This window comes from Polypterus senegalus, chromosome 6 (assembly GCF_016835505.1).
Source record: "Polypterus senegalus isolate Bchr_013 chromosome 6, ASM1683550v1, whole genome shotgun sequence".
NCBI classification, from domain to species: domain Eukaryota; kingdom Metazoa; phylum Chordata; class Cladistia; order Polypteriformes; family Polypteridae; genus Polypterus; species Polypterus senegalus.
Genome location: NC_053159.1, coordinates 25,314,341 through 25,386,429, shown reverse-complemented (window position 1 = coordinate 25,386,429; position 72,089 = coordinate 25,314,341).

Here is a 72,089-nt window from a genome sequence, read left to right as displayed (position 1 = left end):
CCTGCTGCATTTATGTGGAGCCTACAGAGAACTTGGACCACCCAATTACGCAGCTGCACTACTGACCCCAGGAGTATTTAATCCAAACCTATTCTGTATTGTCATTATGATTTTGATTCCTGGTTTTGGATTTTTGTGCTTATATTTATGGATCCTCTGGCTTTTGATACTTCCATTCATTTTTTGTTACTGCCTTGCTTTTTCTTGTAATATTTTTGCATTCTTTTGCATAAATCTTTAGAGATAAGGAACATTTTCAGTTTCCCTATTCTCTACTTTTATATGGACATTGTTGCTGAATATTAAGTTCCTAGGATGTGACTGACCAGCAGAGCAGGCCACCCCTTTGCACAAGTAACACTGCTGAGACTTTTTCTGTGTTACCACTACTGAATATTCAAGACACTAGGCACCAAAGCCAAAGCCCCATTTTTGTGCTTCTGCAGGCCAAAATGCTTGTCGGTTAAGTTGGGGTTAGGATGTCTGGGGTGAGGCCTATTCCTGGGGCTCAAAACTGAATCGGGTGGTCTGTTTTTCTGTTGATTTTTGGATGCCTGCTCCCTTTTTGTGATTCTTAGTAGTGGATATCATTACACCTAACAATGGCTGAAGGTAATGTCACAGCATTAACCCTGTAGCTTTTGCAGGCCTAAATGGCCTGGGTTTGGACCCATTGATGCAGCGTTAAGAGGCCTCATCCCAGTAGGTTAAAAAAAGACGAGAAGGCACAAAAATGTGAATAGGAACAATACAGCAAAATATAAAATGAATAAATGAAGCAGTATAACCCACACACCATACACACAAACTGGCACATAGACTGACATACACACATATTCATTTATATGCAGGTGCTCACATACACACAGATGTTGCCAGGATGGTACCTAAATTCAGAAGAAAACAAATTCACATGCACTCAGACCCATTCTCATACATACATATGCTCACTTGCACACATATAGTATGTGCAACATACACACATACTCTCACACACTGACAAGATAAATGTATTTCACAAATAGGAAACTCCACTATCCAGAGTGGGTGGGGTGGTGTTTTGACCTTGGACCTTGTGCCATGAGTGACAGAGGCAGAATGAGTCCAAAATAAGTTGGAGTGCCAAGTGGGCTAACCCAGTTTAATATATTCAGAAAAATAAAATAAATTAACAGTGGCGCTCAAACACAAACAATCACAGGCAATCACCTCAAGTGTTGCCCTGTAGTGGTGTTACAATACAAAGAAGGGTGAGGTTTTGGACGAGCTCCAGTCTCACAGGCACTTAGTTCTTACTCTAATGTTGTCTGGACCAGAAGACGTAGGGCTTCCCTGGCTCAGTTACCCACATTTTTGGCCCTGTGAGAGAAAATGTTAATAAGACTGTTATAAACAGTGCCCTCTCTCGTCCTGGAGTGGCACTGCATACCTCAGGTGAGCTCACAAAGCAATCCGCTTGCTGCACATTTTGTTTTTTCTTTTGCATTTTAAATTTTTTTCTCTTCTTCCTAGATGCCTGACAATGACATCTGACTTATGTTTAGAGACTTAAAGATGATTTATGAATAAGACTTCTACTTTTTCTATTTGTATATCTGTGTTATACAAGTGTGCATTGATTTGTTTTTATCTACTACTTTAAGTATGTTGTTTATTTATTCATTCTTATTCTTATCTATTTTATTTGTTTTTGTTTTCTTGCAACTTTTTCTTTGCCATCTTGTAAAACACTTTGAACTACATCCTTTGTGTAAGGATATCCTATAGAAATAATGATGCTGTTCTCCTTCACATGGGGTGTTGCTGTGGAATTGAAGACACGCCTCTCTCCTTCCGTAATTGGTCAAGAGTTGTGTCTTCAATTCAAAAGCTTGCCTCCCACCTCTCCATATGAAAGTGCATTCTGTTTGAGGATTATTTTCATTTTCAGAGGTGTTTATTTCAATAATACTTCATTAAGCATTTGTGTGTTTTGGAATGTTGTGAACATATAACTGGATGACTTGAAATGTGGATTATGAGACACATGCAATGTGAGACTATTACTTTTTTTAATATTGTTTACTGCTGGCCAGTGTTGGTCACCACTGGCTACTATTATATCAAAAACTTTGTTGTGTTCATTCCTCATGAAAATATTAAATTTAATTTTTTTCTTGGTCATCACTGCAAACTATGTGTGGTAAGTAACATAAAAAGTATCATTTTGGGCTTAATATTCCTTTAAAGTGTAAAAGGGCAAAGTAGAAGAATAGTCAAAAAGCAGGTGAGGGTTAGGAAATCAGAGAATCAAACATCAAAGTCAATACATAAACCAAGAGCAATGTCAAAAAGTTTCCAAAAGTTCTATTTCCAACTTGAAATTTGCTTTGAAAATTTTTTGGCTTTTATTGTTTTGATTGGTAATTAGAAGCAGCACCTAGTGTTGCAAGGGCAACTCATTTTAAGGTCTGGTCTGTTTGTCTTCCCCTGGAGTCACCTAATGTCAGTTTTGGTAAGTTCAAGTCCTTTGAGTATCTCGCCGTTGTTATCCATGGAGATTCTCAAGTTCTAGTACTATCCGTGTATAGACCTCCTAAATATAACGCGTCATTTTTTGAGGAATTCTCTGACTTAATGTCAATTTTAATTACTAACTATGACACACTCCTAATAGTTGGCGACTTTAATTTTCATATAGATAATCAGTGTGATCTAAAAGTAAAAGAATTTATGAACCTCCTGGATTCTTTTGATTTGAGACAACTCATAAATCAGCCTACACATAAAGCAGGTCATACGTTAGACTTAGTGATTACTAAAGGACTGAAAGTTGATATAAAACAGATCATTGATATTGGTCTATCAGACCATTTTCTTCTACTTTTTAATATAGAAATAATGATAAAAACACTCATGAGAAGCATATTGTTAAAAAACGCTTCTTTGATTCGGCAGCAGCTTTAAAACTTACAAACATTTTAAGCAATCAGTCCGTTTATAGTGCCAGCTATAATAGCGAGGACAATGTAAATAGTAAGGTGGAAAGATTTAATTCTAAAGTGAGAGCTGCTGTTGACATAGTTGCACCTGAAAAGACAGTGAAAAAATCTTCTAGCATTGTTATACCATGGAAGACCCAAAGAGTGTCTGATTTAAAGAGAACATGCCGTAGAACTGAGCGTAAATGGAGGAAGACTAAACTTACTATCCACCACGAAATATTAAAAGTCAAAATAACAGAATACAATAACACTGTCCGTCTTGAGAGACGCTGCTATTTCTCTAAGATTATAAATAACAATGCTAGTAATCCCAGAGTCTTATTTTCTACAATTGATCGCCTACTAAACCCAGGTAGCTCAAAGGAATGCCTCCTAAGTGCTTCCAGTGAAACCTGTGAGGCTGTCGCTGTATTTTCAATCAAAAATTAATGATATTAGAAATAACATAGTATATCTCCCCAACACTAAGGATCCTCCTAAACCCCAGCATCCTGTTATAAACAAATTAAACTCTTTCACTAGGATAGATTTACCTGATTTAAAAAAATAATCTCTCAATTAAAACCCTCCACCTCGTCCTTGACCCGATACCAACAAGGTTTTTCAAAGAAGTATCAGGCGTGCTAATTGATAATGTTCTTGACATAGTAAATTCGTCACTAGATACTGGGGTCTTCCCAGACTGTCTTAAGACTGCTGTAGTTAAACCCCTACTTAAGAAACATAATCTTGACCCTCAGCTCTTGAAAATTTTAGACCCATCTCTAACCTGCCTTCTTAAGTAAAGTTCTGGAGAAGGCAGTCATTATGCAGTTAAATGACCACCTAAATAAACATGCTATTCTTGATAAATTTCAGTCGGTTTTAGAACAAATCACAGCACAGAAACTGCACTCGTTAAAGTAGTAAATGACTTGCGGGTAAATGCAGACAGAGGCCATTTATCTGTTCTCATCCTCTTAGATCTGAGTGCTGCATTTGACACCATTGATCACAACATTCTTAGAAATCGCCTTAGTCAATGGGTGGGCCTCTCTGGCAGTGTCTTAAATTGGTTTGAATCCTACCTGACAGGGAGAAAATATTTTGTTAGTTGTGGGAATTACAACTCAAGACACATGATATCCAATATGGTGTTCCACAAGGCTCTATCCTGGGTCGCTGTTATTCTCAATCTACATGCTTCCGTTAGGTCAGATTATCTCAGGGCACAACGTGAGCTACCACAGCTATGCTGATGACACACAGCTGTACTTATCAATAGCACCTGATGACCCTGATTCTATTGATTCACTAACACAATGTCTGACTAGTATCTCAGAATGGATGAATAGTAATTTTCTCAAGTTAAATAAAGAGAAAACTGAAATTTTAGTGATCAGCAATAATGGATACAATGAGGCTATTAGAAATAAACTGGATACATTAGGATTAAAAGTCAAGACGGAGGTAAAAAGCTTAGGGGTGATTGTTGACTGTAATCTGAATTTTAAATCACATATTAATCAGATCATTAGGACAGCATTTTTTCACTTAAGAAACATAAGTAAAGTTAGACCTCTTATATCACTGAAAGATGCTGAGAAATTAGTTCACGCGTTTGTTTTCAGTCGACTAGATTACTGTAATGCACTCCTCTCAGGACTACCCAAAAGAGATAAATCGTTTGCAACTAGTGCAGAATGCAGCTGCTAGAATCCTAACTAGGAAAAGAAAATCGAACACATTTCTCCAGTTTTAATGTCACTACACTGGTTACCTGTGTCATTCAGAATTGACTTTAAAATTCTGCTTATGGTTTATAAAGCCTTAAATAATCTAGCCCCATCTTATATATCGGAATGTCTGACACCTTATATTCCAAATCGTAACCTCAGATCCTCAAATGAGTGTCTCCTTAGAATTCCAAGAACAAAACTTAAAAGAAGTGGTGAGGCGGCCTTCTGCTGTTATGCACCTAAAATCTGGAATAGCCTGCCAATAGGAATTGCCAGGCTGATACAGTAGAGCACTTTAAAACACTGCTGAAAACACATTACTTTAACATGGCCTTTTTATAACTTCAATTTAACTTAATCCTGATACTCTATATGTTCAATTCATCATAATAACTATTCATGGTGGCTCTAAAATACGTACTGACCCCTACTCTCTTTTCTGTTTCTTTTCCGGTTTCTTTGTGGTGGTGGCCTGCGCCACCTCCACCTACTCAAAGCTTCATGATGCTCCAACAATGATGGACGGATTAAAAGGCAGAAGTCTACGTGACCATCATCATCATCAAGCCCTTCCGTGAGAATCCTAAATCCAAAGAGGACTGTTTCATTTATGTTAGGTAGAATGCCCAGAGGGACTGGGCGGTCTCATGGTCTGGAATCCCTACAGATTTTATTTTTTCTCCAGCCGTCTGGAGTTTTTTGTTTTTTCTGTCCCCCCTGGCCATTGAACCTTACTCTTATTCGATGTTAAATGTTGATTTATTTTGTTTTATAATTGTGTCTTTCATTTTTCTATTCTTTAATATGTAAAGCACTTTGAGCTACTGTTTGTATGAAAATGTGCTATATAAATAAATGTTGTTGTTGTTGTTGTAAAGGGCAGAGACCCTACAGACCCAACATACGGTAGAGGGATTATATGTCTTGGCTGGTTTGAGAACACCTGGAAAAACCTCAGGAAGAGCTAAGGACAGGGAAGTGTGGGCTGACCAGCTTGGCTGGCTGCTGCTGCAAAACTCAACAGAGTTGAGCAACCTGACAGAGTTGAAAGAGTTTTATGAAGAGGAAGAAGAATCAAAAATGGCAATGTGGAGACATTTTAAAGCTGGTAGAGCACTCTAATACAAGACTGTCATGACTGACAAAAGTGCATTGATTAAATACTGGCTCGAGAGAGGTGAATATTTATGAGATCGGGTAGTTTACTTTTCAGATTTGTAATTAATTTAGATCACTTTGTAGAGATCTGTTTTCACTTTGACATTAGAGAGTCTTTATCTGTTGATCAGTGTTAAAAAGCCAAATTAAATCCACAAATTCAATGTTGTATAATAAGAGAATGTGAAAACTAATGTAGCATGGCCACATAGGGGGTTTTATTTTTGTGTATGTATGTCCTGTTGAGTGACTGTTAAACGTGAATAACAGCAATGGTCGCTCAGACTCCTATTTGTAAATTGAGGTCTGTGTCTTTAAACAGGTTTGCACGGATGCGGAGGGGCTTGTGGGATTTGTAGTTTGTGGTTTGCAGGCACTGTTTGATTGTACATTTTCTGATAGACTCCATCATCGGCAGCAGCTAAACCTTTTATTAATTGGGTGTTCATATTGGAGAGGGATGGTGCATGGCCACTGGATTTAAGGACGGCAGTGGGTTCTCTTTCCTCCAAATCCAGTCCATCGATGCTCTTTTATAAGAGGCGCACCTCCAAAGACTATTACTCTTCTGGACTCTGGTGGTAGGACTGTGTTCATTATCCAAGTTCCGGGAATCAGTTTATACCCGGCTGGGACGACCCTGCTGCGTATGTTCTGGGGGGAGCAGCCATGGGCTCCTCAGTACCTCCCCCGGGACACCAGGTGGCAGCCTCCCTGGGTGACGTTGGTGCATCAGTTTCCCATAGGGATCCATGGGAGATGGAGTTCTCCACAACGCAGTGGGGATCTGGGGTGGCCACCAGGTGCTGCTGCATGGATCCCGGAGCCTTTATGGACACCTCTACAGCCCCGCCCAGAAGTGCAATTAGCCACAGGTGATCAAGCACCTGGAACACTTCTGGGTGGGCTATAAAAAGGGCCAGCACCCACCACTCAGGGGCCAGAATCAGGAGGAAGAGGATGAGGTTGCCTGGGAGGAGTGGTGGTGCCAGTGGAAGGATTGATTTGGTTTTGTTGAAGTGCTTTGGGACTGTGGAACACAGGGAAGGCATGCCCCATGGCTGAAGAGAAAAATAAAAAGTCTTGTTGATTTTACACGTGCCTCTGAGTCAGTCTGTGCCGGGTCTGGCGCGTATATAGTGCCTTTATTACAACTGTTAATATCATTGAATGGGGTTTGTTCTGTACTTTTGTCATTATTTTTCTTTACTGTGTTTGTAAGTAGTCATTATAATAAATAAGGGATATTTATATATTTGTTTGTAGGATGTGTTTAATCCATGTAGGCATTTTCCTGGGGTATTGTTAATATACGGGTGACAGGGTGGAAATACTGTAGGGCTTAGGTTTTGGCCTGATTCTATCTGTCCCTCATTTTAATTTTTTTAAAAAATTTTATTGATTTTATTAAAATCACACATCATTCCATACAAATAGATCAATTTTACAAAAGTAGGATTCAAAACAAATCAACCCCCACCACTAAGAAAGAGAGCATGGACAGCAGAATAAAATTTAAAGCTAGTAAAAATAAGTAAATAGATTAATTAATACGTGAATAAAGATAAATGGAGAGTGTTGTGTTGTAATATTTTGCATATAACTTGATAAATGTTTTGTATGTCTTTATTTAGAATTTAGGCAAAGCAATGTAATTTAGTGTTACTTTAGTGAGAGGCATTAGTGTTTGCCCCCCCCTTTACGACTTTGTAATTTTACGACAGGATTTGGGAGATGTGTCTTTAACCAGTTTGGCGAGTGTTTCTTTGCTAAAGTCTTTCTCTCATCCCCCACACAAAGCCAGGTTAGCTTAACCTATGGTCTTGGGGGGTTGCAGGTATTAAGATGTACTATTTCCCCCATTGGTCTGAGATATGGCTGTTTGGAATTGGCTTGTCTCAGAGGCCTTTAAGTACCATGATGTCCTATTGGCTGTAGGGGTTGGACAGAAAAACCCATAAATTTGCTTGCTCAACCACATTCTCTCTTGCTAACCTGTGATGATGTAGAAGTATCTTTCTCTTGCCAACAACTGAAGACAACACAATGAAGAGCACAGCTTTAGCCATTTTGAACAGACATGTGGCTAAAAGCTGAGCACCAATGATGCCTTAACTAGAGACATTTTAAGTAACTACAAGTCTGTGTGCCACCTGAATTACACATCACCATTTTAATCAGGTTGTATGGTTGCCCATATTCAAATGTACTTTGCATTTTGTTATTATTTATGAATATTATCAGTAATACATTATTTTATGTGTAACTTAACTCCTGCTTGTCTTTTTACTACATCTAATTGCCTGAGGTTATAGGTATAGAAGGGAAGGTGGGGTTAAGTTATATACAATAATACCTTATAAACAGTGGTAAGTCTGTGAGATTAGGCATTCAAAGGCTACATATTAATAATACAACAGATATATATATTACTCTATCAAGATAAAACAGAGAGGAAAAAGAAATGGGGAGAGAATCTGCTTTCTCAGTGCTTTAAATGCTTATTTTAAAATGTTATTTATCAGATCCTGCCAGGTTTTGAAAAATTTCTGCACAGATCCTCTAAGTGTGAATTAGATTTTTTCCAATTTCAAATAATATATAACATCAGTTACCCACTGACTTAAAAGAGGAGAGTTAGGATTCTTCCAGTTTAGCACGGTAAGTCTGCGTGCCAAAAGTGTAGTAAAGGCAATCACAGTTTGTTTGTCCTTCTCCACTCCATCTGGGAGTCCACCAAACATGCGGTTAATGGGTTAGGAGGGATTGTGACCCCAAGGCTGAATGAAAGGCACTTAAAGAGTTTGGTCCAAAATAATGTTAATTTGGTGCAGGCCCAAAACATGTGACCCAGAGAGGCTGGAGCTTGATTGCAGCGTTCACAGATTGGATCCTGCCCTGGAAACATTTTGGACAATTTTAAATGAGACAGATGTGCTCGATATATAATCTTGAGTTGAATAATTGTATACTTTGCGCATATTGAGCTCGAGTGAATTCTCTGCATTGCTACCTTCCACTCCTTTTCTGAGAAGTTGAGTGAGAGATTCTTTTCCCACTGTCCTCTTGGATCTTTGAAAGGGAGGGACTGTAAAATGGTTTTATATATTGCAGAAATGCTGTCTAAGTCCTCGAAACTGAGCAATATTTTTTCCAGCATAGAGGGGGGGTGGGTTTTGAAGAAAATTGGGCAGGTTCTGTTTAACAAAGCTTCTAATTTGAAGGTAGTGACAGAAATGTGTTGCTGGAAAGTTAAATTTGGAGTGTGATTGTTCGTATGATGCAAAGACATTGTCTATGTACAGATCTCTAAGTGATTTCATCCCAAATTTTAAAAGCATTGTGGTTTCTTTGCTATGTAAATCTGGTGGCAACCTCTGTGCTTTCTAGAATTCAGGGGTTCACTACAATGTTAACAGCTGAATACTTTTTATAGATGTTGTATACTGTTAGATGCCTTTTCTATTAATCAACTTTGAATTTGCTCTGTTTTGCTGTAAGTTTATCCTAATCTGCTTTTTCTATATATCCATTATCTATCCATCTATCAATCCGTTTTCTAACCTGCCTGTCCAGAGCAGGGTCCTGGGACAGCTGGAGCTATCCCAGCAATCATTGGGAACAACCTGTGAACAAGGCGCCAGTACTGCATCTGCTTTATGTCATTTATACTTTTTATTGTACCTGTAAACTTGTTAAAGTTCTCTGAAACTACATTCAGTTAAGAGCGCTATATAAAAACAAGAATCGAACTAATGACAGGCTGCTGCTTAGTGAATGACTTGGGCTAAAGATGTGGAGACTTTCAGGGATAACCAAGAACGTTTAGATTCTTCCAGTACCAACCACAGATGTGCTCAAACTTTCTGAGGGTATACTGGCCTAAATGCCCCTTAACTGTGGCACAGTGGATGATCTCTGCTGTATGTGTGTGTGTGTTAATGGAGCACAAGACACCTTTGAGTCACACCCTAACATGTCTTCTTTCCCTCACACCCCTGTGTGATTGCCATTCCAAACCCCAGGTCTTCTCTGCAAACCCTCCAACAGAAATGCGAATAATGGCAAATTTTAAGACAGTGACACGTAGAGGGCCTGTGAAAACATCCATTATTAATTAACAATGATAAATGCAGTTTTCTCTTCTCCTTGTTCCAGCGTGCGTTTTCTCCATTTGTCTGCTTCTCGCTAAATTTTTCAGTGTTTTTCACATCAGACTGATGTTACTTATAATTACTAACTTTGCACCAAAATTATATTTGACATGGCTTGTGTGGGTAATTAGAGCATTTCGGAGAGCAGGAAGTCACCTGGGAAGGACAGCGAGGCTAAAAAGGCACCCAAAGAGTGGAAGTAATTTAAATATTACATGCACCTCCTTGAAAAATGCCAAAAATCATTTGAATTAGCAGAAAAGATGCTTGACTAATTCAGAAGTGGAGACAAAGCCAGACATGTTGGGGCCCGCTGTCCTGGTGTCAAGAAAGCCTCCTGGAGAGCTGAAGAAGGAGCCAGCTGTAGCAGGGAGGGCGCCGTGGGCATCGGCCGTGTGTGTGCGTGTGTGCTTGTGTGTGTGTGAACTGAACAAGCCACAGGCTCCATCTCACCAGAGCTCTAAACCAACGACAGTCACCCCAGAACTGCAGAGACCCCTACTTTACACCTCAATGGAGGCAGTGCTATGGAGCGAGCTGTTCAGGTAAGCTGCCATCTGGTGCTCTCTGATTCACTTTCTAAGCAGCACCTGGTGCTTCCTGATCAAACTTAAATCTATATAGTGCCACTCTGTAGTGGGCGTCACATTAAAAGCAATTCTGTTTGTGCACAGATGTGTTAAGTGACAAGCACAAGGTCACACAGGCAATTGAACAGGCATCTTTCAGGTTTACAGTCCAATCCCCCGTCACCGTCAGCCCCCGTTTCTTGTTTCATTACGCTGTAGATAATCAGCACATGCAATCTGAAAAGGGCACCTAAAGGACAAAGCAGCATTTAAAGTTTGCTTTCCTCTACGATGCTTGCTGGCCTTGCAATTTGATGGTTTAGCAAAGGGCAATGCAGCCTGATGGCTGAGCCTTGGGGTCTTTAAACCAGGAAGCTGTGTGTTCAATCCCTGCCTATCCTGAGTAAGTTACTTAAGCTGCCTGTGCACCAAATCTAAAATGTAATGCCAGTGGCACCTACGCTTCAGAACAGGTAATCCACCTGAAGCTAAACATGCTTGGGCTCGGATGGGAGATCATCTAGGAAAAGGTTGGGTCGCTGCTGGAAGAGGTGTTGGTGAGGCCATCAGACATGTGTCCTGTGTGTGGATCTCAATGTCCCAGTGCAGTGATGGGGACACTGTGTTGTAAGTATGGTGATATTCTTTGGATGAGATGTAAAACCAAGGTCATGACTCCCAGTGGTCATTAAACAATGCTGGGCATTCTTTCAAAAGAGTAGGGTGCACTCTGACGTCCAGGTGAAACTGGCCAGCACAGCCTGGCCCCTAATCATTCCATGTCTCCGATTGGCTAACTTTTTCCCTCATCTTTTTACCATCTCATACCTAATGTGTGGTGAGTGCACAGTTGCAAGAATGGTTGATGTCGCATCATCCAGATGGTCACATTAAAAAAAAGAATGTCCAAGTGTATTTGGGTAAATTGCCCTCAAGGTGTATCACCTTTGTAAACTGTAATTTATAGTTCACTTCAATTTGATTGAGCAAAATTAAAAACTTAGAAAAATGACAATTTTTATCCTCCAGGATAGGGTCATTATTAAGGTCTGTGCTGACCAACTTTGTGGTGTCCTTTGTCACCTGCTCAGTCTGTTCCTAGGGCTCCAGAAAATGCAGCTGCTGTGGAAAACCTCCTGCATTGTTCCTGCTCCAAAGAAGGCAGGCGCCTCTTCACCTCATGACTAGAGACCAGTGGCACTTACATCTCACATCGTAAAGACCTTTGAGTCCACAAATCCTTTTGTGGTAGACCACCTGGAACCACTGCTATCGAACAAAGATTGGAGGGGAGGATGCAATTATCTATCTGTGCCACAAAGCTTATACTCAACTGGACAAAGCTGGCAGCACTGTGAGGATTATGCATCTTGATTTCTCCAGTGCCTTTAATGCCATTCAGTCATTACTGCTAAGGGATAAACTCAGAGATATACAGGTGGATAAGCCTATGGTGTCCTGGGTAATGGACTATCTGTCAGGCAGACTGCAGCTTTTGAGGTTCAAGGACTGTATCTCTGACGTGAATGTCAGCAGCACTGGAGCACCACAAGGAACAGTCTTATCTCTTTTTCTCACAACTGTGTACACCTCTCACTACAAATATAACCCCAGGTCATGTTCTAGGATGAATCTCCACTTATGGGGTATATTAATAAAGGAGATGAGACAGAGGTGAGGAGTCAGGTGGAGAAGTTTGTTTCTGGGTGCAAAGAGAATTGTCTGCATCTTAAAATCAGCAAATAAAGACACTGATTACTGCACCAAACAGCCTCTATGTAGAGGTGATCTGCACCTACAAGTATTTGGGGGTCCACATTAATGACAGGTTGAACTGGTCTTGGAACACAAAGGAACTATAGAAGAAAGGGCAGAGCAGGCTCTTCTTCATTAGGAGACTGCGTTCCTTTAATGTGGGAAGTGCCATCCTTCACATCTTCTATTACTCTGTAATGGCCGGTGTGACCTTCTACACTGTGGTGTGCTGGGCCAGTAACATCACTTCAAGAGAAGCCCACAGAATGTACAAACTGATTAAAAGGCCAAGAACAACTATGAGATGCCTCCTGGAATTCCTAGTGAGTTAAAGAATTAAAACACAACTGAGTTCCATTATGAACTTGATCCAACTGGTCTACAACTCGCCACCAGAAAATCAAAAGGGTCAGAAACAGAATTTAGTGCTGATGGGCACACCTTAGTCTTGCCCTAATGTTCTTTCTGTTTCCTCTTGGAACACCTCCCATGTAAATCTAATTTACAGAGCATCTTTTTAATAGTAGACGCATACACTTGGAAATCAAAAGTGGCAAGAACTACCTGTTCTGAGTTTTTTAGAGGCTTCTTTCAGCATCTCATGTTCTGCTCTTGGGTTGAACTAGCCTGGTCTGAACAAGCTGACAGTTCTTTGAAATCTCTTCCACTTGTAGATGATCTTCGAGACAGTGGAATAGTTGACTTCCAGATGTTTGGAGATCTTTTGAAATGGCTTCCCACATTCTCAGGTATCTAGAACCTTCATTTTGGAGGCTTCCAAGAGACATTTTCATCTTGGCATGGTGATAACACCCACTTCAGCAGCTTAAGAGAAAATCAAAGTAAATGTCATGTTCAGACCAGTTCTTCTCTAATGATGTTTTAATCATTTGCCCCTGATTTTAATTTGAGGTATTTGAGGTAGTGGTAAATGTTTGGGTGCACTTCTTTTTCACATGCAAAATTTGCATTTATGTTTATTTAAATTGTACTAGGGCATCATGGTGGTGCAGTGGTAGCGCTGCTGCCTTGCAGTTAGGAGACTCGGGTTCGCTGCCTGGGTCCTCCCTGCGTGGAGTTTGCATGTTCTCCCTGCGTCTGCATGGATTTCCTCCGGGTGCTCCGGTTTCCTCCCACAGTCCAAAGACATGCAGGTCAGGTGCAATGGCGATTTTAAATTGTCCCTAGTATGTACTTGGTGGGTGTGTGGGCTGGCTCCCTGCCCAGGGTTTGTTCCTGCCTTGTGCCCTGTATTGGCTGGGATTGGCTCCAGCAGACCCCCATGACCCTGTAGTTAGGATATAGCAGGTTGGATAATGGATGGATGAATGGATAAATTATACAATGGACTACAAATGGTAAACGCGGCCTGACGTTTGCAACACGATAGCTCCTTTGTCTAAAGATCGTTATCAAATTTTGATAAAACAGAAAAAACATTTCATGGGGTGTACTTATTTTTACACATGACTGTAGATAGCTGCTTTTGAGGCTGGTAAAAGTTTCTGGGAGACTGCTATTATAATTTACATTACATTTACTTAGTTTGATGACTCCTTTATCCAAGGCAACTTACAACATTTAAGATTGGTTGCACTTCTTTTTGTTTTTTCCAGTTAAAGCACAGGCAGGTGAAGTTACTTGCTCAGGTCACACAACCTTCATCAGTAGCAGGATCTGAACCCAGAACTAGGCCAGAGGGAAATTTGTCAATGCATTAGTAACATTATATAGCGCTTTTCAGAGCCAGCACAATTAGACGACCTCGTCCAACAGAGAGGGGTAAGCTCATTTAATCAGTCAAGCGGATTATTCATTTTGTATACAGCACAATGCCAAGGTGGATGTGTAATACAACAATAGCGTGAGGTGAATGATCTGAAACTCAGTAAATCAGTCAAAGGATGATTAATGTCGTATGGCGCCCAACACAGTCAGGATGTGCTCTTCATATTCAATTCAAAATGCACTTTCTCAGATACTGCGAGTCGGCCTTCCTGCACATCAGTTAATCAGAAGACCACCTGGTGAAGCTGGTTAAGCACCACTAAATAAAACTTTGATGACTGTACGGTCAAATGACGGCTCGGCCCCTTCCATTCACACACCACAGGCCGTCTTCCTCCCACTGCGTTGTGTCGTCTATTGCTTTACATAAACTTACCACGGCTAGCCGTGCCCCCCGTCTCTCCTCCTCCTCCTTTCCTCCCTGCTTAAGAAAGTAATAATGAAAAGAAATATGATTATACATCTGCTGCAAATAAAATTAAGTATAGTGTGTTGGGGCTTATAGTAGAAAATATTGCTCAGTGTTCATTCATAATTAAAAGATCTGAAGGTCACAACTGCGGGACGGGAGGTTGGAGAGCGGCAGCCACTTTCACCTTAAGGCAGGCTGGCAGCGTGATTCATTCGTGCTCAGCTTCACGTGCGCCTCAATTTATGACTCAGAATTTCGGCAAGCCGGCCTAATAGATTCTATAAAATTTTATGTTGAACATTTGAATGCCATTTCTCGCTGGCAACTCCACTCCTCTCATTTGCATGGCAGACAAGCCAAGCTCAATTCCGGTGGAGACACTGTATGCCTCGGCTCTCCGGTCACATGTACCTGCCTTGCTTTACCTTTTTCCTTCTTTTTTTATCAAGAAGTCAGGTGTTGACAGTCTTTTCCAGAACTGCTGGGTCTCCCTTCTCCTACTGTTTTACCTCTTAGGGATTCCTTTATTCCATCACCATTTTCAGATTTAAAGAAAATCACTCTATACTCCAGAATAACAAAGAAAACACAGGGTTTTAGAAATGTTTGTAAATTTATTAAAAATTAAAAACTGAACTATCACATTGAAGTATTCAGACCCTTTACTCAGTATTTTGTACTTAGTTGAAGCCCCTTCAGCAACCAGCCTTGAGTCTTCTTGTGCGTAACACAATAGGCGTCACAGACCTGAATTTAGGGATTTTCAGCCATTCTTCCCTGCAGATCCTCTTAATCTCTGTCAGGTTGAATGGGGACCACCAGTGGACAGCTGTTTTCAGGTCTCTCCAGAGATGATCGATTGGGTTCAATTCTGGGCTCTGGCTGGGCCACTCAGGATCAGTCACAGAGCTGTCCCTAAGCCTCTCTTGTGTTGTGTTTGCTTTGTGATAAGGGACATTGTCCTCTTGGAAGTCTGAGGGTTTTCTTTAAGGTGTTTTTCTGTACTTTGCTCCATTGCTTTCCCTCAACCCTGTCTAGACTGTCCCTGCCACTGAAAGACAACTCCATATTATGATGCTGCACAGTATGAAGCACCATTGCGCAGATTATGTGTGGTTGCAGGTTTCCTCCAGACATGACACTAATGTTGGTTTCATCAGACCAGATAATCTTGTTTCTTGCAGTCTGAGAGCACTTTAGGTGCAGGTTCCCAACTTTGCTGAGGAGTGGCTTCTGTCTCGCCACTCTGTCATAAAGTTTAGGCCAATGCAGTGTTGCAGAGATGGTTGTCCTTCTGGTAGTTTCTCCCATCTCCACACAGTTTCCCTGGAGCTCCACCAGAGTGACCATCGAGTTCTTGGTCACCTTTCTTATCTAGAAAGAGTTGTAGTTGTTCCAAATTTCTTCCATTTAAGAACTATGGAGGCCAATGTGCTCTTGGGAACCTCCACTGATGCAAAACCTTTTTTGGTATCCTTCCCCAAATGTGTGCTTTGACACAATCCAGTCGCTAAGCTCTTCAGGCTCAGTTTTTGCTCTGATACTCTTTGTCATCTGTGGACACTCTGCAGAAAGTCCTGTGCCTTTCCTAGTCATGTCTAATGCATTGAATTGACTACAGGCAGACACTAAACAAGCTGTAGGAACATCTCAATGATGATCAATAGAATGGGATGTACCTGAGCCAAAATAATGAGTCTGAATACTTTGTGAAGGTGATATTTCAACTTAAAAGAAAAAAACTAAACTAAAATCATGTTTTCTCTTTGTTATTTATGGGGTACTGAGTGAAAAGAGAAAAAACGGTTTTAAATTATTTTAGTAGAAGGCTGCAACAAAGCAAAGTGCCAAGAAAGTGAAGTGATTTTTAATGGAGTGGACAGAAAATGAGGAGAAAGCCAATATGTACAGGGAGTGGGCAAGTGACCAGAAACATCAAAAACAGCCAATCATGTCCTGCCTGACAGAGCTGATGCTTCTTGAAGGGGTTCAGCCACAATTTCTGCCACTTTATTTCATTTTTCTATTCTGTCATAATATGTAAAACATGACACATCAGCTTCTGTTCTGTTTGCAGTGTCCTTATTCCTCATCTCTACAATTTTTGTATTGGATTTCAGGCTGAATGCTCAATCAATCAATCAATCAACATTTATTTATATAGCACATATTCATACAAAAAAATGTAGCTCAAAGTGCTTTACAAAATGAAGAATAGAAAAATAGAAGACACAATAAAAAATAAACATAGGTCAACATTAAGTAACATAGAATAAGTAAGGTCCGATGGCCATCAATGGTTGACAGCTCTCGCACAAACAGAGCCCACCCTCACGACAAAAGACAAAATCAGGGCAAGATGTAGTCTGGTTGGAGTGAGTAGCTTTGTATGTCAAACTACATGACGGTTGCACAACTACCTGAGATTATGTAAGTGAAGTTTGCCACTAGTCATGAAATGTGACATGGCCTTAAGGTGGGTTCCACCAGTCAGGTTGCTTTGGCAATTCAGGTAGGAACAAAAATTGGAAGTCCAACCAGTTCTGCCATGCATGGAACATCTTGTGTTTTATTGCTCATAGTCATTTCCAAACATGCATGGATGAAACTGTGGTGTGACTAGTGTGATGGGTTGCCAACAGAATGGAAGGATCAGGGGAGAGGGCATTGGTGAGGCAATACCTCCCCAGGGAAACTAGAGGGCAGCCCTCCTAGGCAGCAGTGGTACCACGGATTCCAGCAGGGCATGCTGGGAGCTGGAGTTTAGTGTAACCCTGTTGGGTTCCATGGGGGCCACCAGGGGGAGCTACAGAGCCCTATAAAGGACCTCCAGCACACCTGGGAATGATTCCAGGTAATTCTGATGAGCCACCTGGAACACTACTGGGACCTGAATAAGAGGAGCCACCTCACTCCATTTAATGGCCAGATTTGGGAGGAAGAAGACAAAGCCTGAGGAGGAAGTGGAGGCGGATGGACTGGTGGCAGTGAAAGGAGTGTGTTGTGTTGGTGTACTGTGCACAAGTCTGTAAATAAACTGGGTGTTGTGTGTTGAACCTGTGTTCTGTCTGCTGTCTGTGTCAGGGGTTAGGGTGGCTGTATGCGCATAGGCTTCACAGTAGCTAAAGCATACAAATAAATTCATATCAAATTTCACATACAGTTAAAGAAGAACACAAAATCGAAAGAACCCTTTTTTCAAAACTCTAGCCTTAAATACTCTGCATAGTTCCATCTCATTTAACAGAATATGAACTAACATCTCTCTATTTTAAAAGGAAATCCTAAGATGAGACTTTTTCAAAGAGATAACTTCAAGTCCCTTGAGACGAGACTTTGGCTGTGAGATTTTTTCAACTCACGCCCTCCTCTCAACCATATTCAACCATGCACACAGCCCTCTCACCTCTCAATCATGTGAATACTTTTGGTAGACACAGTTCTTGCTCTCATAGCTCTTATAAATTTTTATGTTTCCTCACTTTAAGTTCCTAATTAAAGATGACTTATTATGTCCAAATCTTATTGAAAAATTTCATCCTGAAGAGATATCAACAGAAGAAATGAGTACACGGGCAATCCTAGCACAGTGAAACGATGAAGTTAAAAAAATTAACACGAAAATTGTCAATCGGTTACAGTGCAAATTGGTTAAATGTGTATCAATAGACTATGCTGAAACAGTTGGTGGTGATCGTGCAGAAGATAAAAACATCAGCTTACAATATCCTGTAGATTATCTACAACCTTAACATCATCTGGTCTTCCACCGCCTGAAATGCTGTTGAAAGAACAACAACAACAACATTTATTTATATAGCACATTTTCATACAAACAGTAGCTCAAAGTGCTTTACATATTAAAGAATAGAAAAATGAAAGACATAATTATAAAAAATAAATCAACATTAACATCGAATAAGAGTAAGGTTCAATGGCCAGGGGGGACAGAAAAACAAAAACTCCAGACGGCTGGAGAAAAAATAAAATCTGTAGGGATTCCAGACCATGATACCGCCCAGTCCCCTCTGGGCATTCTACCTAACATAAATGAAACAGTCCTCTTTGGATTTAGGGTTCTCACGGAAGGGCTTGATGATGATGATGGTCACGTAGACTTCTTCCTTTTAATCCGTCCATCATTGTTGGAGCATCATGAAGCTTTGAGTAGGTGGAGGTGGCGCAGGCCACCACCACAAAGAAACCGGAAAAAGAAACAGAAAAGAGAGTAGGGGTCAGTACCGATTTTAGAGCCACCATGAATAGTTGTTATGATGAATTGAACATACAGAGTATCAGGATTAAGTTAAATTACGATTAAAATGAAGTTATAAAAAGGCCATGTTAAAGTAATGTGTTTTCAGCAGTGTTTTAAAGTGCTCTACTGTATCAGCCTGGCGAATTCCTATTGGCAGGCTATTCCAGATTTTAGGTGCATAACAGCAGAAGGCCGCCTCACCACTTCTTTTAAGTTTTGTTCTTGGAAGAAGGATGTATCCAAGAAAGGTAATGTAGTACATCTTCCCTGGATAACATTAGACAACAAAGGTGATCTTGATATGCCATTCATATTAAAACGTTTACAGTCTCCCATTAGAATAGCATTTGCAAAGACAATTAACAAATCACAGAGACAAACATTTGAAAAAGTCGGTTTATTTATTAGAGAGAAAGAAATTAAATTCACTCACGGGCAGTTATACGTTGTGTTGACACGATGTAACTCCAAACACAGAATCAAAAATCAATGCAATATTGCTGAAACTTAATGAAAAAAAATATTTTTAATAAAGTTTTACAGTAAAAGTGTAAGTTTAAAAAGTATTTGCGTGTTAATTTCAAATCCAAACAGAACAAAATCATATAATGCAATGAATAACTCTAATTCAACATGAAACATAATTTATTTTCAAATTATTACGTTTTACTATTTTTAATATTGTTAATTGTCCACTGTATTGTAAAACAGTTCTATTATGCATATGTAACAACTCCCATGAAAATAGCAATCTGTTTAAATTGTACATCTGATTCCCCATACGAAGTGGCTGAACCACAAAGTGGCTAGCGTGTAGCACCAACCCGGGGGTGGGCAGGTGAAGTAAGCAGATTTCATAAAATCAGAAAAACAAACTAAAAGTGAAAAGCAAAAATTCAAACAAAACTCCACACGGTGATTAATGCAAAAGATAAAATAAATAATAATTACCTCTGATGTAACTTAAGTTTAACATATTCAGATTATATAAAGGAATAAAAATGTATCATCAATGTTTCCCTTTTAAAGGTGACAATTGGTGGGATGCCAGCCAGAACTCCCCCAGTCCATTAGCTGGCAGCCTGGTGTTCCTGATGGAATAACTGGCCTGAGCTGCCCTTTCAAACCCGAATGTCCAGTAGCTTCCTAAGTGATCCGGCCCTTTAAGATCTGCTGTGAGCAAAGGGTGGGCTACTTCTGACTGATTTGCCCTTGAAAGAAAGAAGATGATATGCTCTAAAAAATGAAAGAAATAAGAGGCCAGCGCTAGAATGCTTCTCTGACCTAATTATAAATTGCCAGTTGGCTTAACATGCTTGCCTTTGGAATGTTGGAGGAAAAAAAAGAGTATGTGTAGAAAAGCCCATGTGGACATAGGGAGAGCAAGCAAGATTCACTCTGACTATGATCAGGGTGGGATTTGAACCCAATGGCACTAAACACTGTGCCATCATCTAGGGGGCCATACTGAGGAGTATTTAGTGTATCTCTCTATGACATTTCTACAGTATGTCATATTATCTGAAGTACCTTTTTTAAGTTTTAGTGTTCACTATCATAGGAGATTAAAAAATAAAGATTAACTGAGCGAAGAATTGAATGGAAAGTGTGTGTTATATTTCAAGAATAGTTTTTATTCTAGATGGATAGGCAGAATAGAGTACTTTTCTTCAACAATACAGACAACTGCTGTGATAACAAATAAAATCCATCCATCCATCCATCTTCTTTTTGAATCTGATCATTCCCAGTCTATCCTAACAAGTCACACTGATGTACACATGCACATGTACTTGTATCAGGTCACATCTGAGGGATTTGGGAGGGGGCCTGAATCCCTAGAGAATGAAAAATGAATAGCGTTAAAGGTTGTAATGGTAAGGCTAAATTGCTATATCTATTCCTTCTATTTCTGTTCTGCCCACTCCATTGAATTTGCACGTATGGGTTAAATCAAGGTCTCTAGTCTGTCCACTGTGGTCCAAGTGAGGCATGTAGTGAAGTGACTTTGGGGTCTGTGGTGGTGCAGAGTTTTCAAGTAAAAAACAGTGTAGCTCAGGCTTGAGGGTCTGGGTGTGTGTTGTTGCAATGCTATGTAGCCCCGGAACATTTAATAGGGAAACTGACTGATTGCATATTCACGTGAAAACAAGATCAGTTTAGCTGGTTTTGTCATTGGCTGAGGCCAGATCATTAGGCAAAGCACCTGCTTCCACAAGGGTATAAATGGGCCTGAGCAGAAAATATAAAGGATGGGAAAATAAGGGAGTGATATCAAGGAAGAGACAGGTTCGAGAACAGAAGAGGAACTTGAACAGGAGCAGCAGAAAGGTGGTCAGAAGTTGGCTTCACAAGAACTGAATGGAATGATGCTTCATGGGCAGGTTGCTCCTGCTGAATGTTTCCACAGCAGGGGTGGCTGAAAGGGCTTTGAGGGTTGTCCTAAGGGTGGTGGTGGGATGATGGGGCCGGGCTTGGGTGTCCCAGCAGGTGGCCAAAGGAGGTGGCTGGGACACAAGGTATCTTAATGGATGACTGTTCACACCTCACTGAGGAGACCCGATGGGTGAGTGAGGGCGAGATGGAATAGAGAGGCACTGAGGATATCTCAAAAGTTTTATACTTGATTTTAACCCTGGTTTGGACTAATTGTTTATTGACTGATTTTAACTCCCATTGAAGAGCACTAGTTTATATGAATAACTTATTTATTGACTTGCATTGCACATTATTCATTAATAGACTGTACTAAGTACTTTTGAAGCACCAACCTTGCTTATTTGTGTGCCTCATTGCACTAGTCCAGTCTCAGTGTCATGACTGTTGATGTCCAGGTTAAAGAAGGTGACAAGGCTGCGGGCAACCCAGGCATTAAAAGGCACCGTAGAACACATCCTGAGCAGCTGCTCCAAAGTAGTTGGTGAGAGACGTTACAGATAGCGGCATGGCCGAGTCTTGAAGGCTGTCACCAAAACGGAAGCCATGTATTCCTGCCCCTCTAAACAGGTGATCACTTTTTTTACAACAGGTGAGCAGCAACAAAACAAAGGGGGCACCTTTACCTCAGCAAGGGACTGGCAATTGTGCATGGGCCTTGAAGGACAGCTGAAATTCCCCAGTCAAATTTCCGGCACTACCTTGTGACCAGACATTGTTATCTTGGCCGATGTTGGAGCTAACAGTCCTGAAGGAAGAAGATGTGGAAGAAGCCTCTAATAAGAAACTAAACTGGATGAATAAATGTACCCCCAGCACATGCAGGATTAAATGTATAAGAATATACAGTGTGTTTGTTTCTTTTCACTTGATTACACACTATGCACATGCTTAACTCGTAATTCACTAGTTACCAGATGACTGATTCACACTCTTACACAGCAGCAATTTTTTTTTTTTTGTGAAATAACGCAATGATTTGTGTGTGTGTGTGGTGTGGGAACACTCTCCTATCAATATCATAAAGACATATTACGTATCATTGTACTTATGTGTTTATCGACATCAACAACAACATTTATTTATGTAGCACGTTTTCATACAAATTTAGCTCAAGCTTTACAAGATGAAGAAAGAAAAAGAAAAAATATAAAAACTAGGCAATAATAATTAACAAAGAATAAAGTAAGGTCTGTTGGCCAGGGAGGACAGAAAGGGCTGTAGAAAAAAACAAAATCTGCAGGGGTTCTGAGGCCACGAGACCACCCAGACCCCATTAGTCATTCTACCTAACAAATGATCTGAATCAGTACTCATGGTTTTCACATGGAAAAATTAGATGACGATGGTCATGTGGACCTCTGGCCTTCTATCCATCAATGTAGAGACTGCACGGTGCTTTGATCAGGTGGTGGTGGCACAGATCGCCACCACAGAAAATCGGAAAAAGAACAGCAGAGAAAGTAGGGGTTAGTACGGATTGTGGAGCCATGAAAAAAAAGAAAATTAAATGCATATGCAGAATGCCAGGGTTACACTAAAATGAAACTATGAGAAAGTCATGTTGGCAGTTTTTTTTAAAGTGCTCCACCGTATTAGCCTGGCGAATTTCTATCGGTAAACTATTCCATAACAGCAGAAGGCTGCCTCACCACTTCTTTTGTGTGTATTCCTGGAATTTTTCATGATGCTGCATGAGTTCACCACAAAGACTTTTCATCTCGACTCCCGTTCCTGCAGAACAGGGTGATCCCAATATCTGCTCTCACAACGCTGATGACACCTTCTATTCAGTACTGTGACCGGCAGGATTAAAAGCATTAAAGTCATAGAGAACATTTTGGAGACTCAGCAGTCATGTCACAACACTAGAACATCTTATAACTAACAAAATGTTAAAAAGCAAATTTTGTCAGCCATGTTTTCTCTGAAAAATGTTTCTTTGAAAAAGCTTGAAAAATGATGGAAACCGTTTCAAAACACCTTAAACCCACATGAAAAAGAATGAAAAAATCTTGCAAAATGCTTGCAAGATGCCTTTGAAAATCCTGAAAAATGCCAGTGTGAATGGGCCCTATAGGGAAAGGGTGAGAGTGGAGATGCAGCAGTAGTGAAAAGTGGCTGCCCTGCACAATGCTGCTCAGAAGTTCAAGGTGCTAAGGTGTTTTTGTGCAAATGTATATATGATTCATTTCATCTACTTAAGACATGAATTTTCTGAGTGAGATATAAATTCCCTAAGTGATATCATTCTCCATACGTAATTTATTGAATACATTCCATACTACCAGACCTAGATTTAAGTGCTCAGCTAACAGTGGAGCACTAACGTGACCACCAATTACCATGGAGTGTTTTGCAAAGTGATGGAATGCCCTAAGATCTGAAAGCCTATGACTCTTTACGGTGAGCCCATTAATGTCAAAAGGTCTGTGAGCCTCTCCGAGTCTCCTGAAGTCCACAATAACTGCTTTGTTTTGGGTGCACCGTGAAACAGATTGCTGTTACTGTGCTTTTCAGTGAAATGTTTAGTCTCCTTCCAGCAGGCTGTCTTGTCATTGTTAGTAATCAGAACCTACTGCCATTATGTGGGAAATCTGATGACTTTGTGTCATACTTGGCAAAACAATCGTGAGTAAACAGAAAAAAAAAAACACTGGAGGGGAGAGCCTCGTAGTATATAATGAGACATGAAATTAGAAATTGTCCATTTAGCAGCTCAGAGGCTTCTCAAGGTAAAATCATAAATGTGATAATTTGCGTCGCTCACATGGCACACACTGATCTGAAAAAATATGAAATTGCAAAGCAAAACTTGGACTCTCCTAAACTGCATAACATCCATTACAGTTTAATTATCATTTAAATAAGGAGCTGATGGCACTTGATTAACGTGCATATTTTAATTTATCATCACAAAGTCATGTAGCCCTGAGAGTGACTATTTCTTGTAAATGGTAGAAGGACATCAAAGGTGACATCTTCTCCCCTTTTAGGCATCTGATCGCTCAGTATTTCACTGTTGAGCCGTCAGAGTACTACACTGTTAGCCTGGTAGGTTTGCTAACTAAACACAACTAAGCCAAAGCAGCTACAATGACTTCCATATTTATTTCATTCCAGACCTTTTCACTAAGAAGACTCTTTCCCTGTGTCCACACTCCAAATGCAGAACTGGTCAATCCATTAGGTGACATAACCACCTGCCTAGCGCGCAGTCATCAGAAGGGTGGCATTAAGTTGTGTTCCAGACATTGAGGAGGTCCCTGTCTCAAAGGTCATTGAAATCTAATACTACTGACTACCCGCACTCGACAACTGGCTTTTCTATAACTTCAATTTAATCTTAATTTAACTTAATCCTGATACTCTATATGTTCAATTTCCTCATAATAACTACTCATGGTGGCTCTAAAATCGGTACTGACCCCTACTCTCTTTCTGTTTCTTTTCCGGTTTCTTTGTGGTGGTGGCCTGCACCACCACCACCTACTCAAAGCTTCATGATGCTCCAACAATGATGGACGGATTAAAAGGCAGAAGTTTACGTGACCATCATCATCATCAAGCCCTTCCGTGATAACCCTAAATCCAAAGAGGACTGTTTCATGTATGTTAGGTAGAATGACCAGAGGGGACTGGGCGGTCTCATGGTCTGGAATCCCTACAGATTTTATTTTTTTCTCCAGCCGTCTGGAGTTTTTTGTTTTTTCTGTCCCCCCGGCCATTGAACCTTACTCTTATTCTATGTTAATTAATGTTGATTTATTTTGTTTTATAATTGTGTCTTTCATTTTTCTATTCTTTAATATGTAAAGCACTTTGAGCTACTGTTTGTATGAAAATGTGCTATATAAATAAATGTTGTTGTTGAAGGCATAATATAAGTCCACCCTGCTTAGAGCTCCAAATCCACCAGCACTGCCTAAATCTCTTTGATTAAATAAATAGATGACTATAAATTTACGTGGTGTTTGTGCCTAGTGATGAAAAGACACTTAACTGGCTCAATCCTGCATTGGACTTGATGCTACTGAGACTCTGAGCCAGAATGAATTGGCTCCAAAATGGCTGGACAGAGCGATGAACACCATCCTAAACTGCTTTGCATGCACAGTCATCATCTTCTTTTATTTTCTACGCAGTCCTAAGAGGAGTGAGATACTATGCAGCAGGTATGCAGATGGATTTCTGGGCAATGCAAACCCTTGCAGGTTCCACAACAGGCTCACCATTTATGGTGGCACAATACATGACTTCAAATCGGAGAGGATGTTATCATGAGGATGTTAGTCCACATGACTAGATATTTGTAGGGAATAACAGATTAATTGACTTCTTCATGTAACCACACTTTCAAATTCTCAGAGTATCACAAGCCTGCTGAATTTTGACAGCAAGTCAACATATTGCCTGAAAGTGCTATCATCTCTACGAATGTTTTGAAGGTATGGTGAGCTCAACTGCAATCTCTGTTGTAAAAGGAATAGACTCGACACACTTAAAAAGGTTTGGGGCAGCCACTCCTATATTATTCCTGGCTGCAAAACATTCTTGTTGTATACAGAGATGTTCTCTATACCGAGTCCAAAACAGAACTGACAAGGGTTTGTCAAGATGGTGGTTTTAAGGGATAGGACAGGAAGTGATGTAAGGGATCTGGAAGTGATGTTCTTCATTAGTCAGAGTAAGTGCCGGAAGTGATAATCTTCTAGGCACCGGAACTTGAAGTTACGTCATCTGTTTTAAATTAGACAGGTTTTTCTGCGGCTGGTCTGTTAAGATAACAGGAGAAGGTGGCCTGCCGTGGAATTACCTTTGCTTGGTCCATACAACGTCTTCCTAATTGCATGTGTGTGGCACTGTCTACTTTTTTCTTTTTCTATTCTGTTGTGGTACAATAAACACATGATATCAAGAAGACAAGCCTTACTTTGAATTACAAAGCAAAAAAAACACCAATTTTTATTTTTTCTTTCTAACCACTTTGTATGTATTATACTTCCAGCTGAGGGTTCACCCCTAGACTTAAGACAAAATAAAACTTACTTGATTTTGTGAAGGAAAGTCACAGAATGCTGTGAATGAGTGACTGAGGATGTCACACTACATGGCTGGTGGTCACAAATGTGTGCTGTGACTTGTCACAACTCACTCAGATTAAGTAAATAAAAGCTAAAACTGAACATCTCTAGAAAAGTGGTGTAGTATGATGGAAGTTTAAAGGATCCAGTGCTTCTCTTAATTTTTATGGTCAGTAGTCAATGTCACTGGCTAAAGTTTTCAAATACTGTATACCATATGTTAATTTCTCTTTCTGACCTCAATTGCAGTTTTGCTATAGAGAAATGGCTGTTCTGCTAATGGAAGCTTGCCTCTTTCACTAAACTCTAGCTTCATTAAGCAGAGTTTCCACAAGACCCAATTGTGTTCTAGATGTTCCTGGGTTTCTTAACCAAGTGTTGTTCACACAGGTAGTTCAAAACTTACTGATATACAGTGGGATGCAAAAGTTTGGGCAACCTTGTTAATAGTCATTATTTTCCTGTATAAATCGTTGGTTGTTACGATAAAAAATGTCAGTTAAATATATCATATAGGAGACACACACAGTGATATTTGAGAAGTGAAATGAAGTTTATTGGATTTACAGAAAGTGTGCAATAATTGTTCAAACAAAATCAGGCAGGTGCATAAATTTGGGCACCGTTGTCATTTTATTGATTCCAAAACTTTTAGAACTAATTATTGGAACTCAAATTGGCTTGGTAAGCTCAGTGACCCCTGACCTACATACACAGGTGAATCCTATAATGAGAAAGAGTATTTAAGGGGGTCAATTGTAAGTTTCCCTCCTCCTTTAATTTTCTCTGAAGAGTAGCAACATGGGGGTCACAAAACAACTCTTAAATGACCTGAAGACAAAGATTGTTCACCATCATGGTTTAGGGGAAGGATACAGAAAGCTGTCCCAGAGATTTAAGCTGTCTGTTTCCACAGTTAGGAACATATTGAGGAAATGGAAGACCACAGGCTCAGTTCAAGTTAAGGCTCGAAGTGGCAGACCAAGAAAGATTTCGGATAGACAGAAGGGACGAATGGTGAGAACAGTCAGAGTCAACCCACAGACCAGCACCAAAGACCTACAACATCATCTTGCAGCAGATGGAGTCACTGTGCATCGCTCAACCATTCGCGACTTTACACAAGGAGATGCTGTATGCGAGAGTGATGCAGAGGAAGCCTTTTCTCTGCCCACAGCACAAACAGAGCCGCTTGAGGTATGCTCAAGCACATTTGGACAAGCCAGCTTCATTTTGGAATAAGGTGCTGTGGACTGATGAAACTAAAATGGAGTTATTTGGGCATAACAAGGGGCATTATGCATGGAGGAAAAAGACATTCCAAGAAAAACACCTGCTACCTACAGTAAATATGGTGGTGGTTCCATCATGATGTGGGGCTGCGTGGCCAGTGCAGGGACTGGGAATCTTGTCAAAGCTGAGGGACGCATGGATTCCACTCAGTATCAGCAGATTCTGGAGACCAATGTCCAGGAATGAGTGACAAAGCTGAAGCTGTGCCGGGGCTGGATCTTTCAACAAGACAACGACCCGAAACACTGCTCAAAATCCACTAAGGCATTCATGCAGAGGAACAAGTACAACGTTCTGGAATGGCCATCTCAGTCCCCAGACCTGAATATAATTGAAAATCTGTGGTGTGAGTTAAAGAGAGCTGTCCATGCTCGGAAGCCATCAAACCTGAATGAACTAGAGATGTTTTGTAAAGAGGAATGGTCCAAAATACCTTCAACCACAATCCAGACTCTCATTGGAACCTACAGGAAGCGTTTAGAGGCTGTAATTTCTGCAAAAGGTGGATCTACTAAATATTGATTTCATTTCTTTTTTGTGGTGCCCAAATTTATTCACCTGCCTGATTTTGTTTGAACAATTATTGCACACTTTCTGTAAATCCAATAAACTTCATTTCACTTCTCAAATATCACTGTGTGTGTCTCCTATATGATATATTTAACTGACATTTTTTATCGTAACAACCAACGACTTATACAGGAAAATAATGACTATTAACAAGGTTGCCCAAACTTTTGCATCCCACTGTATTTCTGGTATCACCTACATTTGTGAAAGTGTTTAAAAACATGCCTGATTTATGTTGTTATTGGTCAAGATCCGTGTTTTCTAAACAATGGGATAGGATGGATTGGGTAGTGTTTGAATTTGTGTCGCTCTGAGTTGTGAATTTCAATAAAACTGAATGGGAAAGGGTTGCAAATGGTTTGCAGAAAGCAAAGGGATACACAAACCCCTCAGACAACTACTGATGGCGATTCTCCAAGGGGAAGAGAGAACAACGGTTAGTGGCGATTCTGAAAGGGAGATCACCCCCTTAGACGACGATGTTTGGTTTGTAAAGACATTTCTCATAGGCCTGAATAACAGAGAGACATGGACGCCAGTTTTCAAAACCCTCCGCAACCCCACCAGCATCACCCTAAAGTGCATATAACATATTGTATATATCCATAAAGCCTGAAATCTGAGCTTTTGTAAAACATTCATGCATTATCTTTTATAGATTTTTTAATTTAAAAGTCCATTTCTGGAATTTGTTCAGAGATGATATGGAAATTTGCCATATGTTTATATTTCAAGCACAAAAAGAAATGCAACCATATTGTACATCTTTGAAACCTAGGAGTCTTTACTTTGACAGACAGCTGGAATTAAAGCATAATCTTCTGTAGTGTTTTAGAGGTGAATGTTGATATGTTGGCCAATTTGTAAGATAATAACCTTGTCGACAGTGACAGATGAATCACTTTTTGATGTAGGAAAATGGAGTCTAATTTAAAAACTTAGTTGTAATAAAAACCTGGATATGCAGTGTCACTCCAGGATTAGGGATACATACTCATAACACAATGTAACATTCGTAAATCCTCTTAATCCAAAGTAGCAGCACCAAGTACAAAACAGGAACTCGGCCTAGATGGGGCACCAGTTCACTGCGTTGCACACTCACACACACACACCCTCAGCCATTAACCTAACAAGCACAATCTGAGAGTTCAGAGGAACAAACTCTATGCGAAAAGGGAAACGGTGCAACCTCCACACTAACAGTGACCAGGACGTTGGATCTGTGAGGCAAACATACAAAGTGAAAATTATAAGAAATGAGCGCAGTGCAACAGGCCAGTGGCACAGTTAGTTGGATTGCAGCACGTGCCCCTGGTTTGAGCTTTGGCTGAGGTGCCACCTGTGTAGAGTATTTATGTTCTCCCTGTGGCAAGGAGGGTTTTCTGGGGACTCAGATCTTAGCCTCCACAAGTATGTTTTGAGGATTGGTGGTGCTTACCATATATACTCGAGTATAAGCCAACCCGAATATAAGCCGAGGTACCTAATTTTACCTGGAAAAACTTATTGACTCAAGTATAAGTGTAGTGTGGGAAATGTAGCAGCTGGTGGTAAGTTTCAATAATCAAAATAAATACCAATAAAATTACCGTACATTAATTGAGGCATCAGCTCATTAATTGAGCACACAGCCCAGAATGAGTCTCACAGAGGCTGCACAGCACCACACAGAGCCCGCAGCAGTTCTTCTACCAAACCAGGTGCAGCTGAACCTCAGGTCAGGACCGTAATTCGTTCCAAAACGTTGGTCGTAACCCGATTTGGTTGTGACCTGAAGTAATTTCCCCTATAGGACTGTATGTAAATACAATTAATCTGTTCCAGACCATACGAACTGTATGTAAATATATATTTTTTAAAGATTTTTAAGCACAAATATAGTTAATTACACCATAGAATGCACAGCGTAATAGTAAACTAAATGTAAAAACATAAATAACACTGAGAACACCTGAACAACACAGAAAACTAACACTGTAAGAGTTTGCGCTATAGCGCTACGAACTACTCGCTAAAATACTTTTTTTAATGAGTTTTAAGCACAGGGAAAAAAATGAACATTTGAAAAATCTCTAATTTAATAAACCACCAAGAAAACTAACATTGCAACAATGCACGCTACGAACCGATCGCTGTAAACAGAAGTGAAGTGGAGGTTAAAATCCAATAGAAAAAAGTCTTCATTAAATACAACAAAGTTAAAACAATGCTCGGATCTGTCTCTTTAAAAACAAGCCTGGTGGATTCTTTAACTGCCTCCTCAGCCTTATGTGGCCAGCCCTCTCTCTCGCTCCTTTCTTTCTCGTTTGTGTGTGTGTGTCGCTCGCTTGCTCGATCTCTCTCTCCCTCTCACTGCACAGGGAATGCACAAGGAGAGACTGAACATGTGCGGAAATACAAACCGAAAGGGAAAATTCGTATACCGAGTGTGTGGTCATGAAGAGATGCAAAAGTTTGCCAAACTTTTTGCTCATAACCCGATTTATACGTGTTCAGAGACGTTTGTGAATCGAGGTCCCACTGTACTGTACACTCCAGCTTTCTGTTGGGTTGGCGGGGGCCTGACTCAAATATAAGCCGAGGGTGAAGTTTTTCAACACATTTTGGGTGCTGAAAAACTCGGCTTATATTTGAGTATATATGATAATTCTTCTCGGTGGTAGGTGAATGTAGCCTGTTGTGGACTGACATCCCATGCAGGGCTTGTTCATTCTTTGTGCTTGCTGTAACAACATTCAACTATATGTAGGAAAAGCAGGGCTGGTTCCACCATCTAGGTGAACTAGATAGTTGCTTAGGGTGGAAGAATTTGAGGTGGGCAGTATTTTTTTTAAACAACAGAGACCTTGATTTATGAACACTTGGATTCAATGCAATACATATTTGAGATGTCTTTGGTTTTACAGCAAGTGCCCAGCCTATGGAAACAGGCAAATGTTATTCCATGAGTAAAAAGTACACACCCCAAAGCAATAAATGACTTCAGATTGGTGGCCTTAACTTCTCTTATCATGAAATTCTTTGAGAAGTTAATGAAGAGACCACATGGGCCTATCTGGACCCTTAACCAGTTTGCATACAGGACAAAGGGGTGCACAATGCACCAGCAACACTTCTGTATTTACTGTATGAGCACTTAGGAGGACCAAAAGACATGCAAAATTGTTCCTTATACTGTAGATTTCTTGTCAGCTTTTAATACAATCCAGCCACATATTTTACATGGTGAATTGATTGATAAATTCTGTTTGGACCGTAACATAGTGGAGTGCAAAGTGTTAATAGCCGATTTCCTGATAGCTTAAATCTTTCTATTGTTATTGGACTATCACTTCTCTTGTTTGTCTTATATAAAAATGATGGCAGAGTTCACACAAGGATGGACATTTCCTGAAATTTGCAGGTGACTCTGTCATTGTGAGTCCTCTAAAAGATAAAGAGAACAGTCATGGACCTGTAGTTGATTAGTTTGTACATTGGTGTGATTGTTCCTTTTTACAGCTAAACACTATTCAGACAAAGGATATGGCCGTAAATCTCGGGTGCTCTCCTCTTTCCACTGTCTCAACTTTAATTAAAGGGGATACAGTGGAGATTGTAGAGCACTACAAATGCCTAGGGACAATCATTGATGGCGGGCTAAACATTAATTTTATCACAGAGAAGATTTGTAAGAAGTGGCCGACATGTCTTTTTTTTGTTTAAACTCAATAGACTCAAAATGAACTTGGAATTTTAAAAGTCCTTTATTGAATCTTGAATGTGAGTACAGGCAGAGAACTCTGTGAGCTAATTCTTGTTTAAAATACAAGTATGAAATACTATTTATTATTACACATAAAAATGCAGATTTGTTAAAACATGCAGAAACTGATTAACATAAAAGGAAACCATCGTTATCTGTCCACTGAAGCAATGGCCAGGTCAGAACGGAGGAGATGAAAATTGTGAAAGAGAAAGTCAAAGACAAATAATCTTTTATCATATTTGCTTACCATTAACATTACAATCATCTTGATAACATCATAAAAATTATTAGTAAAATGATTGGTTTGCAGCAGCCCTCAGTCACCAAGCTGTGTCACAAACAGGTTAGCCAGTAGCCATTCTCTTTTCTCTAAACATCTCTTGTTACCATCAAGCTGCAGATTTAGGCTTCTGAGGGTAAAGAGCAACAGATTTGCAAGCATATATTATTGCCAGAGCTACTGTATAAGCATTCTGAATTGTTACTTGTACGGGTACTGCTAACATGTTAAATTCTGAATTATTAATTTGTGTACTGTTAATGGTACTTATTAATGATTGTATTAATCGTGAGTGTGTACTCATGGCAGCACTAGTCCACAGGTTATGTCTTCGATTATTTCCTTGTATCTCTGTTACAACATCTTATATTTTGTACCCTCCTGCTGCTAAAAATTTCCTTCTGGGATAATAAAAGCTTACCTAAACCTAACAAAAATATTAACTGCCAAACTTCCATTAACCCTATATTATCTATACTAATAAAAGGCAAAGCCCTCACTGACTCACTCACTCACTCACTCACTCACTGACTCACTCACTCACTCATCACTAATTCTCCAACTTCCCGTGTAGGTAGAAGGCTGACCCCATCTTCACGAAATTTGGTAGGTGGCTTCCCTGCGCTAACCAAAACCGATGTACATACTTATTTCGGTGGTATGACGCCACTATAGGCCGCCATATTGAACTTTCCAATGTCACTAATTTTCCAACTTCCAATGTTGGTAGAAGGCTGTAATTTGGCAGGCTCATTCCTTACAGCTTACTTACAAAAGTTAAGCAGGTTTCATTTCGAAATTCTACACGTAACGGTCATAACCATCGATAACGGTCGACAACGTCCGCCATGTTGAACTTTCTTATTTATGGCCCCATCTTCACGAAATTTGGTAGGCGGCTTCCTGCGCTAACGAAACCGATGTGCATACTTACTTCGATGGTATGATGCCACTGTCGGCCGCCATATTGAACTTTCCAACGTCACTAATTTTCCAACTTCCCGTGTAGGTAGAAGGCTGACCCCATCTTCACGAAATTTGGTAGGTGGCTTCCCTGCGCTAACCAAAACCGATGTACATACTTATTTCGGTGGTATGACGCCACTATAGGCCGCCATATTGAACTTTCCAATGTCACTAATTTTCCAACTTCCAATGTTGGTAGAAGGCTGTAATTTGGCAGGCTCATTCCTTACAGCTTACTTACAAAAGTTAAGCAGGTTTCATTTCGAAATTCTAAACGTAACGGTCATAACGGTCGATAATGGTCGACAACGTCCACCATGTTGAACTTTCTTATTTATGGCCCCATCTTCACGAAATTTGGTAGGTGGCTTCCCTGCGATAACCAAAACCGATGTACGTACTTATTTCGGTGATATGATGCCACTATCGGCCGCCATATTGAATTTTCCAAACGTCACTAATTCTCCAACTTCCCGTGTAGGTAGAAGGCTGAAATTTGGAAGGCTCATTCCTTACAACTTACTTACAAAAGTTAAGCAGGTTTCATTTCGAAATTCTATGTGTAACAGTCATAACGGTCAACAACGTCCGCCATGTTGAACTTTCTTATTTATGGCCCCATCTTCATGAAATTTGGTAGGCGACTTCCCTGCGCTAACCAAAACTGATGTACGTACTTATTTCGGTGGTATGACGGCACTGTCATATTGAACTTTCCAACGTCACTAATTCTCCAAATTCACAAAGAGATACAAAGAGATCCTTAACAAATAATTATTGGTATATTTTCCCTTAGTTTAAAAAGGTTTCATTTTCTTCTTAATAAAAATTTTAAGGCAGTACTTCGCCGCTGCGAAGCACGGGTATTTTGCTAGTTTTATATAAAGTGATGCTTGGTCTTAATATTTGATGACCTACAAGGGCCCAAGATGCACCACACTTGGTTTCACAGAGGTTCCCTTCAAAAATTAAATCTAAGGGAAAAGTACTTATATCATGACATTAAATCTTGTTTTCCTTAGGGTAAGAATTATTGAGTTATCAAAAATATTATAAAAAATATTTGTGATTATTTAGCTTACTTTAAGAAATCTTGTCAAGTAAATTTTGCTTACCCCATTGCCAGTATTTTTTGGTAAATAAAAGCAAAACAAATCCCGTTAAAAGTTTTTTTTTGTCTGGTTTTTCCATTTGCATATTTTGCAGTGCTCCCTTTATGGTGAATTCCTTGTTTCTTTACTTTCTTCAGGTACAAATTCCTAGTTTTACTTTTGTTTTAGCACTTTCAACCAGTTTGCTCTTTATGTTATTTTCCATCCTTATTTTGACATACAGATGCATACTGATATTTTCCTTTCAGTTTTTCTTTTATTTTTCAAACACAGTGCACTGCCAAGGACTGTTTATGTGTCTGTTATGAATCTGACAATATGAAGAACACAAACACTGCAAAGCTGGAAGTCTGCCGAATCGTTGAGCTGGCCAGCATACACTTTATAGCCTTGGCATTTCTTGACTTGCATGTTTAATACTGTCTACACTATGCCTGTTTTAAATCTCTCTATTATAATAAAAAAATCCAAGGACGAGACTTGACTTTTTCTGACAGATACTTTCACGTCCCGCGAGACTTTGTGCCAAGAGATTTTACCACACCAGGGACATGAAATAAAAGACAAAGAGTAGATGACAAAGTAGAACATTGTAAAGAATTCAAAAACGTTGGTGCGATACACATGCAAAGCAGGTTAGAGATAATCCATCCATCCATCCATTAACCAACCCGCTATATCCCAACCACAGGGTCACAGGGGTCTGCTGGTGCCAACCCCAGCCAACACAGGGGGCAAGGCAGGAAACAAACCCCAGGGAGGGTGCCAACCCACCGCAGGGCACCACACACACACACACACACACACACCAAGCACACACTGGGGACAATTTAGAATAGCCAATGCACCTAACCTGCATGTCTTTGGACTGTGGGAGGAGACCCACGCAGCCACGGAGAGAACATGCAAACTCCACACAGGGAAAACCTGGAAAGCGAACCCGGGTCTCCTAACTGCAAGGCAGCAGTGCTACCCACTGTGCCACAATGCCACCTGTTAGAAATAATAAAAGTACTAAAATTCGAAAGTCTCAAAAAAATGATAGTAAATATCCCATTAGTGCAAACAAACAGAAATTACAGCGAAAAGAGATTGAATATATTGTTCGGATTTAAACTTTAAGTCGGTGAATTCTAGATCGTCTAATTTATGTTGCAATAAAGGAAAAGTAGTGTTTCTTCCCAATGGAGAGCCGTATCCACGAGAATTAAAAGATTTGTTGTTTGGTGAAAGTGAAATCCACATATGCGAGCAGCAGAGACGTGAAGTGGCTGGCGTGTAGCGCAGGCCAGGAGGTGGGCAGGGCAGGGGATTGGCGAGCGAAGCAAGTAGGGGACGTTACTGTAATATTGTTATTCTGCATTAGCATTGATGTGAATAATGTGTGAAATTAGTGAAAATTGCATATTTACTCTATGATATAACTTAGCAATTATTTGTGTGTTCTATCTATCTATCTATCTATCTATCTATCTATCTATCTATCTATCTATCTATCTATCTATCTATCTATCTATTATATAGTGTCTTTCCTTGCTATCTATCTATCTATCTATCTATCTATCTATCTATCTATCTATCTATCTATCTATCTATCTAAGAAAGGCACTATATCATAGATAGATAGAAAGATACTGTAAATAGATAGACAGAAAATCATCATCAGTGTGGAGGGGTTGTCACGTTTGTAAAGAGGGACAAAATGCTTAAGTATTAATCATTTCAATTTTTTGTAAACTGTTGTTATGTTCAGATATGCTTACTTTGTGACATTTTTTCTTTAAGAGCCGCCTTACAGTGAGGTGTTCCCAATGAAAGTAATGTATCTGCCACAAATACATGCAGCGAAGTTCATACTGCCTGTTTAAGCATAGCTGGTAAGTTTATATATGTACAATGTTACCGTTCTGTCCTGCTACTTATACTACAGTATTTTGTTATTTGTGTGCTGAATATTATGTTTCTTTATGTTTCACACCTACTCTTTGTTAATAAACGAGAGATTTGTACACGTCATGTCAAGCCAGTCTCCAAGTCATTATATTGATAAAAGGAGGAGTTTAGCTGCCTGAATATCTATGACATTGTAATAATGAGATCAGAACAACCTGGGACGGACCCATCTGTCACTCCTGTTGGAGGGCAACGAGAACTCGGTTATGTACCTCTGATTCAGCGAGCCGAGTTCATTATTCTCCCACCTGGACTTTGAGTGTCTGTATTTCTGTAGCCATGGTCTGGATGATCGCTGCCATCTCCTGCTGTTCCTTTATTTTCCACAGAAAATCCTGCAATTGTAAAGTACTTTAATTGCACATTCTACAGTATTATGATGATGATGATGATGTGCTTTTCAAAGTTGATATTCTGTTTTGAAAAATTAAACTACCATCAAGAAATTACCTTATTTATTATTTATTGTATTATATTGTTACTGTATATGTACATATTTATGATTTCACTCTTTATACGTAATACTCAATTTTTTTAAATAATAAGTCAAATTTACTTTCATTTTTCAAATATCCATGGAAAACTGAACATTTTCTTAACAAAAATTGTGAAATTCATGAAAGCAAATATAGACTTATAGTCCACATTAAATGTATTTAGTGCATGACTGTGAATATATAAATGAGTTCATAACTAACCAGTGTAATGGACGGCTGGCAGCTCATCCCGGCCGACACATCCAAGATGCTAGATGGTGTCTTCCCTACAGCATGGAGGTGCCCCGGATCCCCACAGGGCACCATGGGAGATGAAGTTTGGCTTAACAGCCCTGCTAGGTGCTGTGGGTGACATCGTGGGGCGCTGCAGGGAGATGTGGGGATTTTTATTTTCCCGGTAGTCCGGAAGTACTCCCAAGTCACGAGGCTGGAGAAACAGAAGTACTTCCGGGCTGAAGAAAAATATGTCTTTATCTGACCCGGAAGTGCTATGGAATCACATGGACAGAAGGACAGGGGCGCTTCCGGGTCAGGGACTATTTAAAGGACCGGTTGAAACCCAGCAGGCTGAGCCGGAGTTTGGAGGGAGTGTGACAAAGCTGCTGGGAGTGGAGGATTGGTTATTTGTGATTTATTAATGACTAGCAAAATACCCGCGCTTTGCAGCGGAGAAATAGTGTGTTAAAGAAGTAATGAAAAAGAAAAGGAAACATTTTGAAAATAACGTAACATGATTGTCAATGTAATCAATGTAATTGTTTTGTCACTGTTATGAGTGTTGCTGTCATATATATATATATATATATATATATATATATATATATATATATATATATAGTGGCATCCGGCCGGGACGCCCAGGAGGACCGGAGGAGGGCTTGTACCTCCTCCAGACCACGAGGGCGCCCGCCCTGGTTATGTTGGGGCCTCGGGTAAAGGGCTTGGAAGCCCAGCCCTGTAGGGACCCGTGGCCACCGCCAGGTGGCGCCCCGGTGCCTGGATATCCCTGGAGCCCAGCAGTTCCGCCACACCAGGAAGTGCTGGGGGGAAGACGACTGGGGACACCCAGACGGCTTCCGGGTGCGCAGCCGGCACTTCCGCCACACTGGAGCGTGGCTACGGAGGAATGCCGGGAAGCAGCTGGAGCCCATCCGGGTTCCTATTTAAGGGGCCACCTCTCTCCAGTCATTGGTGGAAGTCGGGTGGAAGAGAGACGGAGCTGGAGAGAGGATTGGAGGCGGCCAGAGAAGCAATTTGACTGTGTGCCCTGGACATTGGGGGAACGGTGCTGGAGGCACTGGGAAGTGCACTAATTGTAAATATATTGTTAATAAACGTGTGTTGGGTGAACTTACGATGTCCGCCTGTGTGTGTCCGGGCCAGCGTTCACAATATATATATATATATATATATATATATACACACACATATATATATACATACACACACATATATATGTATATACATACATATATATATATATATATACATACATATATATATATATATATACTAGCAAAATACCCGCGCTTCGCAGCAGAGAAGTAGTGTGTTAAAGAAGTTATGAAAAAGAAAAGGGAACATTTTAAAAATAACGTAACATGACTGTCAATATACAGTATTTGTTTTGTGAGTGTTACTGAGTGTTGCTGTCATCAAGGATTTGATTATCATTATTTCTTTCAATCAGGTTCATATTTGTAGGATGTGTTGTGTTCAAGTTACATTCCGTGTTTGTCAATCGTTGTAAAGATAACAGGTTTCATTCATCGATTCGTTTCTTACTGCATCAATAAACAGCTCGTCTTCCTCTTTATCTGAGACGTGACACACTGCATGCACGGGTTTTTTACACTGTTTCCGCAGTAGCTGCACTTATGAATATGCTTGTATGTGTCAGACGCTTCATATTTTCAATTGTGTAATTCGGTTTTTGTTCAGCACTCTTTGATACTTTAGCTTTTTGTCTGTGCACTGCGTCAGTTCACGTGAGCCGCTCGGTGTACATGCATCGAAACTTCCCAGCTGTGCTTGTGCCATCTCGTGCGATGTCCACGGCTGTATTTAATGTTAGCTAAGACCCGGCACTTAAAAGTTTCTCTCGCAGTTTCGCTGAGTTTGTGCCAAACACCACCCTGACCATCTCAACTTCGTCTGCATAAGCACAGTCCTTCACTCGTGAATATTTAGCGGCAGTGTTTCTATTGGATTGCCGCTGACGGATGGCCTTATATGGGAGGCACTAAATTATGTGGGAGGCGTAACTCCGCCTCCCACGGCCATTGAGAAGAAGTCTATTATAGGATATGGACGAAAAAATAGGTTCCAGTTATGACCATCACGCGTAGAATTTCGAAATGAAACCTGACCAACTTTTGTAAGTAAGCTGTAAGGAATGAACCTGCCAAATTTCAGCCTTCTACCTACACGGGAAGTTGGAGAATTAGTGATGAGTCAGTGAGTGAGTGAGTGAGTGAGTGAGTGAGTGAGTGAGTGAGTGAGGGCTTTGCCTTTTATTAGTATAGATTGATTTATTGTTTATGGTAGTGGAGGTGCTTTTGGACACTTTATTGAAGAATATTAAAATACTTCTGGGTGCTTTTAAACCAGTTTCTGCATCTGTCTGTTGGGTTTCATGGGGCAATAGTGCCTCTAACGTCCATTAACTTACACCAGCTTGAAAATAAAATGTTATATAAGTAATAGTATATCAAAGTGTAAAATAACAAGTATTCTTAAATCATGGAAAAGGTCCTATGAATTTAGTGCTACTAACAACTTCTTCTAGGTCAGGAAAAATGCTACAGCCAACCTTGTGGAAGAGCATGTTTGTGATGAATATAATAACAGTATGATGGCATGGAGCAGTGCTTAGCTCTTCTGCTGTGCAGCTTTGAGTTCTTGGATTCTGATCCATCCGCTCATTGTTTGTGTAAAGTTTGCACCTTCTCCCCATAACTTTTCCCAAGCATCTAATTGGAAACTAATTAAGGAAAGACGCAAACAATAAACCTTTGTGAGAAGGAAGACTGTCTTCAGCAATTCCTTAACGTGGACTGAAGGCGCCTGCCCACCTAAATGAATAACAAGTGTTCCTCTGTGGGTTACCACTTTAGGGACCTTTAAAACTCAATGTTATGTTATTTGGGAGAAATGAGATGAGCAGGATTGGCAAGCCTGTTAGGCCCAATGGCCAGTTCTCATCAAACTGATTGTAATGTTGTAACACCACAACCATCTATAAAGCACTCGATCACATTATAATTTATGCAGTGCCTTTCATATCAATGACTTATTTACACAAAAGAAATGAAATGCAAACTGGACACTAGGGTGACCCCCCACACTTTGCTCTCTCTCATTCAGAACGATGGGAGCCATCAAAATGACGCCTGTTATTTATTTGCAGGCCGCTTGTCTGCGGCGGAGATGGATGTGCCGGTGCCTCAGGAGTGCACAGCCAGCTTTATATTTTTGACATTTTCTTGTTTAATGCCTTGTATATTTTATACCGCGCCTCTTTACAATCGCTTTTTGCATTTTCTTTTAGAGCTTAAATGTGGTTATTGATGCCCTTGCTGCAGTGCATTATGCATTATTTGTTAGTAACAGTGTTTTTGCATACTGACAGTAACAAGAAAACGCATGTATGGAAATCCTAATATAAATTGACTTATGTGTAGAGGAGCAGGTTTTGCTCACTAAGCTATTCCTGGAATAATTTATAGTTGTTTTTATTTTTTATTGCTAATACAGGGAAACCATCCCTTAGAGTCCAAGTCACAATAAAGACTTGTGAATTTGAGGCCAATGAGCCCTTAAACCGTGAATGATTAGTTTTGGCCTTGTTTATAGTTCATATTTTTTTAACCCAAAACCGGGCTCACTATAATAGGAGAAATTTCAGTATTTGATGTTAGTAACGTCATAGTTGGAGCTGATGCATTACATTTACCCAGTCCTATTCCTTTTGAGCATTATTCGTTTAGTTTTTGGGACAGGCTATGACCCCAGTGGCCCTCAACTGGATTAGGTGGGAAGGAAAATGGATGATTTAATCCAACATTACTTAGAAATTAAAATAGTATAATAAAGTTATTACGATTGGTGGTTTGCTGAGTATTGTACAGGAAATCAGTAGTGCATCTTAAACTGCCAAGTTTCTGATTTACAGTTCAAGGCATAAGCCGCTAGGCCAGTGGAGAGCACAATAGACAACCATGTTACGGTTAAGCAGCTAGTTGATCTAAGTGTGCAAAAAATGTGGCTTATCTGAGGGGCCATGAGCATTATCTTCAATTAACATCAATAAAAGCTACTTCCTGCATTCAGGCCTATGACGATTGAAATTTGACTCAAGTGCATCCCCTGCTATTGGTCATCATTGAGATGTCCAGTTGTGGTCAATTCAATTGATTCGACATGATTATGAAAGGCACACACTCATCCATAGAAGGTCCCACAGTTGATAATGTGCATCAGAGCAAAAAAACAAGCAATGAGGATGAAAGAACTGCCTGCTTAGGAATAGGACTGTGCCAAGAAAATTCATTGCAGCTTTGAAGGATCCCAAAAGCACAATGGCCTCCATCATTCTTAAGTGGAAGAAGTCCAGAACAGACTCTTACTAGAGTTGGTTGCCCAGCCAAACTCAGCAAATGGGGAAGAAAAGCCTCAGGAAGAGAGGTGCCCATGAAACCGATGGTCACTCTGATGGAGTGCCAGAGAACCAGTGTGTAGATGGGAGAACCTTCCAGAAAGACAACTACTGCTACAACACTGCATTAACAGGGGCTTTATGGCACAGTGGCCAGAAGGCACATGAAAGCCTTTTTGGACTGCAAAGGCACCTAAATGACTTTCAGACTATGAGAAAAAGGTTCTCTGGTCTAATGAAACCAAGATTGAACGTTTGGCTTCAGTTCTAAGGGTCACGTTTGGAGGAAACCATACACTGCTCATCACTTGGTCAGCACCATTCCAACACTGAGGCATGCTGGTGATGGCATCATGCTGTGGAAACTGGGATACTACTTAGGATTTGGGGAAAGCTGAATGGAGCAAAGTACAGAGATACCTTCAATGAAAGTGAGTGTTCTGGACCTAAAACTGAGATGATGTTTGTCCTTACAACAGGACAGTGACCTAAGGCACAAAGCAAAGACATCACAGGAGTGGCTTAAGGACAACTCTGGGAAAGTCCTTGAGCAGCCCATCCAAAGCCTAGACTTCAACACAATTGACCTGAACCTGAAAATAGTTGTCCACTGATGGTCTCCATCCAATTTGACAGAGCTTGAAAGCATCCGCAGAGCAGAATTTCAGAAAATCCTTAAAAGCAGGTGTGCGAAGTTTGTTCTATCATACCTAGGAGGACTCTAAAGAGGCTTCAAGTAAGCATTGAGTAAAGGGTCTGAATACTTGTGTCAATGTGATATTTCTGTTTTTTTTAACAAATTCACAATTTCTAAAGTTTCTAAAGTCATTCTGGGGCATTGAGAGTTGCTTGATGAGGGAAAAAATGAATTTAAAACAAGCTGAGAAGCATTCTATACTACATAAATGATGGGTTACTGTATGGTTTCAAATTCAGCTTCTGAGAGGTCGCTTCAGCCTGTACATTTTGTTTGTAGTTCTTTCCTCTTTTACATGTCACACAGCCGCTCCTCAAGGAGGTATTTAAATGACTGCAAAGTCGTGCGTATGTCTGTATGTTGACGTCTTATGTTTGAAGGTGCTGTCTGTACAATCAGCGGTGTGGTGGTCTGTGCTTAATCTTATTAAACATAAATGTCTCTTTGATGAACTAAATAAAAATTCAAAGAGCTTCAACTTTCCATCAATCCATCTATTTTCTAAACCCACTTACCCAAAGTAGGGACACAGGGACGCTCATTGGGTGCAAGGCAGGAACAGAAAATGGTCATGACACCAGCTGATTGCAGGATATATACACTGCCACACACGTGTGCTTAGGGGGCAGCCAAAGGGCTCAAATGAAAGAACGAAAGATAGAGGATTGGAACAGAGTACTAACACCTTTTCTGTTTTGTCACCAGAAAAACAGAGGATCAATAGTGAAGAAATACCTCAATTCCACGACAACACGCCACTTCCAGCTCGCCATAACAACTCCACTTCCGAGTCCCTCTGCCGAAGATGTGGCTCACTGTCCTGTGTTAATAACTTCACTTCTGGCTCCCAATGATGATGTCACCTACGCTATCCAATGAAGATGTCATCTCCGTCCTTACTGGTCCACATCACTTCCTGCCAACTCATTTCTGTTTATTCTATTTCCTGTTAATTATACATAAAAGAACCCAAAGAACTACAGCTGTGGTAAAATGTTATTTTATTGCATACTCACTGACCAAGTATCAGTCGTTTACGATTACGCAATGGCTCGAGCATTATACGGGGAATAACCCCAACTCTTAATCTTTGTTTCTGTGTTTTGATTTTTTCACAACACACACACACACACACACACACATCAGGGACCAATTTAGCATCACCAATCCACCTAAACTGCGTGTCTTTCAAAACACTTAACTCAATCCCAGAACACCTCAGAACATGCAGACATTTTCTAGCTTGTTTAAAAAATAAGAATCTGCTCATTTTGCCACAAGCACAATAAGCAGACAAAATAAAAAAAAAACATCAAAAGAACAATTTCAGTCGTTTCAATATCATTAATGAAACCTGTGTGTGCTTTTTCATAATTTCAAAGTTTTAAACATGTTATTTGAAGTGAGACTGGGGTTATATTGAAATTTTATATTATAAACAATTCTGGTTATGAGACTTGGTGATGTAAATATGTAGAAGTACGCTTGTGACTCTAAACAAATTTATTTTTTTTTATGATTTGTCTGCTCCCCCCATCCTGACCCATGGTTTTGGTTATATTTACAGAACCCTCCATAATGTTTGTGACAAAGATATATTTTTCCTTGATTTACACTCCTACTCATGGTTTAAAATTACAAATCAAACTATTCAGACCTTCATTAAAGACCTTCATTTAAGGGGATTTACACATATTTCAAATTTCACATTTCAGTCATGCCATGTAAAAATGACAACATTTTTTCTACATGGTCCTCCCTTTTCAGGGCACCATAATGTTTGTTACAATTGGCATCACAAGTGTTTGAAATTCCTCAGGTGGGTTTCATTGTTTCATCATAAGGTACTTCAGTGTAATTCTGCTCTTTGGGGTCTGTAGTTGCCATTGTTCAACATGAGGATAATATCTGTGCCAATGACAGTCAAATAAGCCATTATGAAGCTGAGAAACAAGAATAAAACCATTGTAGACATCGATAAAACCTTAAGATGACTTGTCTGGAATATCATCAAGAAGAATGAACACACTGGTGAGTTCAGTAATCACAAAGGAACTGGTATGCCAAGGAAGACCCCCACTGCTGACAACAGAAAAATCCTCACAATCTTGAAGAAAAAGCCCCAAAATGCCTGTCTGACAGATCATACACAGTCTTCAGGGGGGCAATGCATGTGTGTCAGAGATGACTATCAGCAGAAGACTTCATGAGCAGAAATACAGAGGCCACTCTGCAAGATGGAGACCACTAGTTAGCCACAAAAACAGGAAGGTCAGATTACAGTTTGTGAAAAAGGTTCTACAAGAGTCTGCAGAATTCTTGGAAAAGATTAGATGAGACAAAGATGAACCTGATCAGAGTGATGGCAAGAGCAAAGAGTGGAGATGAAAAGGAATTACCCAAGAGCCAAAGCAGACCACATCACCTGTTAAACATGGTGCTGGGGGTGTTAGGATTAGAGTTAGAGTTAGGGTTAGGCTTGTGCATGTATGGCTGCCACAGGTCTTGCCACACTTCTCTTCATTGATGGTGTAACTTCTGATGGCAGTGGCACAATTAATTCTGAGGTGCATAGAAACATCTCTTCAAGTTCCAGTCTATGCCTACAACAAGATGGTGACCCAAACATGCTACTGAGACAACACAGGAATTTTACAAAGCTAAAAAATTGAACATTCTTGAATGGCCAAGCCAGTCATCCGATTTAAATCCAATTGAGCAGGCCTTTCATGTGCTGAGGACAAAACTTAAGGGGAGAAGCTCCCGAAACAAGCAGGAGCTGAAGATGGCTGCATTAGAGGCTTGGCAGAGCACCAGCAGAGAGGATCCTCAGTATCTGGTTATGTCTGTGAATCACAGACTTCAAGCAGTTGTTGCATGCAAGGGATATGTGACAAAGTCCTAAATATGACAGCTTTAATAGATGTGCCATTGCTGTGTGTCAAACATTATGGTGGCCTGAAATGGGGGGACCATGTAGAAAAAGTGTTGTCATTTCTACTTGTTGTTACTGAAATGTATGCTAAAGCCCTTAAATGAAAGTCTGATATGTGCACTTTAATCATGTTGGAATTGTTTGATTTGTACTTTTAAACTGTGGAGCAGAAGGGTCAATCAGGGAAAAATGTGTCTTTTGGCCCAAATATTATGGAACATTGATTGAGGAGGCAGAAGAAGTAAATTGACTGCCATTCAGATAGACTCACTGAATTCTTCGCCTTCGTCTAATTCGTCTAGCGAGTGACTGTGAGAGCAAAGTCACAGGCAGGGCAGACAGACGACATGTCACTCTGAGGTGACAGACGTGCAGTACCCCACTTCCACCCGCTCGGCTCATAACTCAGAATCATAAAGAGCCTAATGCTGGAAAGAAGAGAAGCCTTCTGCACACAAAGCACTTTCTCTGGACACTCTTTTATGAGGAGGTTCATAAGCTTCCCAGCTAATGCACTCTGACACTTTGTTTTGATATCATTACTACATTATACTCACAATTTTTGAGTGAAAAAATACAGTACTTAGAAAGTCGAAATTCATAAATAAATTTATGTCAAACTGCACTTAATATTGATTTTGTTAGTGTTCAGATTCAATAATAAGGTACTGGATACATGAATATTTAAATATAATCTTCATTTCTGCATCTCCTAATGGCCTCTGCTCCTCTACACTCAATTTAAACACAATTTAAAAACTATAATGTATTGAAAAATACTGGGTTTTAGCAATAAATCATCAGCGGAATACTTGGGGCCTTTTATAAGATAGTTCAATATCAGATCCTGAGGGACCGACACAATTAGATTCATGTTTTTAAACTTCGCAATTATCCACATACTATAATTTTACGTGAAAGTTTTTTTTTTCCTGCTGTTATTTTCCCAGTAGAAATAAAGAAATCACTAAACGCTGCCTTCAGTAGCTTGGCAGAACAGAAAAGGGTCAGGGTTCACGTGCCTGGAAGTAAATTTAACCCACCGCTGCCACATGCGTGAACGTGCGGCACGTTAACTAAATGCTGCTTGCCAAAAAAAAAAGGAATACAGTGTGAGAAAATAAGAAAAAAAAAATCCATTTTCTCATCCATTTTTTTTAACAAAATGATTTAGAGGTCCTTTCATTTAGGGGTTAAAGCGCAGGTGCAGGCGGGCCTGGCCCGTGATCTAAATCTAATTGATTTTGCTGCTAATTGTCTCAGTCAGTTACAGATATTGACATTGGCACAGATACAAGCTCAGCTCGTTGCCAATATATTACTCACGCCTTGACCCGCTCAGAGTCTGAGGTAAGACCGAACCCTATGGAATGCCAATAGTGCCAACTCTTAACAGAAGCCTGGGATATTCCTACAAATCTTCACAAGGCGGCTGCTTCATGGGTTTAGTTAAAGGAAATCCCCCACACCACTCCCCCCTCACCACACCAAAGCTTATCTTTTGGAAGTCATTGCCAAAAATGCTATCCCACAGCTGCTCGTCTTTGGAGTACAATTGTCAGAGCCAAGAAAGCAGCCCCTGGCATCTAGGTGAGTGGATATAGGAAAATGAAGTCAAAGCATGTGCTAAAATCTCAATTCTCTTTATATGAAGCTGGGTGAAGTGGGCGCACAGGTTCAAAAGTGGGTATGTCCAAGTCTACCGTCCCATGGTGAGTATGGAAATAAATCCAAACAAAACAATTCTGGGGATCACTTCGCATGAGTAACAGGAGAATTGTACTGCAAAAGGTGCAAACTATGTAAGCAGGAAGAATTCTGGTCCAGCATGGGTTATATATACTACTATGTACCTGAATTTGACAATACCAAGCAAAATGGGGAAAACAGGGCATTCAACTATAAATGGGGGCAGTAAAGAGAAGATTGAGGTCTGAAAGGGCAAGCAACATGGAGTTCAAGAAGTGCTTGAACTTAAGAAACATAAGAAATTTGACAAAAGAGAAGAGGCCTCAGTCATTGTTTAGCTAAGCTGAACTGTTCCAATATCCCTTCCAGATTCTTCTTAAGGATTGTCAACAATTCAGACACGCTCCATGTCTCGGTAGTTTGTTCCAGAGTCCCACGATGCTTGGCATAAAGAAGTCCTTCCTACCTTCAGTCTCAAATGCACTTCTCCTTCTTTTGCACTGATGTCCTCAGGTACGGGATTCACCCTTAAGCTGAAAGAATGTTGCTGAATCTACTTTATCAAAGTCTTTGAGGATTTTGAAGACTTGGATAAGCTCCCCATGCAGTCCCATCTGCTTGAGACTAAATAGCTTTAATTCTCTGAGCCTGTCACAGTAGGCCATGTCCGTAAGTCCTGGGATACACTTGGTTGATCTCCTCTGCACAACTTCAAGTGCTGCTATGTCGTGACTTGAACAAAAGAGAGTCCTTTGAGCATCCAGTGCAAAAGGGTATATAAAATGACTGTGCAATGGTGGTATACAGAGCATTCACATCCAAAAGAGGGGCAGTATGCCCCAACTCAATCCAAAATGGAATGTGTATAAAATAAAATATGAACTTGGACTTCAACAAAACAAGTTATACGGAGTCCTCTAATACAAATTAAGATATATGGAGCACTTAAGTCCAAATGGGTTGCAGCATTGAGCATTCCAGATCTAAATGAGGTTTCACAGCACAACTGTGAGCTTGAAATTGGTATATGGAACTTGCTCATATAACAGGGAACTATGATCATTCTACCAAAAAAAGGGTCAACAGGGAGGGTATCACAATAAAAAGGGGAGGAAAAGTATTTTAAAACAAGACTTTTGGAGTTGGCACTTGGACTTAAGGACACCTGATGTATGTGCATAAACTTTGTATAAGGTATTTAAAAAGTATTTACTCCTTGGAAGTTTTCACATTTTATTGTTATACAACATTGAATCAGAGAGGATTTAATTTGTTTTTTGTTTTAGTCTGATCAATAGAGAAAGACTCTTTTGAAAACAGATCTCTGCAAAGTTGTCTAAATAAGCTACAAGTATAAAGCAGAAAACAACTGAATAAAAATTACCCTAGTGAAGTTATGGGAGGAATTTACTGCAGGTGAGAGCAGTGTCAGAAAATACGTGCAATGAACTGAATCAAAGTAAAAGTTAGGGTCGGTGTGTTTAACGCTGGCGGTATGTGTTGCTGTTTACAGAACTACATGGCATTAATAGATATTTGTGTATATTCAAGGGATACATAGTCAAGCTTCATGTACTAGTTTAACCTTTTGAAACAGAAAATGATTTAAACAATAGATGTAGCTGCGTTTTTTCCATGTTCCCAAAATCAAGCAGCTACTGAGATGGCAAAGTAGGATCCTGCACAAGTCAGATGCATAACAAAAGAAATTTCTCAGTCCAATGAAGTTCATTTTAAAAGTTGAGGGAAAATTTAAAAATGAACAAATCACAAAAATTCAGAAAAATTCCACTTACAGAATAAAAGGCAAAAAAGTAAAAAAAGGTTTATTCTGCAGTCTTAGCTTTCTCATGTTAAACTTCAGTTGCTTCCTTTTTTGTATCAGTATACTGCTGCTGGATTATGTGAATTTCCCCTTGGGATTAATAAAGTATCTATCTATCTATCTATCTATCTATCTATCTATCTATCTATCTATCTATCTATCTATCTATCTATCTATCTATCTATACTTAAAGGTTGTAATATTTCTCAATGGCAAACTTACAGAATTTTCACTTAGGACATTCAGTACATTCTGTACGTACAGTTTGAAACTGTTTGCCCTCCATGCCTTAACAATGGCAAGGCAGATCATTAACTAGAACTACTCTGTAGTCAGAGGAACTATAATTTTATAATTTAGCTTGTGTGGTTCCAATAATCTGGTTGAAACTTTGCCTAAGGGATAGTTAACTAGTTTTATTCCATCTCTGTTATTAGTTTAAAAATACTAAGGTGTAAGGATAATATGGAGTGATGTTCTTTGATATTAGTTTTGCAGAAAATTTTTTTTAAACTGTGAAATAGGTGGATAGGTGGCACGGTGGTGCAGTGGGTAGCACTGCCGCCTTGGAGTTATGAGACCCAAGTTCACTTCCCGGGTCCTCCCTGCGTGGAGATTGCATGTTCTCCCCGTGTCTGCGTGGGTTTCCTGTTTCCTCCCACCGTCCAAAGACATGCAGGTTAGGTGTATTGGTGATCCTAAATTGTCCCCCGTGTGTGCTGCGGTGGACTGGCACCCTGCCTGGGGTTTGTTTCCTGCCTTGCGCCCTGTGTTGGCTGGGATTGGCTCCAGCAGACCCCTGTGACCCTGTACTTAGGATATAGCGGGCTGGAAAATGGATGGATGGATAATTGTTACAAATGGATGGAGTTGAGACTTAGGGGAATTTTACTTGACAAATATTACATAGTATGTCAGGATTATGTAATTTTTCATCTGTTTATTTACAATAGCATTCATAACCTGGATGACGAGCTTTCTTATTCTTTTTAATACTTTAAGTCTATACTTTTTGGCTCCCACTAGTCTATTATTCTCTATCCAGGCTGTAGTTTCTGACATTTTAATATAAGCTTGGGCCGTTTCATCAAATCATTGCTTTTTGGTTTCAGTTTTTTAAGAGCCACTACAATATCTGTATTTTGAGCTGATCTGTATTGGTCTTGATAATATTTGAGTTCAACACTTATCAATAAAATGTAATGTAATGTTGTAATCAAGAGCTCACTCCGTTCTGGGTTAACGTGCACATCCATCGACAAGGGCAGGAGTAGGTCAAATGGAATTAAGTGGTGATCTAAAATCTTTTTCATTTAGAGGAATGATAATTAAGTTTTGAATATCAACACCATGAGTAATAATTTGTTTTAATGTATGATGATTACAGTGTCTTAGGGATTCACAATTTGAAGTAAGAAAGTAGTAAAAACTTTCCCATATCTTTGTACATATCATATTTATCCAGCAGGATTATGTTATCATGCTTTATAGATAGATTAGATAAAAAGGCAACTAAATTTAGTCATGAATATATGTTATGTTCCAGGGCTCTGTAAGTTCCTAATACTTTCCCAACAATTCATTAGCTGAAACTGATTAACTCAAATGGAGGGTCATAGAGAACTTGAGCTTCTCATAGCAACTTTGTACAATGTGCTTGTTGGCACCAAACCTCAAACAGGTGTCAGTCCATCACAGGGCACTCTCAGAATCATTAACACCATTAACTCTTTCAGGGCTGATGTCGACTTTTGTCAAAATACAGGGGTAAACTGTGACAAAACTCGTCCTTATGGTTTAGTTCAGCTCTCTTTGCTAGAAGGAAAGTTACATAGCTTTGTTGATCTTACTTCACGTGTGTGAGTAGCGAAGAGCAAACAGCTTCTAAAATAGCATTGACATCTGGCGTGAGACCAAAGCGAATGTGCAAAGCAAAATATTCCATGGATGTTTTATGTAATTCCGTTGAATCGGACTCTGACTTGTTGGACTCTGAGTTGATGCAAGTGATCTGGAAATGGATATCGAAAGTGAAAGTGAGGTACCAGCATCATCTGATCAGTCCCCAGCTGATCGTGGCACTGAACACTTTCGTGTAACTGATGCGCCTACAGCGCGTTCGCCTGGGAGGACCACCACTTATGATGACAAGAGGTACAAACCATATTGCGTCACACTGCGACCGCCCCCACCTGCTGTGTGGAGACAGCCAGGCTGCCGGCCCACCGTGCATTCCTGCTGACCATCGAGGTGCCCCTGCACAGCCACTGCTGCCAGAGATGCCGAACAGGTGCCAACAGGATATAGCAACAGATGTTTTATGTTGACTTATGTGTGAAACCTTTGCTTTGCGTGCTTTTCAGAATAAAATGAATATTTTGGAAAACATATTCAGCCCTCAGAGTTAATATTTAGTGCCGCTTACCACTGTAACCTGCATGTCTTTGTTGGCTACAAGAACAATGAAGAATCTAGAGAGACAAGGACAGAATGGAAACTCCACACAGTCAGAGACTTGAACCCTACCACCAGGATGCTGTAAAGTAAGGCCCACTATCCAACACAAGTGCATCTGATTCAGTTTTAAGGGTGTAACATCATCCACATTTTCTAATGTGGCCTTTTGAACAATTACAGCAGGTTCACTACAAATATTTCCTGAAATATGGAAGATGATAAAACCATTTGGCACAGCCTCAGCTAAAGGACTGGTGTCCATATTTCTTTCAGCACTGTAATACAATCAACTAAAATATCTTTATTACCTAATAAGTGATAGTTTAACCCATGTAAAAATGCATGATGTACAAGAGCAGGTATTATGTTTATAGCTTGTACATGTAAAACATAGGCATTACTATGTTACAGCTGTTTAACCTGTAAGATGGATACTTTGGATAGAAAGCCCCCACTCCCAGACCAAAAATGAGAAAATATGGTTTCAGAAAATGAATGGATGGCTGTAATCCAAAATGGGGTACATGGATTTTAAGGGATTTATGGAGTGATCCAGTGCAAAAGAGATAAATAAGGGGTTTTAATAGCATGACTAATTTGAATATATCATTACTAGTGAAGAATGCAGACCTGTGGTCCTAAAATAAAATTTCTGGCGGCTCATTTTATTTGTTTAATGGTTAGCAGATATTGCTCCTCCTCTTTTTTCTTATTATTATGGTGTTCTTCATCATATCAATAGCCTCTGCGATTTGCTTCACTAGAAAACCACATAAAAATAGTATAATACTTGCCCAAGAGGCATCTTACATCTGATTTGGTATTTTTTTGGATTTGAAATCCAGAACAGGCCCATGTCACAATGTGCTTCGATAGCCACATCTATCTGTCCGTCTGTCTGCATGAAACAACTCAGCTCCCAATGGACTGATTTTTTTAAACCTGGCACACTTGTTCTTCAAGAAAATCTGTCAAGGCAATTCAATTTTTGCTGAGATATCTTGAATACAGCATACTATACACATTTTTGGAATATGTAAATCTCCCATTGCAAAGCATTAGTGGATTTGCAAACTCATTTAACTTAAAACAAGGCCACATTCTTCACAATTTTGACTGCAAATTTGTTTACTGTTTCAATTTTATCTTGAGAGCGGTTACTTCTTTTACTTTTTACTTATTTTACTCTGCACATCACTGCAAAACAGTGACACGTCTGCAGTTGTGCATCCTGAAGTAGATACACCAGGAGAACATGTGACAGGGCGGGGTCAGAGGCGGGCAGGGTGGGATAACCAACTATTACCATATAAGGAAGGTATGACAGAAGCAAAATGCAATTATATGGTCAATTCTGTAATAACAATTCTTTATTTATTCAATTTTCTAGTAATGATGTTGTTTGTATTCTTCATTGTATAAGCTTATCACCGTCCCTTACTGTACTACTGCAGTGGTAGGTCTTGCTATATGTTAACAGGTTGTTTCTCCCTCTGCCCCATCCCATGCTCCTATCTGTAGTCATGCAGTGTCAGCCACAGCAGCTCACTTCTCCTGCTCCTTAAAATCAAAGCGGGTAAGTGACGTGATGCTCATATCTGTAAAAGCCTAAAATAAAGCAACTCAGTATTCTCATTACACTAAAAACCTCATGGCTCAATTATCTAAAGATTTTAATGATTTAATATTTCTCTGATACTGTAATTAATTGGTGAAGGGCCACAATGATCCACTATCCATCATATTCGGATTCAGCCAACAGATGTAGCTTCAAATTTCAGCCCAAATATCTACATTGGGTAATTTGAAAAACTTTATTATTAAGAAATCTGAACAGCAATTAGCTACTGTCACGCAAGTACACCTGGAGGGCCACCTTCTGGCTCTGTCGAAGTAAACAGTATCACTCCAGGATGAGCAGGGGCACTGTCATTGTCACTGTCACTAGCATTGTCTTCCTTTTCACCCACTGTTCCTAGAGGCAGACCAAACAAAGACGCCTAGAGCCCGCCTTCATCCCCAAGTTGGCCCCGCCCCTTCTGGCCAGGACACAATAAAAACAAGTTCATTTTGGAACTGTTGTGTTTCAGCCAAGGGTCCCAAAGGCTGGGGTTCAAATTCATGGTTTAAGTCCGGTTTATTAATTTTTCATTCTTTTATTTATGTTAGTGTTACTTTTGTTGATTATTTCCATTATTCTTTGCTTTTTAACTGTGTTTAAGTATGTAAGCTGTCTGGGTTGTATTCCATTGGTTTTGTGGGTGGTTCTCCTAGAAGTGGGTCCACCTGCCAGTCACTGCCAAGTACTACCCTCCACCCCTGATAAATCTAGAGGATCTCCCATAATTCATATTCTGCCCAGACGGCAAGATAAAATGTGAATGATTGGAAGACAATACATAAAGAAAAACAAACATAAACCCATCAATTACAAAAACCAAGAACTACAAGAGAAAAACAAGATCAAAAAAGATTGCAAAGTTCAAATTGATAACATTAAAGTACAAGAAGGGTCTTGGAATCTGAGAAGTCAGATAAGGAAGTGAACCATTAATGACCCTTTTATACTGTTGAGTGATGACTGACAGGCTCACGGCCTCTGAAGCCACACCCCTCATTGGGCAAAGCCTGGAAATTTAGCAGAGCTGAATGGAAAACAAAATGGCTGTGAAAAACAAACGGCCCAATTTGAAAATGAACTTTACAATGAAGAGTTGAATCGAACAACTTTTGAAAACTATTAAATTAGATTGCTTGAAGTCAACATTCCCAATACTGATATGTAGCTGAATACTAGAGCTAGAAAATAACCTGTAAATAATTTACAAAAAGTCCTAGGATGGCGATACTTTCTGGCGGCTCATTGTAAATGCGCTCTGGGAGTTTGATGAATGCTTGTGCCTTTCCTGTACTCTGTAAGTTTTGAGATCTTTGACCTTCATGCTCTGTTTTTGAGTACAGTCCTGGATTTCTGTATTAGGACTATGTTTGCATTGGATTGCCTTGCGTTTCTAGGCAACTCCATTTTGTCATTGTACTGTATGGAGCTTCTCTGTGTGACAGAACATTTTTGTGAAGAATGAAACCCTTTTAGTTTTATGAAGTTTGTGTGTTTGCCTGTTTATCTAACTGGGGTTTGGCGGTATATCACCCTCTAATGGGCAGTATTAGAAGTGTTTTTGCAACTTTTTGGGACTTAGGGTAAGTTCACATTACAAGCGTTATTGCTCAATTCCAATTTTTTTGTTCAGATCGGATTTGCATTTCTTAATGGTTCACATTCGTAAGTACAAGTGACGTGTATATCTAACTACAATGTGAACACATCTGTCCTCCGAAATGGGCACATTGGTATGTTTGTGCATTCATCACATTCTGCTCTGGAGGACAGCAAACAGTTCATCAACAATACATAATTAGGTCAAGAAGGTAAAAAAGGCCAGATGGCTAGCTTTTGCTGTTTTTGTGGCTATTGCTGGCACTTCTGCAACAAGAGATTAGTGGGTACGAGAAAGGAGCCAGCAATGGGGAGACCGTGACTGTTATCACAACCTTAGCCCTCCTCCATTGTTGTTTTGCTGCACTGCTGGTGCTGGCTGATGACGGCAGTGCTCAACCCATATGTATACGCATAAAAACACAGGAATTCCTACCTGACCATTCTCAATCATTTCGCATGGCCACAGATCAGATACGTCAGATATGTATCCAATCTAGAACTACATATGAAAGTGACTCAAATCTGTTTTGAAAAGATAAGATTTCTGTGTCCACACAGCCCTGAAAAACATCAGATTTGTGTCACATTAAGGTAAAAAATAATCAGATTTGAGTCACTTCAGCCCAGCAATTTGAACGTAGCCTTATATGTCCTGAGACTCCTAGTTCATGAAAGAAAACCAACTGGACCAACGGCGATGGAGCCCCTGCTGAGGAAACCTTTTTGGTTTTGCTTTCGTTAAATGCCTTACTTTATGCCTGATTTGTACTCAAAGATGGAGCAGCTTTCTGTGTGTTTCTTTGGCTAGGTGCCCACAATTAAATGGGATAACCTGGTTGGTGCCCCGACTATATTTCCTGGCACCACAGGTCACTCCATAGGCCCTCCAAATCCAATATCTAACAACAGCACATGTATTTTTTCATCCGTTGAGTTGGAGTCTTCTGTGTATGAAAGCAATTTCATCCACACAATATTGGAAAATGGTATTCAAAACATGTACACCAGCTAGTACATGAAATTAAATTCTATTATCAATGATATTTTTGAATATGAATCACTGTTACAAAAATATGTGATAAACACACTTTGATGAAGTGACTAGAAAATGTAAAAATGCTCCAACTTGCTAACCGAGTCCCTGAACGCACTTGAGTGGTATGCCGTTTTTGTACTTGTTTTGCTTAGCTCAGAGACGTGAAAATCATTCATCATTACAGCAGATCACACTCTACAGTGCACATTTGGAGTGTATAATATTGCTAAGTAAGACATACTTTCGGCTGCAGGTCGCTAAATCATCTCCTGGGATTGCCTGTTTAGTTTTTGGGCTTGCCTAAATGAGACAGAATTAAATATCTTTGTGCAGATCTCTTCCTCTGTGGCCTCCAGCATTAAACATTAACACTAAAGCTGTTATAATTAAAAGTTGTCTGACACTAACTGCTAATATTCTATCTTTTGTAATAGGCTCTCAGTTTAACGCAGGCATGCACAGGGTCATGCTAAAGGAGAGGCTTTTTTTAAAGCATGGGACGTTCGTCGCGCTCTAGGAGTGGCCGTGATCAGTACAGAAGTGACTCGCTACACCGTTCATCTCCGGCATTTTTTTAAAATAGCCTCATTGTGTCGAGTGTGTTGATTGCTTTTTCTGTGATGCGCTTCCTAAGCTGCTTCTTGCAAATTTATATTTATGGGAGGCCGTGGACCTTGAAAAGTCCGCTGTGGACTCTAGTGGACAAAGCTTAGGAGAGATCAATTAATCAAGGCACGCAGATGCTTAAGTGATCTTTAGGGGCATAGTGGTTAGCGCTCATGCCTTACAGCTCCAGGGACTTAACTGTGAATCCTAGTCCAGTCATTGCACATTCTCTTCTTGTCCATCTGTGGATATTCTCGTTTTGTAACAACCCAAGGAAGTATAAGTGAGGTTAATAGACCGTTGAATTGGATGAGTCGTGAATTTGTCCTCTCATTTAGGTTTAGTTTCTGTCTTTCATTCAGGGCTCTTCTGGTTCAAATGATGGAAGGATAGACTGAGGTATGGTGGGAAGAAACTTTCTGATCCACTTAGGAGCTCCATTACTGATGTCACACCCATGGTCTCAGACACATGAAAACTAAAGATAAGGGATGTCACAGGGTTTCTGATAGTTTTTGGTTTAAGGGTTTAAAGAAATGAGACATTATGTCTTGGTGTAGGGGCAGAAAACTAATGTTTAGTGAGATGTACCACACTTCTCCATTCCTTAAAGACTACCACAGAAGTGAAGTGAATATGAAGCACCGAACAGTGAACATTTTTATTTCCTTGAAAATGGGAGCAAGGTTAAGGGAAGGCTACCCTATACTATTGCACATTTGCACAACGGTGAATGCTATTCGGCCTGTGGTGGACTGGCACCCCCATCCAGGCCTTTTACCCAAAGCTATTGGGATAGCAAACAGGCTCCTTGACACTGAACCGCACTAAGTGGTGTTTCCAGTGTCGGGTGTCCTGGGACCTCAGACTCTCGGCATAACTACACAAACCCCAGTTGTGTGTTCAGATTACCTTTTCTTTGATGTTTTTATCTTAAACATACAAGTCACAGGTCACAAATCCTTCTGTCCTTCCTCATTTTCCCAAACCTCCTCTAGCAAGTGTTGACCTCCTCTTGACTCGGACAACCCCAAATGAGATGAGGAGGCACCTTTTATGCCTGGCCTGGCAGTACTTCTAGAGGCACAACAGGTGAAAGTCCATCAAGGTATGGACAGCGATTCCCTGTCCCACAAAGCTGCCCAACGGGACTACAGCTCCCAGTATCCCTTGCAGTTGTGTGCATGGGTGCACTGGTCTTCAGTCATTGGCACAAAGCTGCCCAATGGGACTACAGCTCCCAGTATGCCCAGCAGTTGTGTGCATGGGTGCACTGGTCCTCAATCACTGGCACCTAGCAGGAAGCAGCTGAATGAGATGAGGGGGCTGGCTACTTTTATGCCGGGCCTGAAATATGTCTGGAACTACAACAGGTGAAAGCCGCTGAAAGTACAGGCAGCCTTTGCCTGCAGCTACCCCTGCCGATACCCATGGAGCCCAGCAAAGCTGCCTAATGGGAATACAGCTCTGTAGGTGTGTGCATGGGTGCACCGATCCAGGATCACTGCCTCCTGGCATATGAGGAACGCACACAGTCCTGGAAGCCTGTTGAGAAATGAAACACCTGGCCAGGACATCAATCTAATGTCACCTCCCATTACAGTGGATTCAGTAATTGACGGATGGTTGGAGAAATGGATGGGTGATGTGGCCTTCAGGGGGTGCACAAACTCCCTAATCTGTCACTGACAGTTGCAGACACAAGTTTAGCACAATAATTTGTACTTTATACTGCAATAATTGCAGTATAAAGCACCAATACAGCACACAGTAATGCTTTTCTCTTCTTCCTCTTCTCTCTTCCCAACTCCACTCCTCCTCCAGCAAGCTTCGCCCCACTTCCTGCTGACTCTGGATCTTGGAGCAGTGGTAGCAGGCTTCTTTTATCTTGCACCTGTCCCAGATGTATTTTCGATGGCCCATTAGCGTGTTCCGGAAGCCAGACATAGTAGGGCTCTGCAATCCCTGCAGCACACCCTGGCGGCACCCCTGGAACCCCACAGGGCTGAGCCAGCAAACTCCAACTCCCAGCATGTCCTGTGGGAGTCCCTGGGCGCTGCCATCTAGAGTTCTGGTGGGGGGAATAATGCCCTATGCATGCTCTCTCCTCTGGTCCTTCCTTTAAGAAGGCATCCTGGCCAGGCATAGGCCCTGGTCATCCCCCTAAGTGGACAGAACTGTGTCATATCTGTGGCCTGCAGAGATAAACTCAATAAATAAGTCACTTTACCGTGGCATATTAAACAGTTCATTCAAAATACAATGCTGCACTGCAGAGAGCACCATAAAGTGCAATGTACGCCATTGGGTGTCCACTTATATATGGATTTTCTGTTTCATATTAACAATGTAGGTATTTTATAAAGTTATTAAATAATTTACTCAGAAGATGGACTTTTTTAGTTAATGGTTTATGGCTTCATTTCAATGCTCATTATACAAATGGAAACTAAAACAGTGTTTAATAATAGAGCACTGTGGATTTCAAGTAGATACGTGAACAAACACTGTAGAAGCACCACATAAAACGCTGGGGAGCAGCGCACTTTAGTTTGACTGCTATTACTGTGATAATTTCCAATGCCAAAGTCATCCAGCGGGCATTAAACCATTCATCTTGCAGGGAGTGAGACCAACACGGCTCCTTCAGCAGGCATTATATTTCTTGGCTGGCATGCCAGTGCTTGGGCATTCTTCAACAGTAGCTGGAGAGGGTTGCTAGTGATACAATAGCCAGGTCTGTCTTGGTGGATGCGTTCTCACCAATTAAAGTTGTTGAAGATTAAAGTCATTGGTTTCTAGTACCAAACTGTGAGACCTGGAAAGAGGTAACGGTTTATGCCTGAATCCCAGGAGCTCCCCTATAACTGGTCACCAGGTCACAATGTGCTATACTGGGGCCTTTATCTTCTGCACACTCTCTTGGTGTCTGGTTCAATGGCCACTCCTGGACCTTTTTTTGTTCTGCTAAAAAAATAGTGAGATCCTGGAATGTCCAACTGGGATATACTGTATTTATTAGCAACACTGGAGAAAAGGTTTGGCCTTCATTCTTTCCCACATTGTGTGGTACCCCACAGTCTGAGAACAGCAGCCATCTCTATTATTACTGACTCAGGTGGCGCTGCAGTCCTTGTCCTCCTTGACCTGTCCGCTGCCTTTGACACTATTGACCATGAGATATTGCTGTTGCGGCTTGAACATCTTGTTGGGCTTAAAGGGGCTGCTCTTAACTGGTTCAGGTCATATCTAACTGGTAGATACTTTTCAGTGACTTTAAATTCCTCTTTTTCGTCTACTGCTCCTCTTAAATATGGTGTTCCTCAGAGATCCATTTTGGGTCCAATCTTATTCTCTATATACCTTCACCCTGTTGGAGCTATTTTAGGAAATGTAACATTTCTTTTCACTGCTATGCTGATGATACTGAGGTTTATATTCTGCAACTCTACAATGAATCAACTGCACAACTGTCTTTTTGAACTAAGATCCTGGATGGTTAATCATTTTCTTGATCTGAATTAAAATAAAACAGAGGTGCTTATAGTGGGTCCATCAGCTAAAGCCCAAATTGGTCTTGGACTTCTCGGCTCTTTCTCTGTCTTTTGCAAACCTCAAGTCTGCAATCTTGGTGTTATCTTTGACAGTAACCTCTCTTTTGAAAAACAAGTTAATTCTGTAGTTAAGAGTTGCTTTTTCCAGCTTTGTCTTTTAGGTAAGATCAAGCCTTTTTTTTTATCTTCTAGTGATCTTGAGAAAGCTACTCACGATTTTATCTTTTCTCACCTTGATTGCTGCAACTCGCTGTATTTTGGGATGAGCAAAGCCCTGCTATGCAGGTTACAATTGGTCCAGAATGCTGTCGCTCGCTTTCTGGTTGGGGCACGAAAGTCTGATTCTGTTTCTCCAATATTCGCTTCTTTACACTGGCTACCTGTCAGTTTTCAAATTGATTTTAAAATCTTATTGCTAGTTTTTAAATCTTTACATGGGTTTACTCCAAAGAGCAATCACTTACACGAATTCAGAGCGTCGCTCAAACTTCCCGCATGATCGCATTCCGACGGCACCGCTCGTACTTATCTCGAAAATTGGTGCTCATAAATTTTGGCTTAAACAAAATGTTGCTCATAAACAATGTTTTTTGCTCACTATATGCTACTCCTTAGAGGGAACATTGGTTTGCTCCTGCCTATTTATCTGAATTGTGTGCTTTACACCAGCCAGATCTTCTGGTCAGTTGTCTCTTGTTGTCCCTCGTACCAAGTGTAAAACTAAGGAGGTCAGGGCTTGTGCAGCTGCTGCTCCTCGCTGTGGAACTCTTTACCTCGTCACATAAAGGAGTCGCCTACAATTGAACTGTTTAAAACGAGATTAAAGACTCATTTCTGTTCACTTGCCTTCAGTAATAGTGATGGTTTCCTCATTGTGATTATGTAATCTTACTTCTATTTATTATTTACAGTATTTTATTTTAGTTCATTTATTTTATTTCTATTTATGTTATTTATGTTAATTGTATGTTTTTTCTTCTTTTATTGTAAATCACTTTGGCCACAGCATTCCTATGTTGTTTTAAATGTGCTATATAAATAAATTGACATTGACATTGGTGTTTAGATACCAGGGACCATTACTAAATGACCTGCCAAGAAACTGTGTTTTGGCCTCCAGACACACCCTTGGGGAGAGTCATCTTGTTATAATATGAAGGTAAATTTGCACTTTTGTGATAATTTTGTTTGAGTTAGCTATACGAGCTTTCCCTGCACACATGTGAAAAATGTGGTGTGTCTGTGACCACTGTAGTAAGGTTTCCACCTTGATCGGTGAGTTTTTCTTGTTTTCTAAGTGTTGTCGTTGGTAGTGGATGTGGATGGGCATCCCACTTCTTCTTCCTTCTTATTAGATGCACCAATGGCAGCCCTAACAGCCTTCAGTCAGTGTGCACAGGTCTCTCTCTCTTTACCAGTTTTGCATGTCTGACTGTTTATCCCCATTCTCCTTCTTTTCAGAACCACTCCAGCTCTTTCAAGTTGCGTGGGGATCATGTGCGAACAGTTTTCTCAAGTTCAGGAGATTAATATTGTTGTTTTAAAGCCATTTCTGGGTAACCCGGGGTTGTTATCATTAAGGAAAACAAATCTTCTCCAATGATGCAGGTTTCCTGCAGTCGGCTTCAGGTTTTCCTCCAGGATTCCCCTGCATTTTGCTGCATTCATTTTATCATCACAAGCCATCCAGGTCCTACAGAGAAGCATCCTCACAGCATTATGGCGTCACCACCATGCTTTATGATAGGGCTGATGTGTTTTTGAAAATATGCAGTGTTTGTTCTCGTGGCCTTATCAGACCATGGGGCCTTGTTCCAGCTAACTTTAAGTCTCCCATGTGCTTTCTTTCAAACTCTAGCTGTGACGTCATGTCTGTTTTTTTAACAACGGCTTTCTCTTTACCACTCTTCCATAAAACTGTAACTGATGAAGGACCCAGTCAACAGATGCTGTTTGCAAATCCTCTCCAATCTCACCTAATGTGTTTTGTAACTCCTTCTCAGTTCTCATTGGTCTCTTGCTGGCCTTCCTCATTTGCCTTCTTCTTGAATGATCACTCAGTTTTTGTGGATGGCCTGCTCTTTGCTATACTCCTTCTATTTCTTAATGACCGATTTAACTGGACTCCAAGGGATAATCAATGACTTTGATATTTTCTTGTCTCCATCCTCTGACTTATGAATTTCAGTCCCTTTTTCACAGAGTTGCTTGGTGTGTTATTTTGTCTTCATTGTGTAGCATTGACTTGTACAGCCTTGACCACAAGCTGGATCTTCCACATTCAGATGCATTTATTTGACAATCAATGGAAACCCCAGACAGGTGACCTCCACCGAACTAATTCTGTGACTTATAAAACCAATTGGCTTCACCAGTGAGGATTTAAGGGTGTCATATTAAAGGGGGTTAATATTTATGTGATAAGTTACTTCGTGTTTTATGTTTGTAATGAATGTAGACCAAATTTCAGAGATCTGTTTTTACTTTGATGTTAAAGAGTGTTTTTTTCTGTTGATCAGTGTCAAAAAAGCTCAATTTAATCCAATTGGATTCGATGTTGTACAACAGTAAAATGTGAAAACTTTCAAGAGGTGAATAGTTTTTATAGGCACTTTATTTATTGCTATCTATAGAACCTTAGAGGAAATGGTGGTGCTCCTCATTTTGGGAACTACAGCTAAACAAACTGAGAGCATCACTGCTGGTCATTATATTCTAGGGACACGGTCATGAGGAGCTAGATAGATAGATACTGTAGATAGTCATGCATGCATGTCAGAAGGTCACCTTCCAAGCTCATAAGATGTAAATACTACTACTATGGGACACCAGAGGGCGCAATTCTCAAATGTCTTGTCTCCTTTCCCTGCCACAATTCCGAGAAGATACCCAATGATTGCAGCTGACTCCACCCCACACAGCTCTGAGAAGATACCCAATGAGTGCAACTGACTCCGCCCCTTCCAGTCCATAGAAGCAAAGTGGCTCAGAAGGAAGCATCTCATTAAGGAGATCAGCAAGCCACAAAGTGAAGCTTTGACCCTAAACCCTGACCGCTACTTGCACTAACTTTGTCTTATCCAATAGATAATTATACTTTTAACGGGCGCCATTGTGTGCTTCTTTTTTTTTTTTGTCTCTGCATTACACAATTAAACAATGTGGTCTGGTTGGCACTCTAACATTTCATTTGGGTTCCTGTACTACTAAGAGTCGACAACAATATATATATATATATATATATATATATATATATATATATATATATATATATATATATATATATATATATATATATATATATATTTACTGAGATCTCATACTGAAATTGGGTTGAAATCTAATCTAATCAACGTAAATCTCAGTTTTAACATTTGTAATCCACCATCTATTGGAATGCATTTTGCAATGCATGTAATGCATGTAGTCATTCCAACAAAAGGAGCATCACAAACATTGGTAGTAATAAATACTTTAATACAAATGTTTGTGATGTGACATCTGTTGGAATGACAAATTCAAGGCATCTCTCTGTTATATGTCATTTGATATGGAATTTGAAGGGTTAATGTACAGAAAGTTATGCATGATCTGTTGGAATGAAATATTCAAATGTTTGTGATGCACCATCTGTTGGAATGGCAGAGACATAGCAACCGGTTGGATACACTGATACACAGAACAGATGAAGTCACAAATATGAGCTCCCAATCTATCTATTCTTGGGTCTTTTTTACCCAATAAAGTGCACTAGTGCCAGTGCCAGAAGAATCAGAAGGGTCACCATTCCATCTCACACTGTGCCAATTTAGATTTGGCAATGCAGATGATTACACATATTCACAATGTGAGGAGAACACAAAGAGCTCTGTGCAGACAAGAATGAAACCAGAAATCCAAGAGCCACAATCCCCATTGCGTCAACATGCCACCCTTCACCAAACTTTCCTTGTAAAATAAACAAATGCATGCAGGACAGGTTACATTCTTTATGCAGGATTCTCTGAATGGATACCTTTCAAATTAATTGCAACCGCATTACACCCCTAAAAAAAAAAAAAAAAGAAAGAGCACAACGAGAAGCGCGTCTCTCTAGTCAAATTGCTGATTGCAATTGTTGTTTCAGACTCCTGATTATTGAATTTCTGAGTGTTTCATTTAGACTCTAGTTCATTTTTTTCTGAGTAGATTATTAAAAATTGATAATTCTTTGTAATAGCCTCATTTCTGTCAGTTTTCATATTTTAATCTGGTTTTAAAGAAAACAAGCTACATTAATCAAATATGACAGAACACACTCCTAATGTAATCATGTAAGAGATTATGAATTGCAAATGCCAGATGTAACCTCCCCCCCCAAAAAAAATGTTCCATTAATGTTACAAAATAAAATAATCATGAACATTTTAAATAGAAATCATGTCCAAGGAATGCACAAGAATATTTAAAATTATGCATGTACAAAATGGCTAAAACTGAAGGCCCTACATCTGAAAGAAAATGCAGTAATTTGCTACATTCAGGGATAAATAGGGTGAGCATAACAGAAAACAAAACATTGGCCAGAACACTCTCTTCTGAGATTTAAAGTCAATCAACTGCATAAAATATAGCGTCTTTCAGAGTAGAAACATGACAAAGAAGATAAAGATGATAAAGAAGACCAAACGTCTTTGTCTGATAGACTTCTTGCCCAGCCTGCTCTTGCAATTGACCAACAGGGGAGCTTCAACAGCACGCTGCATGTCCATCTTCCCTTTGTGCACATACCCTTCTCTTAGTCCATCCAATCCATCAATGTTTACTTTGCACCTGATGTGAGTGAATGAAAGCAAATGCCATGTACATTGAAAATATGGAAAAGCATACGGGAGAAAAGCTGAGAAGAAACGAAGATAGTGAAGAACTGTTTGGATCTATGCCATATGCTAGGTACAACAGATGCAATTATTGTCTTGAGGCAGGTTATGGAAAAACATGTAGAGAAATAGAAACTGCATGTGGAATTTATAAATTTAGAGAAGGCATACGATAGAGTTGTGGAAAAATGTGCAGATAGTTAAAGGGATGTATGATGGTGCCTACAAACATGTGAGAAGTGGCTTAGCAGGAACTGATAGACCTGCAGTTAAGGTGGGGTTACGTCAAAGGTCATCATTGAGCCCATATATTTTTACTCAAGTTATGAATGTTATTGCTGCATTGTATAGTAGGCCAGGCCCCATGCTGCATGCTATTTGTAGAAGATATTGTGCAATATGGTACCCTAAGAAGTATGTGGAAAGGAAACTGAAGCAGTGAAGAAGACCTATGGAGGACAGAGGTCTGGAAATGAGTAGAATGAGACAGAACATCTAAGATTTAAAGGACAAGAACAAGTTGAAGATTTTAACCTTTTGGGAGAAAGGCTTAATAGCATGGACAAGTTTAAATATCTTGCATCAACAGTAACAGAGGATCGAGAGCTAAATCTTGAAATAAACCATAGGATGCAATCAGGTCAGAAAAAAATGGAAAATGGGACCAGGAGTGTAATGTGATTGAAGACATCAGTGCAAGGGTGAAGGATAAAGTACATAAAACTGTGGTCAGACCAGCATTGTTGTGTGGATCAGAAACCTGGGCAGTTAGAAAGGTGCATGAAAGGAAACTGGATGCTACAGAAATGAGGATGTTGAGATAGATGTGTGGAGTAACAAAACTTTGCAAGATTAGGAATGAGATTATCAGAGGTACAGTTAAGTTTGGGTGAAATCTCAAAGAGAAGACATGAAAGAAGGTTAAAGTGATATGGGCATGAAATGAAAAGACAGGTAAGAAATGTGGGGAGAAGGATTGTGGAAATAGAGGAGTCAAAATGGAGGATAAAAGGACAACCAAAGAGAAAGTAGATGGACTATGTGAAGGGGGACCTGAGGGAGAAAGGGGTACAAGGCAAGTCAAATATAGCAATCCCACATGAAAGTGGGAAAAGCTTTAGAAGTAGAAGAAGAAGAAGAAGAATGAATGTGTGAAGGTAAGTGTGCACATGAAGGGGATTTGCCCTTGGCATAGAACAGTATGCTGTTATAGTGTCTAGTGATCTTGTGACCCTATAATTGGATTAAGTAGGCTTGGAAAATGATGGATTGGTGGACAGACTATTCTATAGGCTGGTGTCCCATCTATGATTGGCTCTTGACAGTTTTGAAAAGTTCTAAGTGTATTTGTTGGCATCGGCTTCATTACGATATGGACACATTCAAGTTAAGAGACTTGTTTAGTCTTTGACCATGAGGCAGAGCTGCAGATTAGACCATCTCATACCTATTTCATTTTCGTTGGCCACTTTTTCCAGTAATAGGGCCTTAAGATGCCAGAAAGGTAGAAACAAAACACAATTTAGATGCAACAAGCACCGCTGGAAACAACTCCTCTCTCTTTGTTTTTCTTCCATGAAGAATTACCAATTAGGGAATGAGTTGTTGTAATGAACAGGACACTATCAAGAAAGGGCCACATGATGGTGCATGAACAACTCAGAACAGGATCAGTCTACGTGTTTGCCTGTCCACACCACAACGCTGAGGCTCAAAAGTATACAGCTCAAAAGTCTCCAAATGAGAAGTATGGATGAAAGGTGAAAGTGGCCATTAATGTCTACAATTTTAAACGATTAAATGTAGAAGTGTGGGCAGAGCCTCAAACCTCTGTAATTTTTAAGATCCACCAAATGCCCTACCTTCCTCCGTTCTCATGTGTGTTACTGTTGCTCCTTTCCTTACACACTTTTAACCCCATCTCTTCACTCTCTCCTGGTTTCTTCCTGTTTTAATCTTTCAAGGACTTGCACAATTGTAAAAAAATAAACACCAGTTACTGATTTGTTCAGTCAGATGCTTTGGGTCAGGAGAAGTCGGCGGTATTTCTGATGCTGCAAAATCGAGGAAGCAGGTGAGTGAAACCGTTAGATTTTGAGTTAGAGGACCCATTAACAAAGTGCAGGTGGACTTACTGGATGAGGGGTGAAGTTCGCATATCCGACGGCATGCATGTGTGTGTCGTCTTCAGTTCATTGATATAGAGAGTTCCTACCTGAATGAAGCACATGGCGTAAAGTGGGTGAAAGTACACAATTTAAGTGGAAGGGACTGGATTGGAATCAACGAGAATTGGACGGTAAAATCCCTAAACTCTTATAAAACGGGATAGCAGACACTAGAGGCTGTCTTTTTGAGTTGCATCTTTTGTGGATGGTTTTGGCCACAAAGCCATCAAGAAGAGTTGAAGAGTTTACCGGTATTTATTATTGAATATAGGGGTTGAACTGTGAGCTCATTGTTGGCTTATTTTTGTGTGTAGATTTCCTTTTGAAATCCTGTTTTTTCTTAAAATAACCTTTGGAAGAAAGAAGGAGAGGGCATTGAATTATGTTCTTTTTTTGGTTTAATAATTTTAATTCATTAATTGACCGGAACAGTGTTTAAGACACTTTGTTGATGGCATTACATTGATCTTTGCCATTGCTGGCTGCTGTTTTTTGTACCGTCGTTTGTTTTTGCGAGTCTCTATCTCTGCCATTCTAGTTTATCTCGGTCATGAACTACAAAATGTCCCGGGATTATGTTAGTGCGAGGGATTTGGTTTGTGCCACATTGTACAAGCCAAAACCGCTGTGAACCTGAAGGCCCCTTTTCTGTTTGAGAACATTTTGAGGTGCTGGTTCTCATCTCTGCCTTAATGTGAGTAGAGCTCACATAGAGAGAAATCAGGCCCGACTGCAGGCTCGTCTCCTTGTCAGGAGCGACCTTGCCAGGTTAAATAAAGGAACTCTCGCCGCGGGAATGCAGATCACTCGCTTGGGTCATATGCTGGTTTAAAAACGGCAGATAAATGGATTCCAGCCATTAGACGGCAGCTAAGTGGAGTGGAAGGAGGACAAGACAAACCTGCGTGTGATTGATAAGTGTCTAAAAGCTAATGAAGGCCTTCAAGGGCAAGGTCAATGGATCCTTGCTCGCTGTCTCCGTCGCTACCATTGTCCTGCTGCTTACCTCTGTTGCACAATCTGCACTGAGCTTTTAAACTCTTGAAAAGCAGGAGTGAAGTCCCCCACTACCACCCCACCCCCAGATGAGATATATGCCTATAATGTCTTTTTAATGTATTCTGAGGTGAGGAGCGTATGTCATTGCTGGGTCACTGTCTCCCTGCTATGACTATCGGCGAACACATCCTCGCTCAGTCCTCCATGTGGGTCAGGCAGGTAAGGTGCAGATGATGTCAGTTTTATCCCTGTCCCCAAATTCACAAGGATACCTTCTCCAACCCTGCGGCTCAGACATTGATGATGGGGTAAGATCAGACTGCAAAATTCTCCAATTAGAAATGCATTACCTTTTGGGGGATTGGTGTGCCTTAAAACAATACAAAAAATGTGCAAATTGTGTTGGATGTAGTTCAATAAACCAAAAAATGGGAACACATGCATTAAAAAATCAAAATAAAATGAAATATTTTGAAAAGATTTTGATAAAAGATAAGATGAAATGATTTAAAAGAGTTTGTGCTCAAATAATGGAGTTTCTGGTTCACTCAGGGGCATCGCTAGCGCTAGCTTAATGGCAGAAATCTCTCTTCATTAAAAGACACATGGAAGCCTACTTGGAGTTTGGAAAAAGGCACCTAAAGAACTCCGAGACTCTGGTCTGATGAAACCACAATTGGCTTCAAGTCTGAAGGAAACCAGGCGCCACTCATACAGTTCCAACAGTGAAGCATGATGGTGGCAGCATCACGCTGTGGGGTTTTTTTCTTGAAGGCAGGGACTTGAGAGACTAGTCAGGACTGAGGGTAAAGTGCAGAGATATCTCTAATGATAACCTGCTCCTGATGACCATGAACCACAGAAAGGGCCAAATGTTCACCTTCCTACAGGACAATGACCCTAAGCACAAAGCAAAGACAGCACAGGAGTGGTTTAGGAACATCTCAGAGAATGTCTTTGATTTGCCCAGCCAGAGTCCAGAAGTGAACTCATTCAAACAAAGAGACCAGAAAACAGCTGTCCACTGATGTCCTCCATCCAACCTGACAGAGCTCGAGAGGATCTGCACAGAAGAATGGCAGAAAATCCTTAAATCCAGGCATACAAATCATGTTGAGTCAAACCCAAGAAGACTTTCAGGTCTCCAAGATTTTGGGTAAAGAGTCTGAATTCTTGTGTCAATCTGACAATTCAGTCTTTGGAGAAATTTCTAAAATCCTGTTTTCACTTTGTGGTTTTTGGGTTGTGGACCACCAATGGGGCACACCAGCCACCCCACCCAAGTACAAGTTCAGTACACACATTTTATTCATGTGGGGCAGTGCATTTACTATGTTCCTCACAGCACAGAACACAACAAACAAGCACCAAATCCATAGCACAATCCTTTTCTTTTCTTTTCTTTACTTTACTTCTCTCCTCTCCTCTCCTCTCCTCTCCTCTCCTCTCCCAGCAAGCTTCATCCTCTTCCTCCCGAGTCTGGCCCCCTAAATGAAATGAGGTGGCTCCTTTTATGCAGCTCCTGGGAGTGCTCCAGGTGGTTCATTAGCGTTACCTGCAATCACTCCCAGGTGTGATGGAAGCTCAAGAAAAGCCTCTGCATCTCCCCCTGGTGGCCCCCACGGAACCCAACAGGGTTGCACCAAACTCCAACTTCCAGTGTGCTCTGTGGGAAACTGTGGTGCCACAGAGGGCTGCCCTCTAGTGTCCCAGGCATGGTAGATGCCTTGCTAATACTGTCTCACTCAGTCCTTTCATCTAAGGGGTGTCCAGACCGGGCAAGGGCCTCGGCCGTCCACCACAGGTTATTGAGTATTGCATGATGAAGGAAGAAATGAATGCAAATGATTTTAGCGCAAGGCTGCAACATAACAAAATATGCAAAACATGAAGTGGTCTGAAAACATTCTGAATCCATTGTAGATTCTCACTCCATTATTTGGAATTTAAGATAATGGATGGCGGTCCCAGGAGTCTGTCTTTTATAATTTTGTTTGCTTTATTACTGGCTTATTAAATTGTTTTGCTGTCTAGTATATTACATTTGATTTATCGTTGTTTATGTCTGTGCATGGTAGGTACCAGAGGTGCTGATGATTGTGGACACTGCAGAGTCTTAATCTGGCCCTGTCTGGTGGCCATATTCATGTGTTCTCCTTACAGTTTTGTTTCACATTTTCAAATCCAAGTCCTCTTATTGCTAGAAGAAGCATTTGTGTCTTTCCTCTGACAGGACTTCCATGAAAGACTTCATATCTTAGGGTTGTGGGTTTAAATCCCACTACTAACACTGTGTGACGAGGAGCAAGTCACATCACCTGCTTGTGCCCCAACTGGAAAAATAAAAGAAACTGAACCAATTAGATAAAGGTGTCAGGCAAATAAGAAAAACTAATAATCTGGTCGTCCACAGAGAATAGACCTCAAAAAGGGGGTTGATGTTTTGGCTTTTTATGGTAGATGGCCATTCTTCTCATGCTCTTCACACTGGCCGCACTCATATTTGCGCTGCCCCGCTGTATGTTCACCAAGGATCTAACAAACCGGCTACAGTCTGGTGGGCTTCTTTTTTAATTTCCTCCGTAACTTCAGCACTTCATTCAGATGCACAAACCTGAAGGCCTACCTTTATTGTCACAGTACAAGTCAAACTTTAAGAGTTGTGTTCTGTTATATTAAAAAAAAATTCAGAAGCATAATGCTTCTTTGTTTAAATTTCATGTCACAGCACTCTGCTACTGCCTTGACACCCATCCGTCGTGCCGCCTTGGCTTCTGTGGAGTCACAATCACACATCTGTGCCAACGAGAAACGTGTTAATTAGTTACAATAACAACAAAAACCACAGGGTTCATCTACTTTGCCTCTCCTTCTGACAGCTGCTGTTAAACTCAGGCTTCCAGACAAACATTATGATATAGTGCCTTTATTGGAAACCTGCATAACACCGCAAACGTTTTCTTATTCAAGTGGGCCTCCTTTCATTTATAAACACATATAGATGCAAACATGTGCTGAATGGGGGTCTTAAGACCTGCCTTTAAAAACATGTTTCAGTATTTTGTAACCAAATCCAGTACAAGTTCACCATCTGGCTGAAGATTTAGCAGGACCCTTTATGTGTGATCTGGGTGTCTGTGTCTGCTTCATCACTGAGCCCTGCTGGGTCCCTTTCCCCAGGTGGGTATTGGGTGCACTTGTTTTATACCTGAAATCAGACAAAGTTTACTTTCTATTGGGACATTCAGTATATGGCCAAAAATATATGGACATCCCTCCAAACTACTGAGTTCAGGTGTTTCAGCCCATCCTTTTTTAACAGGTGCATCAAATCAAGAACATAGTCATGCAGTCTCCATTGACAACTAATCAATGTGTCGTATTGAAGAGCTCGGGCACTGTCATAGGGTGCCACCTTTGCTTGAAGTCAGTATGTGGTCTGCTAGGTCTGCCCCGGTCAACTGTAAGTGCTATTATTGTGAAGTGGAAGCACCAAGGAGCAACGGCAGCTCAGCCATGAAGTGGTGGACTTCACAGAGCAGCAGCACCAAGTGCTGAAGTACATAGTGTGTAAAAATCATCCATCCTTTGTGGCACCACTCACCTCTGGAAGCCACGTTAGCACAGGAACTGTGTGTTGAGAACTTCATGAAATGGGTTTCTATGGCTGAACAGTTCCACACAAGCCTAAGATCTATCAGCTGGAGTGTAATACACACTGCCATCGGACTCTGGAGCAGTACAGATGTATTTTCTGGAGTGATAAATCATGCTTCACTATCTGGTAACTTGATGAATGAATCTGGGTTTGGTGGATGCCAGGAGAATGCTAACTTCTGGACTTCATAGAGCCAACTGTAAAGGAGGAATAATGGTCCAGGGCTGTTTTCAGGGTTTGGGGAGGTCACCTTGTTCCAATGAAGAGCACTGTCAGCCACAGCATACAAAGACATTTTAGACAATTGTGAACTTCCAGCTTTTGGGGAAGGCTTGTGTCTGTTCCACCATGACTCTGTCCCTATGCACAATGCCAAATCCATGGAAGAACTCAAGTGGCCTGCACCAATCCCTGAACCTCAGACTTACTGAACACCTTTGGGATGAACTGGAATGCTAATTACAAGCCAGGTCTTCTTGTGCATCATCAGTACATACCTGACAGATGCCCTTTTGGCTGCATGGGTACACATTTCCACAGACACACTCCAAACTCTTGTGGAAAGCTTTCCCAAGAAAAAAATGGAGACTGTTTTAGCCTCAAATATCCATGGCTTTGGAGTGATTATCCAAAATGCACACATATGTGTGATGGTCAGGTGTCTCCTGTTCTGCCACATCCCAAATGTGTTCTGCTGGATTCAGATCCGATGACTGGGAAGGCCACTGATGAACACTGAACTCATTTTTATGTTCATGATGTCAGTTTGACATGGTTCTGGCTTTGAGACATGGTGTATTATGGGTAAATTGTGGCCTTGTAGGTATGTTCATGGTCAACAATAATACTCATATAGGCCATAATATTTAAGTGATGATTGATTGGTATTAGCAGACCCAACGAAAGCATTCCTCACGCCATTACACCACCACCAGGAGGTGACACAAGGCATGTTGGGTGCATGGATTCATGCTATTGGTATCAAATTCTG